General features: G+C 44.0%; 3 protein-coding genes across 3 annotated transcripts; all 3 read right to left on the bottom strand.

Annotated features, from left to right (window-relative positions):
* Nucleotides 1–13,478: 13,478 nt before the first annotated feature.
* Nucleotides 13,479–21,696, bottom strand: LOC136652448 (vomeronasal type-2 receptor 26-like). Its single transcript, XM_066629389.1, has 5 exons — nt 21,524–21,696; nt 20,379–20,670; nt 15,912–16,139; nt 14,763–14,889; nt 13,479–14,389 (listed from the first exon to the last, which is right to left on the bottom strand). The coding sequence occupies exons 1-5, from the start codon at nt 21,694–21,696 to the stop codon at nt 13,479–13,481; spliced, it is 1,731 nt and encodes a 576-aa protein (XP_066485486.1).
* A 4,803-nt stretch (nt 21,697–26,499) lies between these two features.
* LOC136652447 (vomeronasal type-2 receptor 26-like) lies at nt 26,500–36,893 on the bottom strand. The gene is made up of 5 exons (XM_066629388.1): nt 36,574–36,893; nt 36,197–36,488; nt 30,989–31,216; nt 29,547–29,673; nt 26,500–27,410 (listed from the first exon to the last, which is right to left on the bottom strand). The coding sequence occupies exons 1-5, from the start codon at nt 36,891–36,893 to the stop codon at nt 26,500–26,502; spliced, it is 1,878 nt and encodes a 625-aa protein (XP_066485485.1).
* Nucleotides 36,894–43,353: 6,460 nt separating this feature from the next.
* Nucleotides 43,354–53,634, bottom strand: LOC136652446 (vomeronasal type-2 receptor 26-like). The gene is made up of 6 exons (XM_066629387.1): nt 53,429–53,634; nt 52,645–52,936; nt 48,791–49,636; nt 46,795–47,022; nt 45,821–45,947; nt 43,354–44,264 (listed from the first exon to the last, which is right to left on the bottom strand). Exons 1-6 carry the CDS (start codon nt 53,632–53,634, stop codon nt 43,354–43,356), a joined length of 2,610 nt encoding a protein of 869 aa, XP_066485484.1.
* Nucleotides 53,635–71,795: the final 18,161 nt, after the last annotated feature.

Genomic DNA, 71,795 nt, shown 5'->3' with positions numbered 1-71,795 from the left:
GACCAAAGGACCATCCAGTCCAGCTTCTGTAGTTCACGAGGTGCCTTAGGGAGCACGCAAGACAACAAGAGCCCTGCATCCTGGTGCCACTCCCTTGCAGCAAGTGTTTGCAACTATGGAAAGATTTCCATACCACAAATACCATACCGCAAATGTAAATTCCTGCACTGGAGACTGAATCCCTCCTTTCACTGAAACACATTCAGGCGATAACATGAGAAGGATTCAAACAGTTGATGTGTTAGTTTGCCTAGACTGCAGTCTTTTTTCTTGGGGGCTGGGCCCAATCCTATCCAGAGTACCAGCATGGAGGCAGACATGCCAACAAGGTGTGTGCTGCCTCCTGCAGTGAGAGAGTAGTCACACAGGCCTCCACAAGGTACCTCAGCAGTGCTCTGCAGATGCATCAGCACTGGAAATCTGGGTAGGTTTGAGCCCTCAATGCAACTATCACATCCTCTTCTGCTGAACAGAGAAGACTCACTAGCAAAATTTCCACCCTGAAGTCTGAGAACAGCTGCTCAGAGATCCTGGTTTAAGGGCCCAATCCTGTGTAATATGAGTACAGGCACTGAGCTTCCGCACCGACGCTGGGTATTGCAAACATGCTGTAAGGAATGTCTGCAGTACCCAGGGCGGAGAGGCCACCTGTGCTGCATCAGCACGCGTCGGTGCTTGGCCTTAGCACTGAATGGGAAGGTTGCAGGAGCCCCCAAATGTAAGCCCAAAGGTGAGCTTTTCAGGGCGAGGGGGAGTTGTTCTGGGGTGGGGGAGAGTGGGGCAGGGTGAGTGACCAGCCCAAGAGGGAGATGGGACTGGCAGAGCTCTGCTCCACCTGATCCTATCCTCTGAGTTGAACTGCAAAGCCCAACATGGAGGTTTTCTCATCTGCACGAACAAAATATCCAGTGCAGAGATGAGAAGTCCCATTGCGGGGCCTGTGGCTTTCCTTGGGGGAAGGAGACGCAGAGACCTCTGGCTACTGCCTGGCTCCCATGGAATACAGCGTTCACCCTTTTTGGCACCACTGTTCTTCTGGGCATCAAGAACCTGTAAGTTCTTCTGTGCAATAAAATATATATCACTGCAGAAATGGTCAAAGCATTTGACTCATACCTTGCTGCCTTTACTTAAGAAATTGTTACACATATTTGCAAAAAAACAACATGCATGCACCTAGAGTATTCAAAACATGAAAGACAAGATTGAATGACTGACAGAAAAGCAGAGGTAAAGTTCAGCAAAGCCTCGGCAGATCTGACCAACACTAGCCAACAGCTAAGAGGGAATGAGACTATCCCTCCCATCCCTGCAACAGATATTTTCTGAGTGAGGGTCAATCCAGATTGGACTACAGTGACATTAAAGATTTAAACTCCTCATCATGTTTCCAATGCACATCAGCATCTTAGCCAACTGCTGTTTACATTGAACACATCCACACACTCTCGCGAAGGTCTCAATAACGCAATAAACACAGTTCCGTCATTACCTCCCATGATTGCATGGTGTGAAGTTTCCATTTGGAAGTCTCTACCGATGTTCTTGGCCTGGATGAATGAATGGCATGTAATGTATGTGCTAAGGCATAGACTGCATTGTAGATAGTGTAGCTTTTGTCAGACATGTCCATTTCAAACACAGTCTCAGGAAGAGTCTCTAACTTTTTTTCCTCTGTACAGAGTGGTACGGGCATGGCAGATTTTTCATTCCAACAGCCAAATAAAGCAAACCAGAAACTTTTCATAAACAAACCATTTCCATGCTGGGAAGGGTTAAAAGTCTGTAGAAACTTTTGAAATCCTGGCACCATATTTTTGTGGATTGCTATGGACAAGGAGCCATGGAAGGATTTGAAGTCTGCATCCCCAGTAATTATGGTTGAAATGAAGTCCCAACGGGTTGTTGTGATCCAAACTTTCTTCAAGGGTGACCTCTTATATGGTTTATAGACATTCATAATCATTTGTAAACCATTCATGGACTGTGCATCCCCATATACAACAATCACATTGGTTTTTGTCTTAGTAAGGACTATTGGAATGTCACATTTGAAATCCATGGTGGATATAAATATGCTACCAGATGGGCGATAAAATAATGGGGTCTTTCTTGTGAAGTCAACACAGATGCCACTCAAACTGAGCAGTGATTTCAAATGGTGTTCAAACGCCTCTCCACTATCATCGTCTGAAATGATGAGTCCAATCCATGTCCACTGAAAATATTGTAGGATCCTCACTATCCCTTCACTCTGTGAATCTTCATTTGGGGCCACTTGGTACAAAAAAGGGAACTGAGTTTTGTCTCTCAATCTTTGCTGAAGTGAGCCATAGCTGAGCTGAAGATGGGGGGGGGGGAGAGAGGTAGAACTTTTGTGATCTATTCCATCATCATCATTGATGAGAACATTGGTCAAAGCTCCCCTGCTGTGGATTCAATACTGTGAAACCCTTCCCCTGGAAAGGTGAGTAGATCTCCCCCTTTGCTGAGCTTTAAACTTAAAACTTTTGTCTTTAGCAAAACAGAACAGGTCTTTGTTTCAGTGACTGTTACCATGAATGGTTTAACTTATACAGGTCCAGCCTTCTTATACACGGATTTTTTATACACAGATTTGACTCAACACGAATGGCCCCTGCAAATGAGAAGGAATGTGCTGATCCCAGGAGAAGGGGAAAAATGCACCCCTTTAAAATCACCGTTTAAAAAACTGCTTTTTACTGTTGCATAGAGACAGTCATACAAGTGATTACAGGTATAACCTAAGTATCCACAGATTTTTCTGTGTCAAAGCTGATGAGAAGGGCCCTTTAAATTAAAGTACAACAGTCGTTTAATAATGCCAGAGAGGGCAGCAGGCTGACAATCCATCAATCATCCTCTGCAGGCTTCACTCCTCCCTTCCCCCTGAAAGAAGGCTCAATGGCAACTTTATCACCTTCTCCATTCATTCCCCCTTGCTGGGACTCCTGGTAAAGGGAGGGGTTGCTGCTTCCTAGTGAAGCCTGGAGAGAGACTGATGGCCTCTGTGTGCATTACAAAGGTCATCAAGTCTGTTTTGAAATCACCAGAGCAAAGATACTTTAAATTGATTTGCTTTAATGCGTTTTTTGCCATCCATGTGAGTTCTTGGAACAGAACCCTCATGAATAATGAGACCCAACCTGTATTTGGCTTAAGTGTCTAACTGTTGATGGTTTAACGGTTCTCACTTACTTTTTCTGTGTGTGCTTCTGATATTAATTTTACCGCGGTAAACCATTTCAGTCAGGAATGAATATAAAATATAGAGTCCAAATTGACTAACAGAAAGATAAGAAATTGTAGAAGTATAAGTACTCACACATCCATATATATATTAGTATAAATGTACTGATCTAGACTATATATGTACTGATCTAGAATATAATAATGAACTGTTTATATATTCATTATACATTATTGAATAGTTCATTATTATTGTCTAGATCAGTAGTTCCCAAACTTGTTAGCATCAGGATCCACTTTTTAAAATGATACTCTTATCAGGAACCACCTAGGTTTATGAGACTAAAAACAAAATTAGAAAAAAAAATTAAAAAATACTTTTATTATTTACTTACAAGTAATAATATTTTTATTTGTTTATTTATTTACAAAAACTTGATCTATTTCTCATAATGAAGCAACCCTAATGAACTTGAATGAATGGTTGTTCTTCCTTTCCCACATTTCTCCCCAGAAATCATCGTCGTCGTCATCATCATCATCATCTTCTTCTTCTTCTTCTTCTGAGTTTTTTGGAATTCTTTATTAGGGGGCATCAATTAAGACATTTGACTCCCTATAGTTACACAAGCTTGCAAACTGCCGAACCTCAGCTCCTTGCAAACTGCAGGAGCTGAGCTGTTTGCAGGACAATTAGCAGCTATCGTAATTTTGAATAGCCTCAGAGCTTGAGGCAATAGTTATCTGATCATGCCTGCATTTGTATTTCTATAGCTGTATCATATATTTTTATTTCTATTGGAGGCTCTGCCCAGCTCTTCGCAACCCACCAAAAATCAGTTTGGGAACCACTGGTCTAGATTTGCCTGACCATGCAACTGCACTGGAGTGCCAGCACTTAATATGGGACCAATACTCAACAATCCTAAATATGTAATCTAGTATGGATGCATTTTTATCCTGGACCTGATGCAATTCAGATTGGCACACAAAAGGAAACAGTTAAAAACGAATGTAGAAACACATGACCTCTACAAAATGCTCCACAGGTCCAGAACATGCAGTTGCATCACTAGGGCAGTATGGAGGGATGCGGGCCACACCGGATGATGCACACTTGGGGGGTGACACGCACTATTGACCAAAATCACTAAAATCGTGATTTATAGGAAAAGTACCAACATCTTACATACCATTCAATGTGTAATTTACACATCGATAAAATGGATAAAACCAGGGTGAAATATCTCCACTCTATCGAATGTTATGGTCAAAAAACCAGAAAACAAAAAATGCAACTGTCTTATGTAACAAAGGGCCCAATCCTATCCAACTTTTCAGCAGCAGTGCAACCACAATGCAGCCCCAAGATAAGGGAACGAGTGTTCCCATATCTTGAGGAGGCTTCTTTGAAATGCTTCCCCACCACAGGAAACAGTGCATACCCCATTGGCACGGCTGCACCAGCACTGGAAAATTGGATACAATTGGGTCCCAAAAAGTACATTTCCTTAATTCAAAATGGACTGATGAGACTGATTGTTCAAAGAGCCAATGGGATGTTATTATGACACAGCATGGAACCAATAAGTAAAGTGACACCCTCAGGGGGATGACAACAGTAGTGACCAAAATCGCTAAAATCGCTATTTGTAGGAATAATACCAACAGATACCATTCAATGTGTGATTTACAGCAGAATGCAATGAAAAAGAAAGAAAAAAAAAAACACGTTGAAATATCTGTTCTATCAAAAGGTATAGCTAAAAAACCAGTGGGGGTGTGGCAATAGTACATCACCATGTGCCCCACCTTGGTCATTGCCTTGCCCACTGCATGGAAGGAGGTCCGTCATGGGGGTGACGTGCTGGCCTGCCACATCAGGTAATGTAAATTCTAGTGATGCCACTGAGAACGTGGAAGATCTGCCAAAGGAGTGTTGCATTCCTGACACCCTTTTGTGTGTGATTTTTTGTGTGTGTTCAAGTGTGATGCATCAAATAGAACACACATGTTGCCTGATAAATTGGTGCTGCGTCCCTCTCATTCCTACCTGTGCAAGCTTGTAGAGATTGAGCATTGTGGATTGTTGGATAGCCGTTTCAGAACTGAGTCCTCCAATGACTGCTGAAATCTTGGGTTGTTTACCACATTTGAAATTGGGGAAGCTGTCTTCTTTTCCAGACAAAAGGGACAGAAGGTTATCATAGCGTAATCTTGCTTGAAAGGCATTGCGATACATGTGGAAGCCCAGGGTGACATTAGGTAGGAGATTGGGATCTCGGTTGATCTCCTCAACAGCAAATAACAATGCCAAGGTATGCTGGTAATTTCTTGTCTCTAACCTACGTGGAAGTGAAATATCTTAAATTGCCTTTTTGTCACAGAATCATATGGTTGGAAGGGATCCACATGGTCTTCCAGTCCAACCCTCTGCCTGTAGCAGGAGATCCTCCTAGAGTATGCCCAGCAGGTACCTGCCGAGCATTTGCTTGGAGATCTTCAGTGAGGGAGCACCCACCACCTCCCTCGGCAATCTCTTCCCCTGCTGAACTGCTCTGGTCATCAATAACTTTTTCCTGACATCCAGCCTGATTCTCCTCTCTTGCAGTTTGTACCCACTGGATTTTTTCCGACTATCAGAGGCAGCTGAGAACAAATTTGTTCCGTCTTCCACATGACAGCTCTTCAGGTATTTGAAGAGCACTATCACATCCCCCCTCAGGCTTCTCTTCTCCAGGCCAAACACACTAAGTTCTCAACCTTTCCTCATAGGTAGAGTCCTTTGAAAAAGGCAGGGCTTTTTTTCTAATGGAATGCGGGGGGGGGGTGGAGTTCTGGCACCTTTTTGCAGGGGCCCCTCCCCTTCAGAGGCATTCCAGGAGGGGGGGAGCAAAAGAGAGGCATTTGCTGGGTGGGTGCTGGGGGGTGCAGGGTGGGCGGGCACCTGGCCCCGTCTGACCACACAATGACCCCCTCCTGCCCCCACCTCCAAGCTTTCGCCTGAGCCCATCCTGCCTCCCCTCCCGCTGCGCTCTGCTTCCCCACGCAGCTTTGAAGCTGGTGGAGGGCGCGGGGGACATGCGCCAATGCCAAGGAGAAGGACGGACAGCCAGCCAGCCAGGGAGACGGGCTGCGGCACCCACGGAACGCCCAGGTACTGGCTTGGCAGAGGAGGAGGGGAAGGAAGCTGGCTGCTGCAGCCTCTGTGCCAATCTGCAGCACGAGCTTAGGCGTGTCTACTCAGAAGTAAGTCTCATTGTGCTCAATGGGGCTTGCTCCTGGGAAAGGGTGCATAGTCTTGCAGCCTGAGAGCCCTACCTATGCATGTCTACTCAGAAGTAAGTTCTATTGTGTTCAATGGGGCTTGCTCCTGGGAAAGGGTGCATAGCCTTGCAGCCTGAGTAGACAGGCAGAGGAAGGGCTCTCAGGCTGCAGTCTTCTCCACACCTTCCTGGGAGGAAGCCCCACTGCCTCTAGTGGGACTGACTTCTGAGGAGACAGGCAGAGGAGGGGCTCTGAGGCTGCAGTCCTGTCCACACTTTCCTGGGAGGAAGCCCCACTGCCTCTAATGGGACTGACTTCTGAGTAGACAGGCACAGGATTGGGCCCTGAGGCTGCCATCCTATCCACAGTAAGCCCCATTCACTAAAGTGGACTTCTGAGTAGACATGCATAGGATTGGGCTCTTAGGCTGCAATCCTAGGCACGTTCCTGGGAGTAAGCTCCATTGACTAGAACGAGACTTACTTGGGCTCTTAATTCTGGCAGAGATATATATCTGCCCCTGTTTTTGCATGCTAAGGGCAGGTGAAAAGGGATTCTACGTGTGTACAATGCGCTGTCCAGCCTTGCCAGAGATCCTCCTTGTCCTTCCCCACAAGCATGCCCTCTGCCAGCCAGCGTTTGCAGCTCCTCTCCAGCAATGCACAGCAGCTGCTTAGGGCAGCAGAGAACATACAACTGCATGCCAAGCGCCTTCCCAAAGACACAGAGTATTCTGATACCTGCATTAAACCATATTTAATTGCTTGTTTGCAAACGTAGCTGTTTCTACGTGCACCTAAGGACCGCTCTCGTGTAAGAATTCCTTTTTTGTTCTTACTCCCACAGTTGCTTAGAGTAATTTTACTACATGGAACTCATGTAAGCCATTTTTCGGAATCCATTCACTGTTTCCTCTCCTCAAAGTAGTGCCACACTACATACTACATGCTACAAGTGCACCTGTACAGTATTTTTCCCCTTGTGTAGAAAAAGTAGCTAGGGGGAAGGGGATGTGGAGATTGACAGCCCAATCCTATGCATGTCTACTCAGAAGTAAGTTCATCTTTAGGAGGGAAGCATTTTATCTCTCCAATAAAAAAATGGTTTAAAATAAATAAATAAAAGATTAACAAGTTGTGAGTTCCTGCACTTTTTTTTTTTTTTTTTTTTTTTTACAAATAAAGCACTGGAAAAAGGTGTTATTTATTGTACTCAGAAGTAAGCTCATTGGGTTCAGCAAGAATTAGGGCCCAGTCCTATCCAACTTTCCAGCACTGATGCAACCCCAAAGAGACAAATATTCCCTCACCTTGAGAAGGCCTCCAGGACTGTCTCCCAACCACAGGATGCAGTGCATGCTCCACTTGCTTTGGCTGCATCAGCACTGGAAAGTTGGATAGGATTGGGCCCATAGGCTATAATCCTATCATACTCACTGGAAACAAGCGCCTCTACTTATAGGGCTTGTTTTCCAGCCCTCTGATCATCCTCATCACTCTCTACTGCACCAGCACCAGTTTGGCTGCATCTTTTTTCAGGTGTGCTTACCTGAGTATGTTCTTACTCCCTGCTGCTTGGCAACGCAAAATGCCCAGTTCTAGCAGAGTAGCCCAGTTGTTCCCAAAGTGTGAATTGGGACCAACTGGTGGATCGCGACCTGATTTTTGGTGGGTCCCCAAAGGGTGATGGAAAGATCGTATAAGTAATTGCCTCAAGCCCTGAGGCTTTTCAAAAATCAGATACTGTAGCTACTGATTAACCTGCAAAGAGCTCAGCTCCTGCAAACAAGTGCAAATATAGGGAGATGAATGTTTGAGGGTTTTTTCTGGTTATTATAAATAAATAAATATTATTTCTTTCCAGAGCTCCTTTTCTAAAAAGGCTGGTAAACCTAGGTGGGCACCAATAGAGTGTAATTTTAAAAAGTGCATCTTGAAGCTAAAAAGTTTGGGAACCAATGGAGTAGCTGGTTTAAAACTTGATGAAACAAGAAGAACACGAATCAAGCTGAAGTGACACCATCCAGAAGAGAAAGGTATTATATCACACTCTCTTCCTCAAGTACACCATGTTCCATTCTACACATTTCCCAATAGCACTGCAGGAAAAAAAAAAATGATCCTATTCACAAAAATTTTTTCTATGTAGAGATCTGCAACCTTGTGTGTGCCGTCAGCTCTAAAAGCCATCCATGACTGTGCATTTTATTTAACTGTTTCCAAACATCTACTGTAAAAACTGCAAGTGCATGTTTTGGGAATAGTGTGGGGTAAACTTAAGACACTGTCCTAGACCCTGAAATTTTGTCACTTGTGGGGTAAACTTAAGACACTGTCCTAGACCCTGAAATTTTGCCACTTGTGCTGTCTCTACCCTTCTCAGAATCTCAATAGTTGCATTTCATTCAAATAACATAAAAACTTACGTGTATGTATGTTTAATCGCATTACGGGGTTGGATCTTGAAGGACTCTTCAGCATATGCAATCATACGGACAGATGAAACAGCACCAATTAAGTAGTTCCCTGGCTTCAAATAATTATATGTAAATCTATGAGTTGTCGCTATGCAGAGACCCTTTGAGGAGGCACGGATAAATTGAGGCAGGAATAGAAAAAAGAGCAGGTAGAGCATTTTAAGTCACTGCAATTAAATGCAAAATTTGTTCAATGTAATCTAAAAGATTTACATTTGCATTTACATTTATAACCAGCCAATGCAATAGTTGATAAGGCATAAAATATATGTTAGACATAACAGTGTAGATACACTTGATGATTCTAGGCTAGGTATATGAAAACCCTGCACTGTATACATATATAAGTGATGTCATGGCTTATGAAATCTCATCATGGAGTCCCACAATTGATGGATTTTTTTTATTGTGCCAATCACCTTTGAAAATCCTTGGAGGTGGGAGGGTACATGGAGAAAATTCAAACACATAATTATTAATTACAGAACAGATAATTATCTCTACTACTCTGTCTTTTTGAGATTCTCTGTTTTGTACAAGACCTGCAGAAAAGTTTTGTGTAGCAATGTTTTTAGAGCACTTTCTATCCCTTAGTGCAGTAAACTAAACTCTTTAGCGCTGGGACCCACTTTTTAGAATGATAATCTGTCGGGACTCACTGGATGTGATGTCATTAACCTGAAAGTGACGTCATGGCAGGAAGTGACGTCATCAAGCAGGAAATTTAACACCCCATGTGCTGAAATCTAATGAATTCAGAAAATTAAAAGTTTGCAATAAGTTTAAAAATTTATATATAATAACTCTCCTAATCTACCCGTGTTAGGTAGGTTCTGCTGAATTGTTCTGATCAGCAGAACAGTTGCTGATCTGTTTAAAATTCCCCAGACATCCCAAAGGCCGCAGTCCTATCCATAGTTACCTGGGCATAAGCCCCATTGACTATCATTGTTCAAAGCATATGCAGGCATGCCCCTTTACCTGTGGGGGTAAATGCCTCGTGGATAACTGAAACCGTGGATACGAGCGAATGCCCATCCCCACAGTCCAAGTGGAGCTCAGGGACTTCTGAGCTCAGCAGAGGGTGAGGATGTATATCCCCGGCTTATACTGTGCTTTAGAGCTCAAAACAAGTGACTTCAGGTTCACAGAGAAACTGGACGTGACTTTTTAAATACTTTATAAGGCATGAGGAGGCCCAAGGAAGCCTTTGAGGGTAGAGGGAAAAATATCTCCAGAAGCTTCTCAGTTTCCCTCTGCCCCATCTACCAACAAAACTTGTTGCAGTCAGTGCTGGCCTTAGGAGTTGGGGGGTCCCAATGCAAAACATTTTTGCGGGCCTCCCATTCCTGCTGGCCTCCCTACAGACCAGGATGAGTCTGTGATGAGACTCAACAGTGATGAGGCACCCTGCAGCATTACAACCAACTACTTGGGGAGGTGGGCAATTTCAAGACAATCAGACCCAGGGGTGGACGGGAGAGGGAGGGCTCTCCATGAACAGTGCTCTACCTGTTATGCTGTCCTTGTGACACTTCAGCGTGGAAGATATCATGCCAGAGGTTCAGCTACAGAGCGAGGTGCTAGCTATGGCTGTAAGCACTCTGCTTGCCGTCCCAGTGCAGGGCTTCTCCAGCTGCAGGGCCCAGTTCAGCCAAATTGGTCAAACTGCCTTAAGGCCAGCCCTGTTCACAGGTTCCACTGGAATTTGCCAAGGAACAAAGTTTTGCCCATAAAGGACCTGTGCACACTGTGCTCTGTGCAAAGCAGGCTGTAAGTGTGCTATAGCAGGATGGGCAGCGATTTCTCCAGCCCCTCATATATCACTGCCCTTCCACATTCCCAGTGTATCCTCTTTCTAACTCCCTCCCTCCCCACTGAATCCTCTATGTCTCCCCCCAAGACTATGTATTGGAGGAGATTGAAGCATAAGACAATCACATCCAGAATCCATGTATAGATAATTCCAGGGTTGGAAAGGAAAAAAAAAAACATACATACATTTATGAAGAATACGTTTAGTTTTCTGGAATGCTTTCAACAAGCTGTTTATTCCCAGTGGTAATCCCAGTGTAATACACTTTTTGTTACATAAGTTAGTTGTGTTTTCCTTGTCTAGGTTTTGGGCTATAACGTTTGATAGAATAATTTCAACGCGGTTTGTTTCATTGCATTTTGCACGAAAGTACACATTGATTGAAATATAACATGATGGCATTATTCAAAAATATCAAGATTTTAAAAATTGAGAGGCATTCTCTGTTACCCCCCTGCAGCTTGGCACCTGGGCCCCAAGGTGCCCCACCCCCCATTCATATGCCACGACACAGCATATGTTATAAAGGGGCCTTTAAAAAACCACAAACGTTAAAACATGAATTATTTTCTTGCATAGTAAAACTACATCAATTAGGGCCCAATCCTATCCAACTTTCCAGCTCCTGTGTAGCCACAATGCAGCTACGTGGTAAGGAAATACATATTCTCATACCTTGAGAAGGCCCCAGTGACTGCCCCTCCACCATAGGATGCAGTGCACACCCCACTGGCACTATTGCACCAGCATAGGAAAATTGGATAGGATTGGGCCTTTAGTCTCTGCTTCTTGTGACACTCCCTCTCATTTGCCCTGGGTTCCTGATACCTGGTGGGCTAGGTGCCCCTAGCTAGTGATGCCACTGGGTGTGGGGCCCCCCAAAATGCATTTGCTACTTTTGCTACTATGTTAATCTGGCCCTGGATAATTCCCAGTTCCATCCACACCTTAAGGTTTAAGGACAGAAACATCCTCCGTAGCAAGTCATTTTGCTGTAATGCACTAATAGGAGTTTGTGTGAGGGTTTTAGAGGTAGGCTGCCTCTGATTGCCAGATGCAGGGAAGGGCACCAGGACACAGGTTGTTTCTCTTGTCTTGTGTGCATCCTGAAGCATTTGGTGGGCCACTCTGAGATTCAAGAAGCTGGACTAGATGGGCCTATGGCCTGATCCAGCAGAGCTCTTCTTATCTTCTGATGTAGGTGGTCGCAGGTGGTGTGTGTGTGTGTGTGTGTGTGTGTGTGTGTGTCTGTCTGTCTGTCTGTCTATTCATCTATCTATCTATACACACACACCAATACTATCTATCTATCTATCTATCTATCTATCTATCTATCTATCTATCTATCTATCGGAAGGAAGGAAGGAAGGAAGGAAGGAAGGAAGGAAGGAAGGAAGGAAGGAAGGAAGGAAGCCATGGTAACATTGCAAATACTCCTCCAACTTACTTGATATAACTTTTCTTCTTAAGGAACTGGTCCCTGGTGTTCACTTCTGGTTTCAGCAAAATAATGTACATTTTAGGGGCAAAAATACAAAGAAGTAGTCCTGCACTAGAGGCCAAAATGGAGAAGATCTCCACAGCCACCACGTATTTCCCTTTTGTATTTCACAGCCCAATCCTATCCACACTTTCCTGGGAGTAAGCCCCATTGACACTAATGGGACTTACTTCTGAGTACACATACATAGGATTGGGCTGTCAGTTAGTAGATATTGGGCGCAATCCTAACCTCTTATGTCAGTGCCTTCTATCACTAGCACAACAGTGCCAATGGGCTGTGTGCTGCAACCGGCAGTTGAGTGTTATTCACGAAGGCCTCTTCAAAGTAAGGGAATGTTTGCTCCCTTACCTCAGAGCTGCATTGCCCTTATGTCACTGCTGGAAAGCACTGACATACGGGGTTAGGATTGCACCCATTGTTACCCATTGATTGACCAATGGGTAGACTTGGTATAAGACAGCTATGGAATTCATGTTTCTTAGTGCTATTATATGATTCCAATTGAGAGAGAGAGAGAGAGAGAGAACATTTGTGTGTAAATAGAAACAAGCATTGTAAAAGAACATCTCCGCAACTCTTATGCTTTATTACAGGGGTGTCCAAAGTTTTTGGCAGGAGGGCCACATCCTCTTCCTGACACTGACATCTGACACTGACATCTCCTGGGCCCCACTCCCGGGGGCCGGGGGAAAAGAAGAATTAATTTACATTTAAAATTTGAATAAATTTACATAAGTTTACATAAATGAATATATTAAAGATGAACTTATATGAATGAATGAAGGTCTTGCAATAGCTCATAACCTATAAAACCTATAAAAGCCCTTGCACAAGGCAAGGCTGGCCTTTCCTTTGCTGCAGCTACTGCATCACAGATGTGAAACAGAGAGCAGTGGGGGAAGCCCTCATCCCACAGCTCACGCAAGAGGTCAAACAGTCGCCCTCACACTGAGAGCAGTTGCACTGGGCCAGTGCGGCTCCAACAAATCTCCAGAGGGCCAGAGGCTCATTGGAGACTGGGGGCTCCCTGAGGGCCACATTGAGAGGCTTCGAGGGCCGCATGTGGCCCCAGGGCTGGGGTTTGGGCACGCCTGCTTTATAATGTGCACAAAATGCAGAGTTTATCTCCAATTATCAATTTTGTTGCCTTTTATGCAGTTAGTTTTCAAGAAAGCATTGCTGACATTGTGAAATATGCCACTAATTTACTTGATGGAATTCTTTTTCTTAAAAAACTGGTCTCTGGTGTTCATTTGTGGTCTTAGCAAAATTATGTGCATTTTAGGGACAAAAATAAAAAGAAGTAAAGCTGCACTGGAGGCCAAAATGGAGAAGATCTCCACAGCCACCATGTATTTCCCTTTCGTGCTCAGGTAGCTTGGAAAAAAGGACACCCACACACTGCAAAAGACCAACATGCTGAAGGTGATAAACTTGGCCTCATTGAAAGTGTCAGGCAGCTTCCTGGCTAAGAAGGCCACAGTGAAGCTGATACTGGCCTGAAAGCCCATGTAGCCCAGAACAAGATAGAACATGGTGCCTGAGCCCTCATTACATATTACTATGATTTGCCGAGATAGTGAGGACATGTCAAGGTCTGGGAATGGGGGAGAGGTTCCCAGCCAAAAAGTGCATATGCAAACCTGAATAATGAAGCAAACAAGTATTATAGAACTTGGTAGTTTTTTCCCAACCCATTTTCTCATTTTGTTTCCTGGGCTTGTGGCTCTGAATGCAAGAACCACAGTGATGGTTTTGCCCAAGACACAGGAAAGAGCAAGAGAAAAGGCATTTCCAAATGCAGCTTGTCGGAGAAGGCAGGTCGTCTTGCCAGGTTGTCCGATGAATAGCAAGGAGCAGAGGAAGCAGAGCAAGAGGGAGATGAGCAGAAGGTAAGTGAAATCCCGATTGTTGGCTCTGACGATTGGAGTGTCCTGATGTTTGATGAAAGTTGCGAGCACTAAAGCTGTAAGGAGAGTGAATGCAAGGGCAGCGGAAGCCAAACAGATGCCTAAAATTTCATTGTATGCTAGGTAGGTGATGCCTTTAGGAATGCAGTGGCTTTGATCTTTGACAGGATACTTACCTACAGTGCATTTGTCGCATTGATAAGCATCTGAGAAAAAGGAGACAATTTTAGAAGATCGGTGAAATTTTCAACCCACTGGTGACCCAATCCTACCTGTGTGATATGCCAGGGGACCATGAGGCATGACTGTCATGCCATGGATGCCAGCCTCTTCACCTGTCTGTGGTGTGCTGCTACCAATATAAGGCCTACTGGTCCCCACATCAGCAGCAGTGCTTCACATACATGCCAGTTTTTGCTAGTCGACTCACTGAGATTTCCCTTTCTGGACCAGGAATGGTGCTACTCAGAGGCTTTACTACATGAAAAATGATGTCAAATAGAAATTTGAAAGAATGCCAACGAGAAGGGTAACCCCCTTTTTTATTTATTTATTTCCTGAAGCTCCTGAGTCACCTACCTGTATAATTTGACACAGTCCCTTCAGGGCACTGCAGGCAGTCATAGCAGCAGGATGGTTCTCCCTCACGAGCCTTCCTGTGGTATCCAGGTCGACATCTCTCCGAGCAGGCAGAATGTGGCAACTTCTGACCATAATGTGAAGCAAATGCAGTTTAACTTTATTGAATGTACCTGTGCATTTAAACACATCGTACCCTATGTTGATTGTGCCTTCGTCAAATGTATCCTGGTCCTTGTCATCCCTGGATATTCACATCTAGGTTTTTTTTTGTGCTCCCCCTTTTTTTGGCTTCCCACTAAAACTGGGCAACAAACAAAAAATAACTGGGCAGCAACCCCCTTTTTATATATTCTAAGCCTCATTTGGTGGTTATATGCTAAGCCAGAAGTGGTGCAGCAAAGAGGATCGCTCTCCCTCCCTCCCTCACACACACACACACACACACACAAACAATAGTAACAGAGGGGGATTGCTTTAAAAAACCCACATAAGACTAACTCAAGACTGGGGTACAAAAATAGGCAGGAACATTTCAGCTCAGATTCTGCTTCAGTATTTTGGGGTGTTGACACATTGATCTCTGCTGATAGCCAGACTGTGGGCAGAATCCTAACCAGGTCTACTCAGAAGTAAGACCTATTTTGTTCAATGGGGCTTACTCTAAGGAAAGTGCTGCTAGGATTGCAGCCTTAGGTAAGCAGCAATAAGTTGGCAAGGACCAAAGAATGTGGTATCTGTGATCTAAGTTGCAGGCTAAGCCAACAACCATATACCAGAATTAGGGTGCTTCTGTAGAGGCGTTCCTCCCTTACTGGCAAGAGTCCTGTTCCTGAACCCAACATGGATACAGGAGATGCCCCGAGGAACTTGAAAGGGGGGGCCGAATGGGGGTGCCCATTTCCTTGGATACGTGAAACCCTGGATATGGGATCTGCTGATACAGCCCCCCCCTGTATATTATTTGGAGATTGCACCCTCAACTTTTATTATATTCATCAGAATCTTCTCAACAGAGTCAGCTGCTGACAAGTTAGTAACGTCATACGTGTGAGATGCCTTGGCAGTGATATTGGAAAAGTGGTTATCAGAGTCAGAGGTGTGAAAGAAAAAGTAATTACTTAGGGAATCGGAATCTGGATCGCTCACCTTGTTGAATTTGTCGGGCCAGATAATGGCATCTCCCTTCATAGTGAAGCTTTGGTTCAAGGAAGCCTGGGAATCTATTCCTCCAACTCTCAGTCGGCCGAAGGATTTGTTTGGGAAAGCAACCAAGTTCAGAATGTCAAATCCACTGTTGAATTCCATGTTTTCATTGAAAAAGATCTCATGCCCAGCACTGTTGTTAAAATGGACTTTTCTCAAAAATGGGTGAAGCTAGATGGGAAGATCACACGTCAGGATTTCCACAGCCAGGGCAAAGGCTTGCAGGCATGGAAGGATTTTTCACACCCTAAGATTTCCAGTCCCTTTTGCATTTTTTATCCAAGATGAATTCATGCTACAAGACTTCTCTTTTCCAGAGAAACATAAGATGCCGTTACAGAATTTCCTCCCTAAGCTCTGAAAAAAACTTCTCCATGTTCCTGACTTCAGTTCTTTGCACATTTTCACACTTACACACACACCAGGGATGTATGGTGTGGGGTGTCAGGTGAGGCAGAACTGCCTGTTGGAGTCCACAGAAAATCACTGCAGCCCCCTCTACAACAGGTGTGGATTCTCCACCCACTTTCTCCTAAGTAAGCAGTTGGAGAGCTTGTGCCATCATAGGGGAAACTGTGGCACGGCAGTTCTGTGTCAGCTGCCACCCAATACCACACATCCCTCTCTCTCTCATCCACATTCAGAAATTCCAAGCACTTGCATCTCTTATACTTCACTATCAGCCCAATCCTAACCCACGCTGGAATGAGGTGGCCAACTGGCCTGTCCCACATCCAGAGTAGGGTTAGGGCTGCCTGCAGCTCAGCCTGGGGCAAGGGGAATACAGTCCCCTTACCCCAGGTAATACTGCAGAAGCCCCAATGGGGCTACTGTGATCTGCACCACCTAAAGAGGTGGCACAGATCCGAGCAACCCACGGCTGCGCCAGGTCACCCAGGACTTTGGATTCGGCAAAGTGCCGAATCCAGACCCCACCTCCTGCTCATCCACGACATATCCGCAGGCCCGCCAGCCCTCCGCCCACTCCGGAATGCCTCCTTCCTGCCTGCCCTCCCCAAGCCCCCATGCCAGCCTGACTCAGCCAGTGCTAACCTACCTTTCCTCCAGCACAATGGCGCTGGAGGCAGCCCTCAGTGACAGGCACAAGTCCGTGTGCCAGCCCAACGGCTGCTTTGGATTGTGCCATATGTTCTTTAAGGGAATTGTTGCACCTTTTGGTAAAATGAGAATTCAATACGCAGTATACTACAGTGAACAAAATGACAGAAAATACCAAATGGCTGATAGAAATTCAGGAGTAACATCCAACAACTCAGCAGAACGGATCTGTGCTAGCCAGCAATGAGAACAATACCAGTCTGGAAGAGCCAAGTCAGAGTGAAATTGAAAGTTGAAACACCACAACTTGGTCCCAATCCAGATTAACACCTTTCCCATCTATTATTATTATTATTATTATTATTATTATTATTATTATTAGTAGTATTAGTATTAGTATTAGTATTAGTATTAGTATTAGTATTAGTATTAGTAGTATTCCTATTTACTATTTACTTTACTCATTTGCTATTTATTTTATTTACCCGAAGAAGCCCCAATGATACAATGAACACGACTTTTATTGTTACCTCCCAGGACTGCATGGTCTGAAGTTCCCAACTAGGGGTTTCTTTCAACATTTGCAGCCAGGATGATTGAATGGCATGTAAGGCATGTGCCAAGGCGTAGACTGCATTATAGATACTGTAGCTCTGGTCAGACATGCTCATTTCAAACACAGTCCTAGGAAGAGTCTCTAACTTTTCCTTCCCGGTACAGCGTTGAAAGTAAAGTAATTGAATGAAAGAAATTTTTTTCCTACACTTAAATGCATCAAACCAGAAGTCTTTCATAAACTCAGACTCTTCTTGCTGGTAAGGGTTATATCTTTGAAGAAAGTCCTCAAATCCTGGCACATTCCTTTTATGAGTCGCTATGGACAGGGAGCCATGGAAGGATTTGACATCTGTTTCACCCACAAATGACTTTGAAGTTATTTCCCATCGAGGAGTCGTGATCCAAACCTTCCCTAATGGTGTGATATTTTCATAAAAATGTAGCGCCATTTGGAAACCATGCATATAATTTCCATCCCCATATACAACAATCACATTGGCTTTCGTCTTAATAAGAAATGACATCATTTCCCATTTAGTAATCAAATGGTGTACTGATGTAATTAAGCTGTGGAGAGAGTATAATGGCATCTTTTCTGTGAAGGCGACACAAATGCCGTTCCAGCTGAACATGGATTTCAAGCTTCGTTCAAACTCTTCTCCACTATCATCATTGGAAACAATTAGGCCAATCCAAGTCCACTGGAAGTATCTTAAGATCCTCACTATTCCTTCACTCTGAGAAGCTTCATTTGGGGCCATTTGGTACAAAAAAGGGAATTGAACCTTGTCTATCAGTCTTTGGTGAAGTGAACCATAACCAAACTGAATGGGGTGGGAGGAGGAACAGGACTTCATTCATTACAGAAAGATACAACAACCCTTGCTAGAAATCAGAGCTCTTCAGTTATGCATCCAAAACGATGGAAACTTCTCCAGAATGAGCTTAGAAAATACATCTCTTTGCTGAGCTTCGTTTGCCAAACTTTCACTAAATAGGGGCCCAATCCTATGCTTCCCTAGCACCCGGGGCTACAGCACTGCCGAAATGGCTACCACTGTATCCTGTCGAGCCAGGGAAGTAGCCCCAGGTCCCTTCAGGTTAAGGGAACAAACATACCCTTACCCTGTGTTGACCTATGGCAGTCCTAATGGATCTACTTGGATCTGCACTCACCCTTGAGTGGGCACAGAACTGAGGAGAAACATGTTGGGTTTGCCAGCTCAGAATGGAGCATTGGATTTGGTGGCAGAGTCTGCCATCATCTCCACCCCCCTTCCAGGCCTGGTCTACCCCAAGGACCTCCCTCCCTCTGCCCTATTCCATCCCCTCCCCACCTCCCCATGCCCCAAATAAGCCTACTGCTGGCTGGTAGTGCATCAGTGCTATCTGGTCATCTTCTCTGCACTGAGACCCTGAGCTGACTCTGCTAGCGTGCCTTATGGCAATCTTTGCAACAACTGGAACCAGTGGTGAATATAGAGCATGCAGGGATAGCCCAATAGGATTCAGCTATAAGTCTTAACTTTGGCCACTGTTGAACGTTCAGTGTTCTACAGCCCAATCTGACCCAAATTCCCCCTCCTGCCAATGCAGTCGCATCAATAAAGTGTTACTGACCGGGGGGGGGGGGAATCCAGAGTCTTCCTTGAAGTGATGGTCCTTTTATTCCCTTAGACTGCAGCAAGACTCTGCTACCCCAATGGATCTCCATGGATCTGTGCCAGTTCTTTTTATGGTACAAGTCCAAGGAGAGTAAGGGTGAAGGAAGGGGGAAGGAATGGAGTTAGGATCTTGCACACGCTGATACCGCTGGGAACCACTGGGAATCATCCCCTCCCCCCAGAACTATCCTTTGAGAATCTTTACCTACACTCTTCTGAATAGCCTGCATCACTCCATTCAACTCACTGAAACAAAGAGAAAAATGGTTAACTGAAAACTCTGTTAGGCTATGATTCCTACTCCCATCAGTCCTATGCAAAAGAAAGCAGGAAGGGAGTTCCCAATATATGGTCTGGATATAGTTAAACACACAGCTGAAGTGTTGTGCTTTGCATGGCGTATGACCTGGTCATGTACTAAACATGAAGCCAATACTCAGCAATCCTAAATATCTCTTTGAGTGTGCATTTCAGCATGTCTCATTCTAGACACAGGAGGAGTCAGACTGGAAGAGTAAATGATGCTGAAACATAGTCCAAAAATATCTCAACCCTATAGTACCTATAGAACCCTATAGTGATTTTCAACCAGTGTGCTGTGGTACATTGATGTGCCACAAATGTTTCTCAGGTGTATCACAGAAGTTTGATGGATCATTTATTAGAGGAGTGGGGCCATTGGGGGATGTGATCCCCTCAACCAGCAGCATGGTATGACTTGTACAAAAAAAAAATGATGGTGTGCCTTGACAATTTTAGTGTCTTATCAGTTTGCTGTGAGATGAAAAAGGCTGAAAATCACTGCTATAGTAGAATACTCCTATAGGAAAACCTGAATAACTGCACAACCCTATGCATGTCTACTCAGAAGTAAGTTCCACCGAGATCAATTGAACTCACTCTCAGGAAAGTGTGCATAGGATTGCAGCCCATGAGAGTTTTGCATAGTCTATGTCATTATGTAACACTATCTTGTGTGTGTGTGTGTGTGTGTGTGTGTGTGTGTGTGTGTGTGAGAGAGAGAGAGAGAGAGAGAGAGAGAGAGAGAGAGAGAGAGAGAGAATATTGTAGTTTGTGGAAACTGTGTGTCAATGGTAAATTGCTGATGCTTCATTCCACAAACCACTACCTGTGGAATCTTGTAGAGATCGAGCATGGTAGCTGTCTGGATAGAAGCTTCAGAATTGAGTCCTCCAATGACTACTGACGTACTGGGTTCCTTTCCACACTTGAAATTGGGAAAGCTGTCTTTTTCCGTTGTCAGCAGGGACAGAAGGACATCACAGCTTAATCTGGCTTGGAAGGCATTATCGTAGATGTGGAAGCCCAGAGTGACATTGGGCATGAGGCTTGGATCCCTGTTGATTTCCTCTACAGCAAATAGCAAAGCCAAGGCATGCTGGTAATTCTTTATCTCTGCACTGCATGAAAATAAGTCGTTTTCAATTGCTTGCTTACATTAGTAGCCATCCTGTCCTGTCCCATCCTGCCCCCCCCCACACACCCCCAGTTCGCAAAGCACAGGGAAAGTTGCAAATTTAAAGTTTTGGGGGGGAAATGTTGAAGAACAAAGAAGCTTAGGTGCTGCCAGAAGGAAGAGGAAGATGGTCTCTCATGCTATCTTGCACAAGTACAATATGTTCCAGCCTTCAAATTTTCACATGGAGTTCCACAAACATTACATTCTTCTCCCAAAACCTTTTTTGGTGTAGAAATGCATGACTTGTTCTGTGCGCAATGAGCACTGATAGCCATTCATCATCCTTCATTGGACCCAAATGTTATGAACCCATTCTTCATTGGATTTCATTGGTCCTTCATTGGACCCAAATATTTCTGTGCAAGTCCTCTCTTCCACTGTCACTGTTGCAGGAATTATTTGTGAAAATGTGCATGGCTTGACCACAGTCAGGACTAAAGTTATGACATTAAAGCTGCAATCCTAACCACACTTTCTTGAGAGTAAACACCATTGAACAAAATAGGACTTACTTCTGAGTAGCTAGCTATCCAACTTTCCAGCACCAGCGCAGCTCCAATGCAGCCCCAAGGTAAGGGAAGAAATGTTCCCTTACATAAAGGAGGCCTCTGTGACTGCCTTCCCACGTTAGGATGCAGCGCATACCCCATTGGCTGCACCAGCAGTGGAAAATTGGGTTGGATTGAGGTCTAAGTTTGGTTCTGAAATGCTGATGCTTATGCTATGATGATCAACCTCCTATATACATGCAAACTTACTTGGCTCCAAATAGACCAGGATTGGGGGGTAAGTACCTGAAGGACACTCCTTGATCTGTAACAATTTGTACAGACAAAACTGCACCAATGACATGGTCTCCTGGCTTCAAATAATCACGTGAATATCTGTCAGTTGTTGCTTCACAAACTTCCTCTGAGGTTTCACTGATGGCCTGGGGCAGCAGTAGAAACAACAGCTGGAGCAGCATTTTAGGTCTCCGCAATCTGTTTCTGCCGTGAAGCTTTCATGCACACTCCAAGCAACTACAGTAATTGATAAGGCATAATCTATCTGTTAGACTGAACACAGTCATCATATTATAGATTATTCAAGACCGGTAATGGCAGAGCCCAGCAATGCCAGCATTTATCAGAAACACCACTGTTTATGCCATTTCATGATTACGTTCTACAACTGATGAATCTGTTTTTTGTTTATGATCCTGGAAACTTGCTTCTCAAAATCCCTGGGGAGGGGGATTTGCATGGCAGGGAATTAATCACATAACTGTTAATTATAGGGGAGATAATTGCCACTCTCTCTCTTTGCCTCTTTCTCAGATACTCTGTGTTGTAGAGCAGATTCAGGAAGATTTTGTGTAGTATCTTTGGTTAAGGCCTTTCTACTCATTGGGAGGTGTGAAGACAAGCATCCTGTGTCTGGCTAGCCAGATGCTCAACAGTGCCCAAACTACAAGTTCTTGAATTTGAGAGCTCTACCTTTGTCCCTGATATTTTGTACTCAGAAAATATTCCACCTCTACAAATGGAGGCTCCATTTGGTCTCTTGGGAAAGTGGAGCTAACATGCATTTGGGTCACCCTTTTCAAAGCCTGCTGTGCAAAAGCAACTTTAAGAAGCACGAGAAAGCGATGTTATTAGTTTTTCTCCATTACTCTGTCTACTATTCAGAGCTTAATAAACCATAAATATGCACCTCTTCAGTCTTGGAGGTGAAGTGAAATCCCACCAGAGCATCCTATGCAAGGTGTACCACCACCAGCCCTTGAATATTTTGGTTTGTCCTGTTCCATGCCCACTCCAGCTTCATTGCATGATTTGATGACCACTTTACCAAATCTCCAGAATGGGATATGAGATCAAGGAGAGCATAGGAGAGAAAGAGTTCAGGTAGATGTGAGTTCTATATCAACCACATTCTCACTATGACTATGAATAATTGTTTATCTGAAAGCATTAACATAAATTACCATTTAGAACCCAACCCTATTGTTTATTGCAGAGTCAAATTGGCTACCACTGCATCCTGCAGTGTGTGTGTGTGGGGGGGGGGCAGTCCAGGAGGTCACCTCTGGATAAGGAAACAATCATAAAGCAACAATCATTCCCTGGCCCAGGAGTAAGCCTCTGCAATGCAGAGGATCTACTTGGACCTGCACTAGTGAAATAGCCGGTGAAGATCTGAGTGGACCTGCACTGTGCAATTGGGTCTGGGAAGGCAAATAGGATGAGGTGGCTGTCATGTACTAATGTACTAATGGCTGTCACTGCCATTGAACACTCCCATTCCCTGACCCAATCTGCCCACCCCACCCCATCACCACCCTGTTCCGCTCTTGCCCACCTCCATCACACTTGTTTTAGCCTCGCCGACACCTGTTTTGCTAACATTTTGCTGAGTAGCGTGCCGCTGGAGCGACTTTTACAACCGTGCTGACTGCTTTATGGCAGTCAGTGCTCGTGGAAGAGGCACTACGACAGCCAGTAAATAACTGCAGTTGGATAAGGTTATTCTTCCTCGGGTGTATGATCTGAGAGAGCAAGTTACAGCCATTGTGCTAATACTAAGCCAGTCTAGGTGAGGGTAGTTCCTCAGTTGGTGCTAATCCTGGAACCTCATGGAACTGCTGTGATGGACGGAAGTCCGAATGTAAATGGAATGTAATCAAGAAAAATACAGGAACTTGAATACACATTTTCACAAGGAAATTGACTTCATAACACCAGTAAAACACAAGACAAAGAGTTTGAATAATATGGGCCTCAACTTAGTATTTTATACAAGTTCACTACAGCAGGCCCTCCAAGTACCCTACAGCAGGCCCTCCCTTTGCTCACACTCCACCTGCATTTAAGGCAGGCTACCTTGGAGGAGACAGTATACTTCCTCCTCTCAGGCATTCTCACCCTGACTCAAAGACAGAGATCACTGGCTGGCCATTCCAGGTTATCCTCTTCAGCCTGTGGTGTGGCATCAAGGAAGCTCCAAACTGCATCATGCACAGCTCAACAAGTCAAGAAGCTTTGGAGGTTGAATTTGTTGTAGTTACTTATGTGGGTCTCAGCCAACCCCTGAGCTAAGAAGTCTCTGGTGAAGTTATTTGGGCCCCTTTGACCAATCTTTCTGCCTCACGCTATCCCTTTCCAAAACCCAACTGCGACATGACACCGGCTGCTTCGTTTTGAAAGGAGGCATCCTGAAATCTGCAGGGAGCCTTCCCCTTCTCCCAAGACCAAGCAGGGGATGGACAGAGTGGATAGGGAGATGCTCTTTACACTCTCACATAATACCAGAACCAGGGGACATCCACTAAAATTGAGTGTTGGGTGGGTTAGGACAGACAAAAGAAAATATTTCTTTACTCAGCGCGTGGTCGGTCTGTGGAACTCCTTGCCACAGGATGTGGTGCTGGCGTCTAGCCTAGACACCTTTAAAAGGGGATTGGACGAGTTTCTGGAGGAAAAATCCATTATGGGGTACAAGCCATGATGTGTATGCGCAACCTCCTGATTTTAGGAATGGGTTAAGTCAGAATGCCAGATGTAGGGGAGGGCACCAGGATGAGGTCTCTTGTTATCTGGTGTGCTCCCTGGGGCATTTGGTGGGCCGCTGTGAGATACAGGAAGCTGGACTAGATGGGCCTATGGCCTGATCCAGTGGGACTGTTCTTATGTTCTTATGTTCTTATGTTCTTATGGCCACAGCCCCAAACTGACACTGCAAAGATGGCTTGCTATTATAATGCAGAAGCTATATGCCTTGCCACTTACAGCCAGGGACTAATCCAATAGAGTTTAATGAACACAGTTAGGAAGTAGTGATAGAAAGAATTTGGATTTCTTTGTTTTCCAATTAGGAGACGAAATGAAAAATCAAGAGTTGCTCTCTTTCAGATGGTTTATTAGCTAACAGGCTTGGACAGACTTGTCAAGGACAAGACCATACCCCTTGTACCTCCCCCTTTTGTGATCACTTATATCCATTAGAAGTGGATCACTTATATCACTCATTATAACAGTAGAAAAACAACTGTGCATAACAACCATGACGCAGTTTGGCTTCTCGGGACTTTCCAAACTTTCCAGAATTCATAAACCCGGGTCATTGCGCCCTAGTACTGTCTGACATGATCTTCTCTGTTCCTTTGCAAAAGTCCCTGGCTGTCAGCCACAGTTAAAAGCTGAAAAACACATTCCTTCTTATCTGCGTAAGCAGAGAACTGCACAACCAAAGTCTGTATCCATATTTGTAGGCCCAAGAACCAGTTTCAGAGAACAATATACATTACTTGAATTAGACAAATACATAAGTTTACATAAGAAGATATATCAATACAGGTAAACCTTAAAAATCTCCCTCAGTAGCTGCCTTCTACAGCTGTGCCAATATTTCCAATTTTTCTGTTAAGTATCTCAAGATCCTTCCTGATCTTTCATCAATGTCCAGCCTATAATGAAACACTGGACATGTCTCCCCACCCTATAACTAGGAGCTAGCAAGGGCAACTGCCCCAAGTCATAAGTCCCATCACCTTAAAAAGTACTGTCTCTTGCTGCAATAGGTATGGCTTAAGGAAGACCCCAGTAGCCTCCATCAACAGTTTGGGGGTGAAATGTCACTTGCTATCTGACTTTCTGGCGCATTCACTCAATCAACTTTCCAACTTCTGGTGGACTCTGAAGTCCCCTGGGGAGTCCTAAGATCCCCAAACTGGAGCTCAAAAGGTCACTGTTGCAGATTCCCTAAGAAGACACGCATAGCTGACCCAATACTCCACTGCACCCAATGTGCAGACACTGTCTCCAACAGTGCTGTGGGTGCCTTTCTTTCAAAATGTTCTTCCTAAAAACTAGTGAGGGAGTTGTAAAGGTACATGAATCTGTAAGATGACTGACTCTGCTGCACCCATTGCCAAGAAGTCAACCAGAGAATGGGTTATAGTACAAATGACTATCCTATACCTCAGGATTCATTCCAGAAATAGTTCCATTTCTCAAGTGAAGCAGGGGACACAGAGCACCCCGATTGGAAGAGCCCAGACTTACTAATATTGATCATCACATGATAGACTGAGCGGGGATTGCTAACGTTCCAAATTACTTGCAATGGCAGGTGCAAGGCCTGGCAGCCATCTTCTCCCCTTGCCTTCCATTTTCTGAAAGCTGTCTGCTTTCTCGCTGGAAATCCCTGTAACATTCCCGTGAGAAGCTGAGAAGTTGGGTCCAAATGCAAATGACCTGACCTGCAGCTGACCTGGAGCCCAATCCTATGCAGGTCTACTCAGAAGTAAGTCCCATTAGAGTCAATGGGGCTTACTCCCAGGAAGGTGTGGCTAGGATTGGGCTGTTAATGCATAGTGTTTTCCCAGACTAAAGCCTACAACAATCTTTTGATTGCACCTGCTTCATAACTCTTAATGATGAGAATTCTGGAAAGAGTAATAATGCATAGTTTATATTTCAGCAACATACGTCACTCTATTTTCAATTAGCCTGTTCTTGCTCATTGTGCTGATATTTTTAGTAACCTATAGCCTATATAAGTCCCTCTGTTCAGTCAATTCTTTGCTCCTGGGCCTTGCTGGCTCGGTGGGTCACCTAGAGTTTTGTAAGTCTTGTGCCTGAAAGTGCTCCTGTAAGTTGATGCTCTCAGATTTTTGATAAATAAAGCTGTTTTATGACAAGCTAGGATTGGACTCCCTTCTTCATTGGAACCAAAAAGAACCTCCAACCCTTGCCACAGCCATGGGCCTTTACACGACTCTAAGGAGTTACTTAGTAGAATTCCTTTTCTTAAAGAATTGGTCCCTGGTGTTCATGACTGGCCTAAACAAAATAATGTACACCTTAGGAGCAAAAATACAAAGAAGTAACCCAATACTGGAGGCCAAAATAGAGAAGATCTCCACAGCCACCATGTATTTCCCTTTCGTGCTCAGGTAGCTTGGAAAAAAGGACACCCACACACTGCAAAAGACCAACATGCTGAAGGTGATGAACTTGGCCTCATTGAAAGTGTCCGGCAGCTTCCTGGCTAAGAAGGCCACCATGAAGCTAATGAAGGCCTGAAAGCCCATGTAGCCCAGAACAAGATAGAACATGGTGCCTGAGCCCTCATTACATACCACTACGATCTGACCAGACTGGGAGAACATGTCAAGGTCTGGGAATGGAGGAGAGGTGCCCAGCCAGATGACACAGAGGCCAACCTGAACAATAGAACCAACAAGGATAATGGAAAAGGGCAGTTCTTTCCCAACCCATTTTCTCATCTTGCTTCCTGGGTTTGTGGCTGTGAATGCAAGAACCACAGTGATGGTTTTGCCCAACACACAGGAAAGAGCAAGAGAAAAGGCACTTCCAAAAGCAGCCTGCCGAAGAAGGCAGGTCAACCTGCTTGGTTGTCCAATGAACAGCAAGGAGCAGAGGAAGCAGAGCAAGAGGGAGATGAGCAGAAGGTAAGTAAAATCCCGATTGTTGGCTCTGACGATGGGAGTGTCCCGATACTTGATGAAAGTTGCAAGCACCACAGCTGTGAGCAGAGTGAAAACCAATGCAGTGGAAGCCAGAACAGTGCCTAAAGGTTCATCGTATGCTAGATAAGTGATGACTTTGGGGATACAGTGGCTGTGATCCTTGTTGGGATGCTCATCTTCTGGGCATTTGTCACAGTGAGATGCATCTGAAAAGGGAAGACAGTCACATGCCACTCACTGAGGCCAATCCTAATGACATCCCCTACCGGGATATCAATTGAACTCCTTCCTTACTTCATTGGATCATAAAGTCATGCTCTGATTGGATTACAATTTCTATGAATTATGATATATTAAACTATGTAGGGATACACAAAATGTGAATGTTTGTCTACAAAATATATGTGTTTTTGTTTTTTTTAAATACAGGAACTTTCTGGGTCTCCAATAGCCAGTCTGACCCCCCCTTTTGACCCCAGGTCCAAGTATGGTGTATCCCCTTCACCATCCCACCCCACAAGGGTTCTGTTGAGGCTGGAAAATGAAAAACCCCAGGAAATTGTCAGGCCCCTTCCTTTGGCTCCTGGGCTCCCATTTTAACCTGTGCACATGTACAATTTACCTCATGGGCCCAGGGTGTAGTTGAAAATTATCACCTTACTGAAGAAGTTATCAGGTTTCAGAAGGTATCCATTATGCCAAGAGACCGTCTATTCTAAGCCTAAACAGATGTGGATACTACTTACTAGTTCATATTTTTTTTTACCACTCTCTCACTTTTTACCCTCTTCCTTTGAAATATTCTGCTATCTCCTGATACTACGGGAATTAGAAAAACTGGTGCATGTGCGAGGAGTGTCGGTGAAGCGGTGTGCAGAAGCAGAAGGAAGGCATTTGGCTCAACCAGTCACAATAAGGGACATCTCAAAACCAGATGACTATATTGTGTTTATAGCTTTGTCAAGGCTGAAGAGACATCTAGTCAAGGAAAGAGACATCTAGTCATGGAAAAGCAGCCTGTGTATCACTCCCAAAGGTGTTCCAGTTCAGAGCAGCTGAAATGAAATGTTCCAGCTCAAGAGACAAGAGTGACTGATGTGCCCATCCCAAAAGATGAGATCCATTCCAGGAGGACTTCCTGCGGGTGTTAACAGAAGCAACCTCATGAAACCCAGGGCAGAAGTCTTCTATTATGGTCTCCCAACCTAGATTGCATCATCATCTCAGTGTTGTATCTGGCATTGATAAGAAATCTGTGTGGCTCTGTGTGTGTGTGTGTGTGTGTGTGTGTGTGTGTGTGTGTGTGTGTGTCCCCGCATCCATGTCCAGAGATAGCAGTGCTGCTGACCAGAGGCGTATTTGGCCCCTCTGGTATCCGGGGCCCTGACTTGCGATGTCACCTCCCGGACATACCTGAACTGGAAGCAATTGTGGTGACGTGATGACATCACTGCCGATTACTTCCAGGTTACAGCATGCTCAGAGAGGCTGAGTGCCGCTCTGAGCGTCCTACTGCTTTTTCCACCATTCTGAGTCCTGCAACCCCTCTTGCAAGCACTCAGAGTGGTTGTGTGCCAATCTGAGCATCCAATGGCTTCTTTGGCCTTTTTTCCTCCAAAAAGAGGGAGGAAAGCGAAAAAGCCATCAGCCGCTCACAGCAGTGCATAACAGTCCTGAGTGTCCACAAAGTGGGTGCAGAAGCTACTGCTGTGGCAAGGAGGCCCTCAATCACTCTGAATGCCTGTGAATGATCCCCTGGCTTGACACCCCTCAAGGTGTGGTACCCAGGGCCCTGTATCCCCTGGCCCTGCCTTAGCTACACTACTACTGCTGACAGAGAGCACGCTCCATGCTATGGGCTGGGGGGGAGGGGGAACCAGACAGCCCAGGGGAGGTAAAAAAAAACACTTTTTTCTTTTGTCTCCATAGGCTACCAGGTGTCAATTCATGTCCTTGGACCTACACCAGGTCCTTTTAGGTTCAGATCCCTGCTCAGTCAAGAAGCTTCCTGCCTGACCTTGAGCCAGTCACTATCGCTCAACCTCACCTACTTCTCAAGGCTGTTGTGAGGACAAAAAGAGGGGAGGAACTATGTGCACCACCCTGAGCCCCATGGAGGAAGGGTGGTAGAAAAATAAATAAATAGGAGGGGGGAGGGATTTGCTGGTGCATTCAGGCATCATCTTGTACGGTTTGGATTAAAATCACAGCCAGACATGAACTGAGGCAGTGACTATGAATCCCTGAGATGTCTATTTCAGTGCCAGGAATGAAAAGGAGAAGGATAAAAGCACAGTTATCAAGTGTCCCCATATATATTCTGAGGCTCCTGAATCACGGACCTGTCTGGTTTGAAATGGTTCCTTCAGGGCATCTCAAACAGTCATAGCAGCAAGTTGGTTCTCCCTCACGAACTCTTCTGTGGCATCCAGGCTGACATCTCTCAGAACATGCGGAATGTGGAGACCCCTGATCACAATATGGAGACAGCGCAGTTAAATTGTGCGTCACTTATCGGTACATGTACACACGTCATAACCCAAAGTTATGACATTTTGATAATCACGGAAACAACTATGGGTATAAATTAAAAGAAGATATCCGTACATCCTAGGCCAGGGCTAACGATGTTCTGAAAAGCCTAACCCAGCGATTTTCAACCTTTTTTTTAATCTCACAGCACACTGAGAAGGCGCTAAAGGCACACCAGTAGATTTTTCACAATTGACCAGGCACACCATTCTGCCAGTGGAGAGGGGCTCATATCCTCCAGTTGCCCTACTAATGAATGACCAAGGCACTCCCAAGGCATACCTGCAAACAGATTGCAGCACACCAATGTTCCACGTTGCAGTGGTTGAAAATGGCTGGCCTAACCTTTAACAGGAACAAGATGTCTGGAGGGGCCCAGCCCTGGAGGGGCCTGGAGTAGGCTTGTCCCACCCCCAGGGAGGCCTCAGATTGGCTGGAGCGGGAGGGGGTTCCAGCACCCAAGTCCTCCTCCTTAGCAGAGCTGCCACACCTGGCTTGGTAGCAGGAGCTGTTCAACTCACAGCTCCCTGCTTCACTGCCCCCTCTCATCCCTGGCTTCCTTTTGGCCCCCTTTTGGCCCCTCCCCTTCCTCCAGGGGGGGGCAGAAAAGGCCTTTCCTGTTCCTGGTTTGTTTCCTGCAGTGTTCCTTATTTGCCCTGTCAGCCCCCTCTGTCTGGTTGGGGTAAGCCAACCTTCTTTGCCCCCCTCAAGGGCAGGGAAGCCTCCCCACCCTGGGCATGGGGTGCCTGCTCCAGGGTAAGTCAGGGGTCAGAGCATCTGGGAGGGGCCCCGACAATGTCCATGTGGTATGTGCCGGAATCAGTTCTGTGGCACTCATACACGTTGGGCATCCCTCATCCAAAGCGCTTGGAATCAGAAGTGTTTTGGATTTCAGATTTTTCTATATTTCACAATATTTGCAAATATATAATGAGAAATGTTGGGGATGGGGCCCAAGTTTAAACACAAAATTTTTTGATATTTCATATGACATTTTCGCAAATAGCCTGAAGGTAATTTAAAAAAAAAAAAAATTATGTGCACGAAACAAGGTTTGTGCATGAAACACAGTTTGTGATTTTTTTTCTTTAGGAGAAAAAAGTCACGCTCAAAAATGTTCCAGATTTCGGAATATTCTGTATTTCTGAATTACAGATAAGGGGTACTCAACCTGAACTGGAAAAATTAGAGAGCCAGAGGCATGGATGAAATAAAATAGCTTCCACAGGAAATCAGAATCTGAAACACTCACCTGGTTGGTGCTGCTAGGCCAAATAATGGTCTCTTTCTTAATGGTGAACCCTTGGTTGGAGGAGGCCTGAGAATTCATCCTCCCAATTCTCACTCGAATGAAGGATTTATTTGGGAAAGTGATGAAGTTCAGAATGTCATATCCAGTGGAGAATTCCATGCCTTCACTGAAAAACACTTCATTCCCAGCGTTGTTGTTGAAATGAATTGTTCTCAAAAATGGATGAAGCTGGAAATGAAAATCAGATCTCAGGATTTATAAAACCAGAGCATAAGAACATAAGAAGAACCTTGCTGGATCAGGACCAAAGGACCATCCAGTCCAGCTTCTGTAGTTCACGAGGTGCCTTAGGGAGCACACAAGACAACAAGAGCACTGCATCCTGGCGCCACTCCCTTGCAGCAAGTGTTTGCAACTATGGAAAGATTTCCATACCACAAATACCATACCACAAATGTAAATTCCTGCACTGGAGACTGAATCCCTTCTTTCACTGAAGCACATTCAGGCGATAACATGAGAAGGATTCAAACAGTTGATGTGTTAGTTTGCCTAGACTGCAGTCTTTTTTCTTGGGGGCTGTGCCCAATCCTATCCAGAGTACCAGCATGGAGGCAGACATGCCAACAAGGTGTGTGCTGCCTCCTGCAGTGGGGGAGTAGTCACACAGGCCTCCACAAGGTACCTCAGCAGTGCTCTGCAGATGCATCAGCACTGGAAATCTGGGTAGGTTTGAGCCCTCAATGCAACTATCACATCCTCTTCTGCTGAACAGAGAAGACTCACTAGCAAAATTTCCACCCTGAAGTCTGAGAACAGCTGCTCAGAGATCCTGGTTTAAGGGCCCAATCCTGTGTAATTTGAGTACAGGCACTGAGATTCCGCACCGACGCTGGGTGTTGCAAACATGCTGTAAGGAATGTCTGCAGTACCCAGGGTGGAGAGGCCACCTGTGCTGCATCAGCGCGCGTCGGTGCTTGGCCTCAGCACTGAATGGGAAGGTTGCAGGAGCCCCCAAATGTAAGCCCAAAGGTGAGCTTTTCAGGGCGAGGGGGAGTTGTTCTGGGGTGGGGGAGAGTGGGGCAGGGTGAGTGACCAGCCCAAGAGGGAGATGGGACTGGCAGAGCTCTTTTACACCTGATCCTATCCTCTGAGTTGAACTGCAAAGCCCAACATGGAGGTTTTCTCATCTGCACGAACAAAATATCCAGTGCAGACATGAGAAGTCCCATTGCGGGGCTGTGGCTTTCCTTGGGGGAAGGAGACGCAGAGACCTCTGGCTACTTCCTGGCGCCCGTGGAATACAGTGTTCACTCATTCATACCTTGCTGCATTTACTTAAGAAATTGTTACACATATTTGCAAAAAAACAACAACATGCATGCACCGAGAGTATTCAAAACATGAAAGACAAGATTGAATGACTGACAGAAAAGCAGAGGTAAAGTTCAGCAAAGCCTCGGCAGATGTGACTGTAATGGAAGATCAGAAGATCATCAGGTGGATGATGTGGTGTTGACAGCGATTCCCTGTTTTGACAGCTGTTTGACAGCTCTGGGAAGGGCAGGGCTGGCTCCACAGCTGTAATCAATCAAGGCCAATGGAGACCTGGATGGACACCTGAGCTTCATTGGACCTTGATGGGACTTTGCATGGACTCATGGACTGAAGAGATAGCTCAGCTGAGCCTAACTTGGACTAAACAAGGTAGCTCACAGCTGAGCTGAATTTGGACTTAACAAGGGGCTGCAGGATAAAAGGCAGCTTCAGAAGGAGCCAAGGGCTGGCCAAGCAGGACGCTGACCCAGCCGGAAGCCGGACGCTGACCAAGAGGGCTACCTGACCCAGACCTACAGGAAGAGAGGACTGCCAGGACCCTGCTGGAGGAGACACACTGCTGGAGAGGAGGAACTCTACTGCAGAAGACTGGACTGTGTTTTGGAGACGGATTGGACTTGGAGGCTTCAGACGTTACCCCCGGAGTTAAGTGGAGTTTTGGGGAGGGAAAGCCTCTGGACAAGGGGACTTGCAGGGAGTGGCTGTGTTTGTAGCAATAAATTCTTGTTATTTGCTATAGATAAGGAGTTCTGTGTTCATTCCATTGCACACTGCAGCTGTTGTTCCTGGAAAAGGAGGGTGTTAATTAGCCAAAAGCGGGCATTAAAAGGGAGTTGGGATATTTGGACGGGACAAATTGCCGTGGTCGGCAGGAGTCGAGAATTTGGCAGAACAGTGACCAACACTAGTCAACAGCTAAGAGGGAATGAGACTATCCCTCCCATCCCTGCAACAAATATTTTCCGACTGAAGGTCAATCCAGATTGGACTACAGTGACATTAAACCGCTCATCATGTTTCCAATGCACATCAGCATCTTAGCCAACTGCTGTTTACATTGAACACATCCACACACTCTCGCGAAGGTCTCAATAACGCAATAAACACAGTTCCGTCATTACCTCCCATGACTGCATGGTGTGAAGTTTCCATTTGGAAGTCTCTACCGATGTTCTTGGCCTGGATGAATGAATGGCATGTAATGTATGTGCCAAGGCATAGACTGCATTGTAGATAGTGTAGCTTTTGTCAGACATGTCCATTTCAAACACAGTCTCAGGAAGAGTCTCTAACCTTTTTTCCTCTGTACAGAGTGGTACGGGCATGTCAGATTTTTCATTCCAACAGCCAAATAAAGCAAACCAGAAATTTTTCATGAACAAACCCTTTCCATGCTGGGAAGGGTTAAAAGTCTGTAGAAACTTTTGAAATCCTGGCACCATATTTTTGTGGATTGCTATGGACAAGGAGCCATGGAAGGATTTGAAGTCTGCATCCCCAGTAATTATGGTTGAAATGAAGTCCCAACGGGTTGTTGTGATCCAAACTTTCTTCAAGGGTGACCTCTTATATGGTTTATAGACATTCATAATCATTTGTAAACCATTCATGGACTGTGCATCCCCATATACAACAATCACATTGGTTTTTGTCTTAGTAAGGACTATTGGAATGTCACATTTGAAACCCATGGTGGATATGCTACCAGATGGGAGATAAAATAATGGGGCCTTTCTTGTGAAGTCAACACAGATGCCATTCAAACTGAGCAGTGATTTCAAATGGTGTTCAAATGCCTCTCCACTATCATCGTCTGAAATGATGAGTCCAATCCACGTCCACTGAAAATATTGTAAGATCCTCACTATCCCTTCGCTCTGTGAATCTTCATTTGGGGCCACTTGGTACAAAAAAGGGAACTGAGTTTTGTCTCTCAATCTTTGCTGAAGTGAGCCATAGCTGAGCTGAAGATGGGGGGGGGGGAAGAGGTAGAACTTTTGTGATCTATTCCATCATCATCATTGATGAGAACATTGGTCAAAGCTCCCCTGCTGTGGATTCAATACTATGAAACCCTTCCCCTGGAAAGGTGAGTAGATCTCCCCCTTTGCTGAGCTTTAAACTTAAAACTTTTGTCTTGAGCAAAACAGAACAGGTCTTTGTTTCAGTGACTGTTACCATCAATGGTTTAACTTATACAGGTCCAGCCTTGTTATACACGGATTTTTTATACACAGATTTGACTCAACACGAATGGCCCCTGCAAATGAGAAGGAATGTGCTGATCCCCGGAGAAGGGGAAAAATGCACCCCTTTAAAACCACAGTTTAAAAATCTGCTTTATACTGTTGCATAGAGACAGTCATACAAGTGATTACAGGTATAACCTAAGTATCCACAGATTTTTCTGTGTCAAAGCTGATGAGAAGGGCCCTTTAAATTAAAGTACAACAGTCATTTAATAATGCCAGAGAGGGCAGGAGGCTGACAATCCATCAATCATTCTCTGCAGGCTTCACTCCTCCCTTCCCCCTGAGCACTTGAAAGAAGGCTCAATGGCAACTTTATCACCTCCATTCTTTCTTTCCCTCTTGCTGGGGCTCCTAGTGAAGCCTGGAGAGAGACTGATGGCCTCTGTGTGCATTACAAAGATCATCAAGTCTGTTTTTAAATCACCAGAGCAAAGAAACTTAGTTTTTTAAATTGATTGGCTATAGTGCGTTTTTTGCCATCCATGTGAGTTCTTGGAACGGAACCCTCGTGAATAATGAGACCCAACCTGTATTTGGCGTAAGTGTCTAACTGTTGATGGTTTAACGGTTCTCACTTACATTTTCTGTGTGTGTTTCTGGTATTAATTTTACCGCGGTAAACCATTTCAGTCAGGAATGAATATAAAATATAGAGTCCAAATTGATTGACAGAAAGATAAGAAATTGTAGAAGTATCACACATCTATCTATCTATCTATCTATCTATCTATCTATCTATCTATCTATCTATCTATCTATCTATCTATCTATCTATCTATCTATCTATCTATTTATAATCTTCTGAGTTTTTTTGGAATTCTTTATTAGGGGGCATCAACTAAGACATTTGACTCCCTATAGTTACACAAGCTTGCAAACTGCCGAACCTCAGCTCCTTGCAAACTGCAGGAGCTGAGCTGTTTGCAGGACAATTAGCAGCTATCGGAATTTTGAATAGTCTCAGAGCTTGAGGCAATAGTTATCTGATCATGCCTGCATTTGTATTTCTATATCTGTATCATATATTTTTATTTCTATTGGAGGCTCTTTGCAACCCACCAAAAATCAGTTTGGGAACCACTGGTCTAGATTTGCCTGACCATGCAACTGCACTGGAGTGCCAGCATTTAATATGGGACCAATACACAGAATGGAACCAATAAGTAATGTGACACCCTCAGGGGGATGACAACAGTAGTGACCAAAATAGCTAAAATCGCTATTTGTAGGAATAATACCAACATGTTAGATACCATTCAATGTGTGATTTACAGCAGAATGCAATGAAAAAGAAAGAAAAAAACACGTTGAAATATCTCTGTTCTTTCAAAAGGTATAGCTAAAAAACCAGTTGGGGTGTGGCAATACTACATCACCATGTGCCCCACCTTGCCCACTGCATGGAAAAAAAGTCCATCATGGGGGTGACTTGCTGGCCTCCCACATCAGGTAACGTAAATTCTAGTGATGCCACTGAGAACGTGGAAGATCTGCCAAAAGAGTGTTGCATTCCTGACACCCTTTTGTGTGTGATTTTTTGTGTGTGTTCAAGAGTGATGCATCAAATAGAACATGCATGTTGCCTGATAAATTGGTGCTGCGTCCCTCTCATTCCTACCTGTGCAAGCTTGTAGAGATTGAGCATGGTGGATTGTTGGATAGCCGTTTCAGAACTGAGTCCTCCAATGACTGCTGAAATCTTGGGTTGTTTACCACATTTGAAATTGGGGAAGCTGTCTTCTTTTCCAGACAAAAGGGACAGAAAGTTATCATAGCGTAATCTTGCTTGAAAGGCATTGCGATACATGTGGAAGCCCAGGGTGACATTAGGTAGGAGATTGGGATCTCGGTTGATTTCCTCAACAGCAAATAACAATGCCAAGGTATGCTGGTAATTTCTTGTCTCTATCCTATGTGGAAGTGAAATATTTTAAATGGCTTGTTTATCACAGAATCATATGGTTGGAAGGGATCCACAAGGTCTTCTAGTCCAACCCTCTGCCTGTAGCAGGAGATCCTCCTAGAGTATGCCCAGCAGGTACCTGCCGAGCATTTGCTTGGAGATCTTCAGTGAGGGAGCACCCACCACCTCTCTCGGCAATCTCTTCCCCTGCTGAACTTCTCTGACCATCAACAATTTTTTCCCTGACATCCAGCCTGATTCTCCTCTCTTGCAGTTTGTACCCACTGGATTTTTTTCGACTATCAGAAGCAGCTGAGAACAAATTTGTTCCTTCTTCCATATGACAGCTCTTCAGGTATTTGAAGAGCACTATCACATCCCCCCTCAGGCTTCTCTTCTCCAGGCCAAACATACTAAGTTCTCAACCTTTCCTCATAGGTAGAGATCTTTGAAAAAGGTGTTGAGTATTTTACTCAGAAGTAAGCCCATTGGGTTCAGTAAGAATTAGGGCCCAGTCCTATCCAACTTTCCAGCACTGATGCAACCCCAAAGAAAGAAATATTCTCTCACCTTGAGACTATCTGCCAACCACAGGATGCAGTGCATGCTCCACTTGCTTTGGCTGCATCAGCACTGGAAAGTTGGATAGATTTGGGCCCATAGGCTATAATCCTATCATACTCACTGGAAACAAGCGCCTCTACTCATAGGGCTTGTTTTCCAGCCCTCTGATCATCCTCATCACTCTCTACTGCACCCGCACCAGTTTGGCTGCATCTTTTTTAAGGTGGTGCTTACCTGAGTATGTTCTTACTCTCTGCTGCTTGGCAACACAAAATGCCCAGTTCTAGCAGAGTAGCCCAGTTGTTCCCAAAGTGTGAATCGGGACCAACTGATGGATCGCTGCCTGATTTTTGGTGGGTGCCCAAAGGGTGATGGAAAGATCATATAAGTAATTGCCTCAAGCCCTGAGGCTTTTCAAAAATCAGATACTGTAGCTGCTAATTACCTGCAAAGAGCTCAGCTCCTGCAAACAAGTGCAAATATAGGGAGATGAATGTTTGAGGGTTTTTTTTCTGGTTATTATAAAAAAATAAATATTATTTCTTTCCAGATCTCCTTTTCTAAAAAGGCTGGTAAACCTAGGTGGGCACCAATAGGGTGTAATTTTAAAAAGTGCATCTTGATGCTAAAATGTTTGGGAACCACTGGAGTAGCCGGTTTAAAACTTGATGAAACATGATGAACATCAATCAAGCTGAAGTGTCACCATCCGGAAGAGAAAGGAGTTATATCACACTCTCTTCCTCAGGTACACCATGTTCCATTCTACACATTTCCCAATAGCACTGCAGGAGAAAAAAATGATCCTATTCACAAAATTTTTTCTATGTAGAGATCTGCAACCTTGTGTGTGCAGTCAGCTCTAAAAGCTATCCATGACTGTGCATTTTATTTAAGTGTTTCCAATCCTCTGCTGTAAAAACTGCAAGTGCATGTTTTGGGAATGGTGTGGGGTAAACTTAAGACACTGTCCTAGACCCTGAAATTTTGCCACTTGTGTTGTCACTACCCTTCTCAGAACCTGAATAGCTGCATTTCATTCAAATAACATAAAAACTTACGAGTATGTATGTTTAATCGCATTACTGGGTTGGGTCTTGAAGGACTCTTCAGCATATGCAATCATACGAACAGATGAAACAGCACCAATTAAGTAGTTCCCTGGCTTCAAATAATTATATGCAAATCTATGAGTTGTCGCTATGCAGAGACCCTTTGAGGATGCACGGATAAATTGAGGCAGGAATAGAAAAAAGAGGAGGCAGAGCATTTTAAGTCACTACAATTAAATGCAAATTTTGGTCACTGTAATCTAAAAGGTTTACATTTACATTTACATTTATAACCAGCCACTGCAATAGTTGATAAGGCATAAAATATATGTCAGATATAACAGTGTAGATACACTTGGTGATTCTAGGCTAGATATATGAAAACCCTGCAATGTATACATATATAAGTGATGTCATGGCTTATGAAATCTCATCATGGAGTCCCACAATTGATGGATTTTTTTTTATTGTGCCAGTCACCTTTGAAAATTCTTGGAGGTGGGAGGATACATGGAGAAAATTCAAACACATAATTATTAATTACAGAACAGATAATTATCTCACTGTAAATTATCTGTTAACACTCTGTCTTTCTGAGATTCTCTGTTTTGTACAACACCTGCAGAAAAGTTTTGTGTAGCAATGTTTTTAGAGCACTTTCTATCCCTTAGTGCAATAAACTAAACTCTTTAGCACTGGGACCCACTTTTTAGAATGATAATCTGTCGGGACTCACTGGATGTGATGTCATTAACCCGGAAGTGATGTCATGGCAGGAAGAGACGTCATCAAGCAGGAAATTTAACACCCCCATGTGTTGAAATCTAATGAATTCAGAAAATTAAAAGTTTGCAATAAGTTTAAAAATTTATATATAATAACTCTCCTAATCTACCTGTGTTAGGTAGGTTCTGCTGAACTGTTAGGTAGGTTCTGCTGAACTGTTCTGATCAGCAGAACAGTTGCTGATCTGTTTAAAATTCCCCAGACATCCCAAAGGCTGCAGTCCTATCCATAGTTACCTGGGCATAAGCCCCATTGACTAGCATTATTAAATGCATATGCAGGCATGCCCCTTTACCTGTGGGGGTAAATGCCTCGTGGATAACTGAAACCGTGGATACGAGCGAATGCCCATCCCCACAGTCCAAGTGGAGCTCTGCGTGAAGCTCAGGGGCTTCTGAGCTCAGCAGAGGCTGAGGATGTACATCCCCGGCTCATACTGTGCTTTAGAGCTCAAAACAAGTGACTTCAGGTTCAGAGAGAAACTGGACATGACCTTTTAATACTTTATAAGGCATGAGGAGGCCCAAGGAAGCTCTTGAGGGTAGAGGGAAAAGTATCTCCAGAAGCTTCTCAGTTTCCCTCTGCCCCATCTACCAACAAAACATGTTGCAGTCAGTGCTGGCCTTAGGAGTTGGGGGGTCCCAATGCAAAACATTTTTGCGGGCCTCCCATTCCTGCTGGCCTCCCTACAGACCAGGATGAGTCTGTGATGAGACTCAACATTGACGAGGCACCCTGCAGCATTACCACCAACTACTTGGGGGGGGGGAATTTCAAGCCAATCAGACCCGGGGTGGACAGGAGGGAGGGCTCTCCATCAACATCAACAGGGGAGGGCACCAGGATGAGGTCTCTTGTTATCTGGTGTGCTCCCTGGGGCATTTGGTGGGCCGCTGTGAGATACAGGAAGCTGGACTAGATGGGCCTATGGCCTGATCCAGTGGGGCTGTTCTTATGTTCTTATGTTCTTAGTGCTCTACTTGTTATGCTGTCCTTGTGACACTTCAGCATGGAAGATACCATGCCAGAGGTTCAGCTACAGTGTGAGGTGCTAGCTATGGCTGTAAGCACTCTGCTTGCAGTCCCAGGGTAGGGCTTCTCCAGCTGCAGAGCCCAGTTCAGCCAAATTGGTCAAACTGCCTTAAGGCCAGCCCTGTTCACAGGTTCCACTGGAATTTGCCAAGGAACAAAGTATTGCCCATAAAGGACCGGTGCACACTGTGCTCTGTGCAAAGCAGGCTGTAAGTGCAATATAGCAGGATGGGCAGCGATTTCTCCAGCCCCTCATATATCACTGCCCTTCCACATTCCCAGTGTATCCTTTTTCTAACTCCTTCCCTCCCCACTGGATCCTCTATGTCCCCCCCAAGACATATTGGAGGAGATTGAAGCATAAGACAATCACACCCAGAATCCATGTATGGATAATTCCAGGGTTGGATTAAGCTAGTGCAGGGCCCATAACATTAGTGGCGTATGAAGGTCATTTGACACCCAGGGCCCATAAATTTCTGGCATTCTCCCCATGGCAAAATTATTTTCAGTAATAGTCATGATATGAGATGAATATAATAACGACCAGAGAAGAAGTGCACACAAGTGAACATTTTCTTGTATTGAATTTATATATAATAGGGTTCACATAGAGAGTGAACATTAGAGATCATAATCCAAAACATGGAATCCCCATCAAGATAATATGCAATGGGCTTGTGTTCTATCATACATACAAAAGCAGTTTTGGTTTTTTTTTTTAATATAGAAGAAAGGAAAAAAAAAACATACATACATTTATGAAGAATACGTTTGGTTTTCTGGAATGCTTTCAACAAGCTGTTTATTCCCAGTGGTAATCCCAGTGTAATACACTTTTTGTTACATAAGTTAGTTGTGTTTTCCTTGTCTAGGTTTTGGGCTATAACGTTTGATAGAATAATTTCAACGCGGTTTGTTTCATTGCATTTTGCATGAAAGTACACATTGATTGAAATATAACATGATGGCATTATTCAAAAATATCAAGATTTTAAAAATTGAGAGGCATTCTCTGTTACCCCCCTGCAGCTTGGCACCTGGGCCCCAAGGTGCCCCAGCCCCCCATTCATATGCCACGACACAGCATATGTTATAAAGGGGCCTTTTAAAAAACCACAAATGTTAAAACATGAATTATTTTCTTGCATAGTAAAACTACATCAATTAGGGCCCAAACCTATCCAACTTTCCAGCTCCTGTGTAACCACAATGCAGCTACGTGGTAAGGACATACATATTCTCATACCCTGAGAAGGCCCCAGTGACTGCCCCTCCACCATAGGATGCAGTGCACACCCCACTGGCACTATTGCACCAGCACAGGAAAATTGGATAGGATTGGGCCTTTAGTCTCTGCTTCTTGTGACACCCCCTCTCATTTGCCCTGGGTTCCTGATACCTGGTGGGCTAGGTGCCCCTAGCTAGTGATGCCACTGGGTGTGGGGGCCCCCAAAATGCAGTCCCCCAAAATGCAGGCCCATAGCATTTGCTACTTTTGCTACTATGTTAATCTGGCCCTGGATAATTCCCAGTTCCATCCACACCTTAAGGTTTAAGGACAGAAACATCCTCCGTAGCAAGTCATTTTGCTGTAATGCACTAATAGGAGTTTGTGTGAGGGTTTTAGAGGTAGGCTGCCTCTGATTGCCAGATGCAGGGAAGGGCACCAGGACACAGGTTGTTTCTCTTGTCTTGTGTGCTCCCTGAAGCATTTGGTAGGCCACTGTGAGATACAAGAAGCTGGACTAGATGGGCCTATGGCCTGATCCAGCAGAGCTCTTCTTATCTTCTGATATAGGTGGTCCCAGGTGGTATGTGGATCTATCTATCTATCTATCTATCTATCTATCTATCTATCTATCTATCTATCTATCTATCTATCTATCTATCTATCTATCTATCTATCTATCTATCTATCTATCTATACACACACACCAATACTATCTATCTATCTATCTATCTATCTATCTATCTATCTATCTATCTATCTATCTATCTATCTATCTATCTATCTATCTATCTATCTATCTATCTATACACACACACCAATACTATCTATCTATCTATCTATCTATCTATCTATCTATCTATCTATCTATCTATCTATCTATCTATCTAAAGGAAGGAAGGAAGGAAGGAAGGAAGCCATGGTAAAATTGCAAATACTCCTCCAACTTACTTGATATAATTTTTCTTCTTAAGGAACTGGTCCCTGGTGTTCACTTCTGGTTTCAGCAAAATAATGTACATTTTAGGGGCAAAAATACAAAGAAGTAGTCCTGCACTGGAGGCCAAAATGGAGAAGATCTCCACAGCCACCACGTATTTCCCTTTTGTATTTCACAGCCCAATCCTATCCACACTTTCCTGGGAGTAAGCCCCATTGACACTAATGGGACTTACTTCTGAGTAGACATGCATAGGATTGGGCTGTCAGTTAGTAGATATTGGGCGCAAGCCTAACCTTTTATGTCAGTGCTTTCTAGCACTAGCATAGCGGTACCAAATGGACTGTGTGCTGCATCCTGCAGTTGAGTGTCACCATGGAGTCCTCCTCAAACTAAGGGAATGTTTGTTCCCTTACCTCAGAGCTGCATTGCCCTTATGTCACTGCTGGAAAGCACTGACATACGGGGTTTGGATTGCGCCCATTGTTACCCATTGATTGACCAATGGGTAGACTTGGTGTAAGACAGCTATGGAATTCATATTTCTTAGTGCTATTACATGATTCCAATTGAGAGAGAGAGAGAGAGAGAGAGAGAGAGAGAGAGAGAGAGAGAGAGAGAGAGAGAGAGAGAGAGAGAGAACATTTGTGTGTAAATAGAAACAAGCATTGTAAAAGAACATCTCTGCAACTCTTATGCTTTATTACAGGGGTGTCCAAAGTTTTTGGCAGGAGGGCCACATTATCTCTCTGACACTGTGTCGGGGGCCGGGGAAAAAAAGAATTTATTTACATAAGTTTACATAAATGAATATATTAAAGATGAACTTATATGAATGAATGAAGGTCTTGCAATAGCTCATAACCTATAAAACCTATAAAAGGCCTTGCACAAAGCAAGGCTGGCCTTTCCTTTGCTGCAGTTACTGCATCACAGATGTGAAACAGAGAGCAGTGGGGGAAGCCCTCATCCCACAGCTCACGCAAGAGGTCAAACAGTCGCCCTCACACTGAGAGCAGTTGCACTGGGCCAGTGCGGGTTCCAACAAATCTCCAGAGGGCCAGAGGCTCATTGGAGACTGGGGGCTCCCTGAGGGCCAGATTGAGAGGCCTCGAGGGCTGCATGTGGCCCCAGGGCTGGGGTTTGGGCACCCCTGCTTTATAATGTGCACAAAATGCAGAGGTGATCTCCAAGTATCTACTTTGTTGGTTTTTATGCAGTTAGTTTTCAAGAAAGCATTGCTGACATTGTGAAATATGCCACTAATTTACTTGATGGAATTCTTTTTCTTAAAAAACTGGTCTCTGGTGTTCATTTGTGGTCTTAACAAAATTATGTGCACTTTAGGGACAAAAATAAAAAGAAGTAAAGCTGCACTGGAGGCCAAAATGGAGAAGATCTCCACAACCACCACATATTTGCCTTTCATGCTCAGGTAGCTTGGAAAAAAGGACACCCACACACTGCAAAAGACCAACATGCTGAAGGTGATAAATTTGGCCTCATTGAAAATGTCAGGCAGCTTCCTGGCTAAGAAGGCCACAGTGAAGCTGATGATGGCCTGAAAGCCCATGTAGCCCAGAACAAGATAGAACATGGTGCCTGAGTTCTCATTACATATTACTATGATTTGCCCAGAATGAGAGAACATGTCAAAGTCTGGGAATGGGGGAGAGGTACATAGCCAAATGGCACAGAGGCCAACCTGAACAATAGAACAAATAAAGATAAGGGAACTGGAAAATTTGTTTCCCACCCATTTCCTCATCTTGTTTCCAGGGTTTGTGGCTCTGAACGCAAGAATCACAGTAACACTTTTACCCAACACACAAGAAAGAGCAAGAGAAAAGACATTTCCAAAAGCAGCTTGTCGAAGAAGGCAGGTCATCCTGCCAGGTCGTCCAATGAATAGGAAGGAGCAGAGGAAGCAGAGCAAGAGGGAGATGAGCAGAAGGTAAGTGAAATCCCGATTGTTGGCTCTGGCAAGGGGAGTGTCCCGATACTTGATGAAAGTTGCAAGCACCACAGCTGTGAGCAGAGTGAAAACCAATGCAGTGGAAGCCAGAACAGTGCCTAAAGGTTCATGGTATGCTAGATAAGTGATGACTTTGGGGATACAGTGGCTGTGATCCTTGTTGGGATGCTCATCTTCTGGGCATTTGTCACAGTGAGATGCATCTGAAAGGAGGAGAGAGTCATGGATCCTCCCTGAAATTCGGAACCCTCATCATACACTTCACTAAGCAAGAATCATGGTCAACATCGTATTTTGCTGCCTGCTCAGGATTGACAAAGTGTGAAGTTTTTAAACAGCAGGTAAGTGCAGACATGACACTGTCTTCGATTATAAGTGCTTTGGACATATTTGAATCATATTTTTTTTACATATATGTTATTATCCATCATGCAAAAATACCATCTATTCCAATCCTATTGAGATATGGAAATTAAACACTTACTAGGGCATCTTTCTTAGGGCCCAATCCTAATCTCACCCAGTGCTGGCACTGAGCCCTAGCCAGCACTGAGTACTGTAAAAGTGCCATAAGGAACACAGCACAGGCACTAGGCCCAGTGCCAGCAAGAAGAGGGTGCACCACTGCCAGGAGTAAGTGCAACTGCCAGCAGTGTGGCCTCTGGACGCTGGGGGAGGGGAGGGCAGAACAGGGACGGGTCAGGGAAGGAACCAGGGTGGAAGGGGGTACTACCAGCAGAGTGCTGCTCCTCCAGATCCTGAACTCCTTGTTGGGCCAGAAGGCCCGACATGGAGTCTCTCCAGTCTGCCCCAGCTATGAGAAACCCCATTGCAGGCTTTGGGCTTTCCCTAGGAGACCTCTGGCTCTTTCCCAGTACCTGCTGGGTACAGCTTTGGTGCCACCTCTCCAGCAGGAGCTGGGAAGCTCAATATGGGGCTGCCAGTCCTGTCCAACTCTCCACCTTCTTATCCCTTAAAATACTGCTACTGTTTGAAACTATAGGCATTAGGAAACCCAGGAGTGTTTGTAATGGGCTGGGGAGAAGCAGAAGACTTGTTGGCATCAGAAGCCTGAAATGTTTAGGAGATCAGGGCTTGGTCAATGTGAACTGTTCAACATTCCTATCAGTTGTAATCAATAGCTAGATGCCAGCAACTGTGGAGTCACTCCACAGTTCTGTTAACATTCTGTTACCTCTAACAGGGAGGGATCATCAAAAAGAACCTGATCAAACTTGGGCCTATTCCCCAAACTGGAACTTGGACTTTGGTTTCTAAACATCTTCATGGCAGCTTCAGTTTGCTCTGTTCCCTATTTGAATTCTGACACCCGTGCAGCTTCTTTTAGTGGCTCACTCTTCTTTTAGTGGCTGTATGGAGAGCCTCCCTACTTTGTTCCTATGCATTTTGTCAAGGCCACATGACCTTACCCTTTCCCCCCTCCCAATGCTGTCTCTGGAATGCCAAGAAGTAGGGTATTTCGGTAGGTAGGAGGAGGAAAGGTTTGCTGGTGCAAAAAATAGGAGGCATTAAATTATCACATTCTATGGTTTGGATTAAAATCACATCTAGGGAAGAACTGAAGCAGTGAGAAAGACTCCTTGAGATTTCTATTTCTGTGCCAGGGATGGTGATACTGAAATATACCCCCAATGCAAAATAAAACATCTAATGGAAGAAGGAATGCCAAAGAGAAGGATAAAAGCTCAGTTGCTGTCAAGTGTCCCTATATATTTCTTGAGGCTCCCGAGCATCATACCTGTCTGATTTGAAATGGTCCCTCCAGGACATTGCACACAGTCATAGCAGCAAGTCAATTCTCCCTCACGAGCTTTCCTGTGGTATCCAGGTTGGCATCTCTCAGAGCATGTGGAATGTGGAATCATCTGACCATAGTATGAAGGTAATGCAGTTTAACTGTATGGAATCTATCCATGCATACACCTTACCCTGAAGTATGACATTTTCATTATCATAAATCATACTACAGATGTAAATTAAAATATTCCTAGGTCCTATTCTTGGGCTGAAGATATCTAAGTACAGTCAGTTCCCATATGGATGATTCTCAAGAACCAAATGCAGGCTACACTGAGTTCCATGATGAAAAACAGGGAATGGGATATACATGCAATATTCAGAAGAAACCCTCTGAGTACAGAACCCATTCACAAGTACAGTTTTCTAGCACCAGGTCCACTCGGTAAAATTCCTGATTTCTCTTGGCCCCTCTCACCCTTCTTTCTTCCTCTATGCTTGTACATCACATGATCTGTTTTCCTTGTAACATTCTCTCTCTCTCTCTCTCTCTCTCTCTCTCTCTCTCTCTCTCTCTCTCTCTCTTTCTTTTACATAACAACCACTTTTGTTTAGGGTCAGGCACATGAATGGCTATACAAATACTGCATTGCTCCCCCAACCCAAAAAAAGTCGCTCACTGCAACTCTATTATTATCTCTGCAAAACATTTATCTGTGTTGCACTTTCACTCCTCACTCCCAAACCATGAATTTGTGACACGGGGCACTGCACCTAGCACAAGAGAGAAATTTCCCCCAAATGTGCAAGTTACAGGTGTTCTGAAATGCCCAACCAGTAACAGGAGCAAGATGTCCAAATAATATGTGCCAGAATCCATTCTGTGGTTCTAATACTGGAAAAATAGTTACCAGAGCCAGAGGGGTAGAAGAAATAAAACAGCTTCTGTGGGAAATCGGAATTTGAAATGTTCACCTGGTTGAAGCTGCTAGGCCAAATAATGGTCTCTTTCTTAATGGTGAACCCTTGGTTGGAGGAAGCCTGGGAATCCATGGTTCCAACTCTCATTCGGATGAAGGATTTATTTGGGAAAGTGACAAAGTTCAGAATGTCATATCCAGTGGAGAATTCCATGCCTTCACTGAAAAACACCTTCTTCCCAGCACTGTTGTTAAAATGGATTGCTCTCAAAAATGGATGAAGCTGGATGAGAAAATCAGGTGTCATAAGAGCATAAGAAGAGCCCTGCTGGATCAGGCCCAGGGCCCATCTAGTTCAGTTTTCTGTATCTCAGTTTGGCTTCCAGATGCCTCAAGGGGCACCCAAGACTACAAGATACTTGCATCTCACTGACACTCCCCTGCATTTGGCATTATATTTACCCTTGCACCCCCCAACAAAGACACCAGACTTCAGCATGGGTTTAACTGAACTCACCTTCAGAAGGTGCAGGAAGGCATTCCCCCATATTCATGGATTAACATATGTTAAACTGGAACTAGCTTCTGGAACTGAACCCCCCCCCCCATGGATATGGGGGGCACACCTGTACTTATGCTGAAACACATCTGCCATTTTGCTACCCATTCTCCCAGTTTGGAGAGATCCTTCTACAGCTCACAATTCCTTCTGCTCTTCACCCCTCAGAAAAATTTAGCATCATCTGCAAACTTGGCCTCCTCACTGCTTATCCCTGTCTCTAGGTCATTTATGAACAAGTTGAAAAGCATTGTTCCCAGGAGAGATCCCTGAGGCACACTGCTTTTCACCTCTCTCCATTGTGAAAATTGCCCTTTGATACCCACTCTCTGTTATACATCCATGTCAGGAGGTATAAAGCTAGAGCAAGTGTTTGAAAGTATGGAAGGCTTTTCATACCACAAAGGCAAAATCCCACACTCAGTGTTGAATCCTTTCTTTTTCTGGGACAAATTCATGCAGTAATATGAAGAGGATTCAAATAGTCTATTCTGTTTGTTAGTTGTCCTATTCCTTAGAGAAGAAAGATTGTCCTTTATTTCAGTGCCACTATCACATCATTTTTTAAGAAAAAAATATTGATCCTCAAAAATCCCAGTGAGATAAAATATTCATTTATAGATGTTCATCCCTGATTCTTGTTTTATACTATGATTTCTGCATTTAATATACAGGTGTGAGCCATCTTAACAGCCGAGATACGTTCTCCAATCTCCATTGCTATGCAATTAGGTTGTTAAGTTCAGCCCAATCTAGTGCCTTTGTTGCGTAAACAGACACTCACTGCCAGACACTCACTGGCTGTACAGGCTACTGGAGACAGATTGCCTCTTCTTTGCGTTAAGGGCCTCTTTGTTGTGCTTTGACCACTGTCCTATATGTGATCCGTCGTTAAGCGGAAGGTTGTTAAGCGGTGGACACCTGTATTAATCTTTCTTTAGGATTACACTTTTTTCTTTTTCTCTCTTTCTCTCTTTTAATATTATTATTTGCATGTATAGTTTGTTTTTATCACTGTATTTTTTTAATTCTTCAAAACAGGTTAAAAAACAATTCCACTGTGATAAGATCTGAGATTTTCAGACACCCTGGTTTAGATTTTTGATGCAATGTAACATATAGTAACTGCTTAAACAGTCAAAGCCTTTGACACTGTTATATTTCACTGTGTTTCATTGAAGACATTTTAACGCATATTGTTAAAATTTAAAAAATGCACGTAAAAGGAGAGGTAGAATTCAACAAAAACTCAGCCGATCTGACCCCTACTAGCCCATGGCTAAGAGGCAGTGGGAATACCTCTGCCACTCCCACTGAGAATACTAGCCAAGTAAGGGTCAACCCATGTTGGGACTACAGTGAAATTAAAGATTTAAACCCCTCACTATGGTTCTCATGTACAGCAGTGCCTCGCCCAGCAACTACTTACATTGAATATATCCTCACACTTCCACAAAACCCAATGACAAAATGAGTGTTACTCTAACGTTACCTCCCAAGGCTGCATGGTCTGATGTTTCATTCTGGGAATTTCCATCAATCTTCTTTGTCTGAATGAATGAACAGCATGTAATGCATGCGCCAAGGCATAGACTGCATTATATATACTGTAGCTCTGGTCAGACATGCTCATTTCAAATGCAGACCTAGGAAGAGACTCTAACTTTTCCTCCCCTGTACAGGGCAGGTGGTGTTTAATGGTCAAGTCAGATGTTTCATTCAAACAGCCAAATGCAACAAACCAGAACTGTTTCAGGAACCGACTGTTTCCATGCTGGGAAGGATCAAAAGTCTGGAGGAATTTCCGAAATCCTGGCACCTTATTTTTGTGGATTGCCATGGACAAGAAACCATGGAAGAATTTGAGGTCTGTGTCACCATTCTTCACTGTCGAAATGAAGTCCCAACTGGTTGTTGTGATCCAAATCTTCTTCAAGGGTGATGTCTTATATAGGTACATAATTGGTTGCAAACCAATCAAGGACTGTGCATTCCCATACACAACAATTACATTGGCTTTTGTCTTACTAAGAACTTTCCAAATGTCACTTTTAAAACCTATGGTGGGTTTGGTGCTGAAGGATGAGAGAGAAAATAATGGGACCTTTCTTGTGAAGTCAACACAGATGCCATTCCAACTGAGTACTGATTTCATATTTTGTTCAAACTCCACTCCACTGTCATCATCTGAAACTATGAGTCCAATCCATGTCCACTGGAAATACCTTAGGATCCTCATTAACCCTTCACTCTGAGAAGCTTCATTGGAAGCCATCTGGTACAAGAAAGGGAACTGAGTTGTGTCCCTCAGTCTTTGGTCAAGTGAACCATAACTGAGCTGAAGAGTTAAAAAAAAGAAAGTGGTAGAACTTTTGTGATCTATTCCACAGTTATGGTTGGTGAGAACTTTGATAAAGGCTTCTCTGTTGTGGATTCAGTACTATGAAAATGTCCCTTTAGAGCAGTGGTCTCCAAACTTTTTGGCCAGAGGACTGCATCAAATATCTGGTGTAGTGTGGAGGGCCAGAAAAAAATTTAAAGTTTAAATAAATAAATTAGAGATAGAACTTAGATGAGTGGATACATGAATGAATGGGCTCATTCATTCAACCTCTCTGGCCCTCAGAACACCCTCTAGACACAACCAGAGCACAGCTCTGGTCGTGTTCAGTTGAGTGGGCCAGAGGCTTTCAGGGGACAAGAGGCTGGCAGCATGCCAGATAGAGGCTTGCTGAGGGCTGCATCTGGCCCCAGGGTCGGGGTTTGGAGACCCCTGCTCTACAGCAGTTATTTTCAGCTTTTTTCATCTTACGGCACACTGACAAGGTGCTAAAATTGTCAATGCATACCATCAGTTTTCGTATCACTGACAAGGCACACTATGCTGCTGGTAGATGGTACACCTGCAGACCATCCGCGGCACGCCATGGCACAGTGGTTGAAAGTCGCTGCTCTAGAGAGGTAACAACAGTTACTTCTTTTCTGAGCTATAAACTTTACTTTGAGCAAAACTTTGGGTGAACAGTTTGGCTGAATTTGACTGTTAAACCTTCAGTGCTTTTACTATTATCTTGTATTACCTCTGTGTTCCTGATGTTAATTTTACTGCAGCACAAACAGTGGAGTCAGGAAAATAATAATAATAATAAATAATAATAAACTTTATTTATATCCCGCCCTTCTCCCTAAAGGGACCCAGGGCGGCTATAATATAAAATATATAAACGGAATATAAAAATGTTCTGTCTTGACTGACAGAAAATTACAAAAAGTAACAGTACTCACACCTCCACATTGATTCTAAAATGTATCTGTTAACCTGGGGGGGGGGGAACCAGTGGTTCACTGTATATAAATATGACAAGTATTTTGGTATCTAGACTCATGGAAAGAGAGAGGAGGATATTGAACCAAACTCCTGGGTATCAGACTAATACAGGATTCATAAATGCTTAAAAGACTGTGGGCGCAATCCTAACCCCTTATGTCAGTGCTTTCCAGCAAAAGGCAATGCAGCTCTGAGGTAAGGGAACAAAAATTCCCTTACTTTGAGTGACACCCAACTGCAGGAGGCAGCACATAATAATAATAATAATAATAATAATATACAGTATTTATATACCGCCTTTCTTGGTCTTTATTCAAGACTTTATTCAAGGCGGTTTACATAGGCAGGCTTATTAAATCCACGCAGGGATTTTTACAAATTGAAAGAAGGTTCTCTCTTTCAAGAACCACCACATTCAAACTGTTACACTCCGATCTGGTTTAACATTCTGGCCTCCATCCTCCCACACTCCGAGCAGATGGAACAGCTCAGCTGCAGCTTGCCAGCTGCTTCAAGGTCGCACGGTGCCGGTGGCCTCGAACTGGCGACCTTGTGGATGTTAATCTTCAGGCAAATGGAGGCTCTACCCTCTAGACCAGACCTCCTGCCCATGTCCCATTGGCATGGCTATGCCAGTGCTGGAAAGCACTGACATAAGAGGTTAGGATTGCGCCCTGTGTATATCATCTTAGTTTTTCTGGGGCAATGATGCAATTAACCTTATTATCCCTGTAGTGTGACTGGATAAGGAAAATTAGCTAAACCAAAGTCACACACTCAGCCTCTTCAGATGCTATACTGAGCTCAGGAACAGAATGTACACATTTCCATGTGAATCACAGAACTTGGGTTCATTATTTCAAATGACCACACCATGTACGCTGTACAAAGGTTGTACAGCATTGAACTGAACATGTGATTTAAAATACCCAGGTTCAGTCTAAGAAAGATAGTTTCTTGGGATACCAATGCAACACACTGTGTCCAGTTAAACTGAGAACAGAAACTGGGAATTGCTTAATTCATAGTCCTGACACAATTGTGTAGAGCTGAACTCCATCCAACTCACTGAAACATAAGAAAATCATTAACAGGGGAAAAAGAACCAATGCAAAATGAAGCAGAAGGGGAGCTTTCAAATTAGAGTCTGTTTTCTCAAACAGACACAATGCCATTTATCATGCAATGGTCTTTTGTCATTGTCAGTTCTGAGAACAGGCTGGTTTGGAATTTCAGCTCTATACTCTAGATTTAACTGGCCATGCAACTGTAATGCATACATTTCATTAGAATCCAGTGCTCAGCAATCCTAAATAGGAGATCCAGTATAGATGCATTTTCGTCCTGAACTTGATGCAATTCAGATTAGTTCAGAAAGGTGAACTGCTATAACTGAATCAAGAAATGTCTGAACTCTAAAGAAACATACTCTGATAAGGCTTGCAAAGCTATACAAAGGAGTTTCACATACTGCACTCAATCTTGAAAATCCTGCTAAAAGGTAGGGATCCCTTATCCAGAATTCTGAAATCCAAAGTTTTCTGAAAACTGCAACATTTTTTAGGTGCCTACATGATACCACAAGTGGAAAACTCAACACCTGACATCACATGATAGAGTGCATAAAATGCAAAAAGAAAATTATTTAAAATATTGTATAAAAGGCAATGGTCGCAATCTTAACCCCTTATGCCAATGCTTTCCAGCACTGACGTAAGGGCAACGCAGCTCTGTGGTAAGGGAACAAACATTCCCTTACTTTGAGGAAGCCTCCATGAGTGACATCCAACTGCAGGATGCAGCACATGTCCCATTTGGCACCCCTATGCTAGTGCTGAAAAACACTGACATAAGGGGTTAGGATTATGCCCTCAGTGTATAAGGTGTATATGAAACACAAATGAATTTCATGTTTGGACTTGGGTCCTATTCCCATGTTCAATTGTGGTAGTTCACAGAGAGTATGTTGGTTGTCTTTTGGACATGGTGACTTGATGTTTCATTCCACTCATTCCTACCTGTGGAATCTTATAGAGATTGAGCATGGTGGATAGCTGGATAGAAGCTTCAGAACTGAGTCCTCCAATGACTGCTGATATCTTGAGTTCCTTTCCACACTTGAAATTGGGGAAGCTGTCTTTTTTTCCAGACAGGAGAGACAGAAGGGTATCATAGCTTAACCTTGCTTGGAAGGCATTGTCATAGATGTGTACGCCAAGGGAGACATTAGGTAGGAGATTGGGATCTCGGTTGATTTCTTCAACAGCAAATAACAATGCCAAGGCATGTTGGTAATTTCTTTTAATTAACCTATGTGGAAATAAGATATTTAAAATTGCTTGCTTACATGAGTAGATCCCCATACCTCTTCCCACCAACACAAAATTTCCAAAGTTCTGGTAGAGTAACAGGTTTGAAATTTGCTAAAAATATCATGGCTAACATTATTCAGGCTGAAGTATTGCCAGTCAGAAGAGAGAGGACTTGTGTCACACTCTCGTCACAAGTACAACATGTTCCAGCCTACAGATTTCCCAGTGATACTCCAGAAAGAAAGATGTCCTATCCCACAACTTTTTCATGCAGCAGTTTGCAGCCTCAAGGTGTGCACAATGTACATTAAAAGCCATCCATGACTGTGCATTGTGGTCAAGTGTCTCCATGTGACTCCACTCTTCCGTACCCAGAATGCAGTGAACAATTGTTTTGTCGGTGGCGCGTAGTAAGTTTAAGATACTATTCTTGACCATGGACCCATACTATCTCATATCTGCTTGAAGTTCAAACTACAGAAAGCCTTACGAGTATGTGTATTGAATGGCATTCGGGGGTAAAGTCTTGAAGGACTCTTCTGGATATGCAACCAAATGTACAGATGAAAAGGCGCCAATCACATGATTTCCCGGCTTCAAATAATCATATGCGTATCTGCGAGTTGTTGCTTTGCAGATTGTCTCTGAGACACTGCAGATAAACTGAGGCAGGTACGGAAGCCACAGCAGGAGCATTTTAAGTCCCTGAAATTTGCTTCAACCTTGGAAACTTCATTCACCTGGCTGAATGCACAGCATAGACTGAACAATGTTGATACACTGATGATTCCAGGTTGGGTGTAAGAGAGCCCTGCAATTTGTGTGTTTACAGGAGACACAATATCATCCTCAAGTTCTGCAACTGATGGATTTGTTTTTTGTTTCTGACTGATGCTTCTGAAAATTCTTGGGGGATTTACATGGAGAAGCCTCAATCATGTGTTTGCTAATTATAGGGCCGATAATCACCACTCTCTTTGTGGCTTTCGGAGGTTCTCTGTTTTGTAGAATAGCTGCAGAAACGTTTTGTGTTGGAACTTTGCTAAAACATGTTCTACCCCCTAGTGCAGTGGTTCCCAAACTCACTGTGGCACCCTTCACACTCATAGGGGGCTACATGGCCTTATCTTCCAGGATTGCCATGCTGTGATCGTGTGGAATCTCTTGAGCTCTCATGTGATTGTTGTATGATTGCATGTGATTCTCACATGATCGCATGAGATTTTGTGCAATCTCAGCCTAGCGAGCCAGGAAGATGCCGCTCAGTGCCCTTATGAGTGTGCCGTGGCACCCTGGGGCACCATGGCACAGTTTGGGAACCACTGTTTTTGTGGGTCAGTAGGCAAGCAGAGTGTATCTCAGTTGGCCAGATGTTTCTTGGGGTTCTAGACTACGAAGGCTTGTATATGAAAGCCACCACCTGATCTTCATCCCTGGTATTTGGTACTCAGGAAATACAGTTGAGGTGTCGGTATCCACAGGGATCCGTTCTTGGACCCCCCTCCCAGGTTAATGAAAATAGTGGATAATCAAATCTGCAATCTTTGGCCCCAGAAGCCCTCCAATGGGCAGCTCCGATCCCCTCTGGAGGGCTTTCTGAAGCCCATAAAAGGAAGCACACATCCTCCTGTTGCCTTTGCGGGCTTCAGAATGGCCGTTTCAGCAAAAAAAAAAAAATGCTTTTTGGACTTTTTAATGCCATATAAGTGACTTTTTAATGCCATATAAGGCATTCTGAGGCCCAGGGAAGCTCCTGAAGGGACATGTGTATGCTCAACAGGAACTAGTGTTGAGCCAGATCTGTGGTTGCACAATTCACGGATACTGGGGCTCTATCTGTATATGTCAGAGAAATGGGAGCCGAGGAGCCCTAGTGAATAATGAACCTGAAGTGCCTCATATCTATTTGTTCATTTTGAGGTCTCTCTCTCTCTCTCTCTCTCTCTCTCTCTCTCTCTCTCTTTCTCTCGCTCTCTTGCTCTCTCTCTCTCTGTATTATGTATCACAGGATTCTAAGAATATAAGAGAAGATTATATCTCAGCCAAGGATGCCTATGTCCTGTTGCCACTCCCTTGCATCTGGCATGTCAAAATGATATTATAAAATCAGCATTTGTGTAACAGGAAGCTGGTTGCAAAGTAAAGAGAAAAGAAGGAAGTTCTGTTGGTCATAGTATAACCTAACCTACTGTTTGACCTTGGTGTAGGACTTTGGCAAGGCAAGGAATGTACTATGGTGCATGTTGCCAGGTATCTTAGAGTCACTTTCCTTTAAGAGAACTGAAACTTAGGGCCCATTCCTACTTTCGCTGCCCAATGGTGGCATGCCTGCTATAAAGCTGTCAGCCCCAGTCGCAAAAGGCACTCCAACAAAACACAATTTAGCCTGCCTTGGGAAAGCCTATGTCTTCCCACTCCCATTATTGAAGGATTCCCTGCTCACCTGGGCAGGTAAAATGATGGAAGAGGCGGGGGGTGGAAGGGCAGAACAGAGGCAGGAAGGGGTGAAATGGGATAGGGTGAAGGCAGAGAACTGGTGGAGGATGAGCAGATTGGGTCAAAGGAGGGAGGTGAAATCAGTGGTGATGGTACTACCGATATCTGAACCCCCTTCCTGGACCCAATCCTGTGGTGCGAGGCAAAGTGGACTTACGACAGTGATTTAGTTATTGTAAGTCTGAGTTGACTCATTTGCACTGTGGAGGCTTACTTCTGGATAAAGGAGCAATTGTTCCCTTACTTAGAGGTGAGCTCATAGACCCCTCCCTTCCTCACTATAGGACACAACAAACCATTTTGGCACCGCTGCATCAATGGATGATAAGGGGACAGGATTGGGCTGTGAAGGAGGTTTTTTTTTAAATTATAACAACAATGTCATTTGCTTTGCAAAAGGGCATAAAAGCCTTGGGCCTTTAGTCTAGGCATGTGTACAATATAACCACTAAGCTGTGCACCAGGTCAATTGTTCCTGAATAAAGAGAAAAAATGAATCTCAGACTGGAAGCTGTTTGTGTCCTCAGAGTGTGATTTATCCAGACCCAGAGCCCAGGGAATGGGCAACTGAATTACCCTCACATATTCTACTTCTAAAGATGGAGGTCCAATGAGCTCTCTTGGGAAAGAGTTGTCAACAATAACTTGTGTCAACGACTGACCCCTTAACGATGGACTGCATATACAAGGTGGTCAGTACAACAAAGAGGCTCTTAATGAGGCAGTCAGGACTCCCACAGCCTGCAACAGAGTGTCTGTTTACACAACAAAAAGGCTCTTAATGCAAAGAAGAGGCCATCAGTCTCCAGTAGCCTGCACAGCCAGTGAGTGTCTGGCAGGGAGTGTCAGATGACACAACAAAGGCAGTAGATTGGGTTGAATGTTTGCTTAATGACCTAATCACATAACAATAGGGATTGGAGAACATATCCCATTGTCAAGTGGTGCACACCTATATTGTATCCCTTGTTATTTTGGTAAATTGAAAAAGGGAACTAGCATCATCTTTCCTTCATAAAGTGCTGTGTCCCCACCCTCCTGATCATGCTGTTGTGTGTTCATCTATGCTTAATCCAGCTTTATGATGTGATTTCTCAGACATGGTGATCAGAAGTGCACCAAAGATCCAGATTGGTATATTAGATTAAGTAGAGGACAGCAGATAATGGTCCAATGATATCATTGCTCATGAGGGCCATATGCCTGCATCTCTGTGTTGAGAAAGTTTGGAGCAGTGGCATAGCTAAGGCCTCTGGCACCTAGGGGCACAAAATATTTTAACACCCCCGGTACCACATACCCACCATAACATCCTGCCAAAATATTTCATACCCCACATTTCTTAGAGGCCTATAAAAGGCACTTCCGCTTTTTGCCGAAAACCAGAAGTGCTTTTCAGAGTCCTAGGAGATACCCCCTCAAGGTGTGGTACCTGGGGCAATGTATCCCCCTGCCCCCCCAGCTTGGAGGTCTTTAGGGGGTGCGGAGAAACACTTTGACTCATGGGTATATGCCAATCTTTATTCTGTGCCCTGCACTGTATTTTCCATATGGGGGGAATCCTGGAATTTAGCTTCCCCAGTCCCACCTTCCAAGCATATGTCTCACAGGTTCCATTGAAATGTGCCAAGAAAGAAAACTGCTTCCATAAAAGATAGGTGCCAACTGTTGTCTCTATGCAAGGTAGGTTGTGAGTTATGTACAATAGAACTGGCAATAATTTGCTCCCCCATAGCCACTGCCACTATCCCCGCGTCATATCATGTCACCCTGTACCCAGTCATCCAGCTGATGTGTGCCATACTTCCACAGCCTAACAGAGGTCTGATGCTACAATTGCTTGCTCTCTTGTGAGCCCAGAAAACTATGGAGTGTCCATACATCAGGTGTTGCCCCATTGCCATCTACCTGATGAAATCAGAACCCATAGAGCAAGGAAGCAGCAGTAGAAAACCACTAATCAATAATGAATACTTATAGGTCTTGGTCTTCCTTCTCCTAACTTGTTCAACAACAACATTGCCAAAGTCCAGTTGTGCCATTACAATGTCATTATTAAAGGAAAGCATCCCCAAATCAAGGGGGGGGGGGGCTGTTCCACCTCTCACAACATCAAGCCTACCTATGGCCCCAAACCGACATTGCATTGATGGCCTGCTATTATAATGCAGAAACCATCACTTCTACACTCCACCCCCTCCTCACTCAACCCTGTCTACTCCCTGCCCCTGTTGCCTGATTACCTGCCCTCCTTGAAGTAGCTGGCTATGGGAACAGACCACCAACACTGCTGCTGTTTGTTGTGGCACTCCCAAAATGGCCAGTGGCAGCATCCACAGCACACCACTGGAAGCCATTCTACAACAGCAGAACAGCATTCCGCAGTCATAAAGAGCTGTGTACCCCTAGTTAAGGTCAGGCTGTCAATCATCCTGTTCTCTGAGTCAGTGATTTTCAACCACTGTGCCATGGCACTTTGATGGACCCCAAATGGTCTGCAGATATGCCACAGGAATTTGGGGGAGGTCATTTAATTTTAGGCCCACTGGGGGATGTGAGCCCCATCAGTAAATGAAGGATGCCTTGTCAATTGTCAAAAAAAACTGGTGCTATGCCTTGACAATTTAGTGCCTGACTTCATATCACATAAAAGTGTTTTTTTTTTCTTTTCTTTTCAGAATTACACAATGTAAACAATGTATAGCCTTGACAATGTCAGAGCACATCCATTGCATGCTCAAGGAACTGGGCTCATTCCCTGGAATCTATAGGTAGGGCTGTGGAAGATCCTAGGCTCAAACATGGAAATTAACAGACAGTACAGAAAGAGATGGTTTAATGATCAAGCTGAGTATACAGCAGCCTAATACATTCTTAATGTCACTGTGCTACAACCGAAGCCCAATTTATATGGCATAAAGCCTCAAAATTGCACAAATGATTTTCTGCAATATTTGTTTGGAGGTAGTTCCTCCAGATTGTCCTAGAGATAACAGCAACAGGAAATATATTAGATAAAGTATGGGGTTTATTCCAAATATATGCACTGCTTCCTGTATCCATGAAAGGATTGGCAGCATGACTAACTGCTCTAATGAGCTACCTGGTAGAATTCCTTTTCTTAAAAAACTGGTCCCTGCTGTTCATATCTGGCCTCAACAAAATAATGTACATTTTAGGGGCAAAAATACAAAGAAGTAACCCAGTGCTGGAGGCCAAAATTGCAAAGATCTCCACAGCCACCACATATTTGCCTTTCGTGCTCAGGTAGCTTGGAAAAAAGGACACCCACACACTGCAAAAGACCAACATGCTGAAGGTGATGAACTTGGCTTCATTGAAAGTGTCAGGCAGCTTCCTAGCTAAGAAGGCCACAGTGAAACTGATGATGGCCTGAAAGTCCATGTAGCCCAGAACAAGATAGAACATGATGCCTGAGCCCTCATTACATGCAACTATGATCTGGCCAGACAGGGAAAACATGTCAAGGTCTGGGAATGGAGGAGAGGTGCCCAGCCAGATGACACAGAGGCCAACCTGAACAATGGAACCAACAAGGATAATGGAAAAGGGCAGTTCTTTCCCAACCCATTTTCTCATCTTGCTTCCTGGGTTTGTGGCTGCAAATGCAAGAACCACAGTGATGGTTTTGCCCAACACACAAGAAAGAGCAAGAGAAAAGGCACTTCCAAAAGCAGCCTGCCGAAGAAGGCAGGTCAACCTGCTTGCTTGTCCAATGAACAGCAAGGAGCAGAGGAAGCAGAGCAAGAGGGAGATGAGCAGAAGGTAAGTAAAATCCCGATTGTTGGCTCTGACAATGGGAGTGTCCCGATGTTTGATGAAAGTTGCAAGCACCACAGCTGTGAGCAGAGTGAAAACCAATGCAGTGGAAGCCAGAACAGTGCCTAAAGGTTCACTGTATGCTAGATATGTGATGACCTTGGGAAGACAGTGGTTTTGATCATTGTTGGGGTGCTTGTCTTCTGGGCATTTGTCACAGTGAGATGCATCTGAAGGAAGAGACAATAATGGGTGGTCACTGAAACATTTAACACACATAATGGTGCACAACCCACGGCAAGGGGAATCGCTTCCCCTTACCCGTGTTGTGCTGCAGCACCCTCAGTGGGGCTGCTCAGATCTGCACCCCCTTAAGAGATGATAGGATCTGTCATAAGTGACAGCTAAGCAGCTGGTAGATACAGTCAATGGCTTTTGGACTTGTTTCTTGTGCTTATCTTGGATTATTTTTCTTTATTTACTTTAATATGATACATATAACTACATAGGTAATCATCAACTGTACATGCCTTAATGGTGCCAGCAGGATGACACAGGCCTTTGCACCAATGCCCCTAAATGCTACTCAGGGCCCTTTACAGTGCTTTTGCTACAGCTAGCAAAAGAGCAGTGGTTGCTGCACCAGTGCTTTGGAGAAATAAAATTATACCTTTTGTTATCTACCTGTCTGGTTTGAAATGGTTCCCTCAGGGCATTGGATGCAGTCATGGCAGCAAGATGGTTCTCCCTCACGAGCTTTTCTATGGTATCCAGGCCGGCATGTCGCAGAGCATGTGGAACGTGGTAAAGTCTAGCCATAATATAAACATAATGCAGGTTAGTGGTATGTAATGTAATACTGAATTTGTACACGTTCTAAAATGAATTCTGACGTTTAAATAGAACAGTGGTCCTCAAACTGGTGGGTCACAACCTACCAGCCTGAGAACCCTGCCCTTTTCCCTTTAAGGGATGGGGCAGGGGGAAAGCAGCAACACGATTCTGAGGGAAGGGATCACTTCACCACTGCAAGGGAAGGGGTTCTATTTTGAAACTTCCCTTACCTCCTGTGGGGTCCAGGGGGTCCAAGCTGCCCCGCAGAGTGCTGTGCAGGGTTCCCTGAAGCTTGTAAAAACTTAACATTGCGATTGCAACCCACTTTGTGTTCTGTGATCACAAGCTGCAGGAAGCCCTACAGAGTGCTCCGTGTGGCTTCCCACACCTCCGCAGACCCCCGTAAGATGTAAGGGAAGTTTAAAAATAGCCCATCCTTCCCCTGCAGTGATGTAGTCCTGGGGATTACATCATTACCACCCCCTCCCCAGAAAAGACAAAGAGATTTACTCTTGATAAGTTTGAGTACCAGTGGCTTGGAACAAAATATAAATTAAAAGAAAGTGCCCATCAGTTCCACAGTCTAATCTGAGGACAAATAATCCAGCTAGTTTACTGAAGCAAAGGAAATCTAGGACTGCTCACTGCCTAAAAGGATGACTGCTGAAGAACCCACTGTCGATTGCCTTGAGTGACTGTGAGTGACAAATGAGATATAAATGAAATAAATTAAGCCCCTTGAGCATGAAATCCCTGCACAAGTACAAAGGTGATATTGTTAGTGTATGCTAGTGTATGGTAATCATGATGGTTTTGAGCTATAATCCATGACACTTTCAGGCATGTATGTTAGATAGTGAGAACTTCTACTCCATAGTACCAATGCCCACACTTTGACCCAGTTGTGTAGTATTGATAAAGGGCATTCCTAATTGTACCCACAAGATGTCTACCTGGCATGTTCCATTGGCAATGATGCTGCAAAATAATAACTGGACCCTGAAGAATTGAAAGAAATCAGGCACCTGGTTGAATTTCTTGGGCCATGTAATGGCACTCTTGTTAATAATAAACATTTGGTCTGAGGAAGATTGGGACGCCATCATTCCAACCTTCACCCGGCTGAAGGATTTATTTGGGAAAGTGACCAAGTTAAGGATGTCATATCCACTGTAGAATTCCATGTTTTCACTGAAAAAGATCTCATTCCCAGCAGTGTTGTTAAAATGGACTTTTTTCAAAACTGGATGAAGCTGGATGGGAAGATCACAAATCAGGATAGAAAAAACCAGGAATTGCCACACCATAAGAGTTCCATTCCTGCACTCTCAAGGTTGAATCCTCACTTGCTCTTGGATACATTCAGGCTAAACGCCACTAATGTTTGGACCAGAGGATTCCTTAGATGGATTCTTCCCTGGTTGACAAGATAACCCTCAATGTCACTGTTACATGCTTCTTTTTTAAACAACAAGTTCACTGGAAGAAAATACCCACCAACATGTCTCCCACTACTATGATGACCCTCAATTCAGAAATCAGATTCAATCTGCAGACTTTTGCATGTGCACATAACACAATTGGAAAGGACCAACCCATCTGGTCATCTCATACATTTCTCTGATTGATTAAAAAAAAATATTACTCCTTTCAAAATTCACACCTGAACTTTGAAAAGGTTCAGGATACCAGATTGTGCAAAACATGGGGGGAAAAAAATCAAATGGTTAATAAAACAGCAGAAAAAAGATCAGATAAACCTAAGTACAACAGCACATCTGACCTCCACCAGCCAGCAGCTGAGCTTACTTGGCAATGGGAGCATTTAACCTAAAGTAGAAAGCAGTCACATTGGACTGGAATTGCATTGGGGATAAATCCCCAAACACTGTCTCAATCCAGATTGGCACCTCCCTTTATGCAATAAATACATGCACAGAGGCCTATCACTGATATTACTCAAAAATTACCTCCCATGACTTCATGGTCTGAAATTTCAGTCTTGCTGTTCCTATGAGCTTTGCCTGTCTGGATGAATGAATGGCATGTAAAGTGTGTGCCAAGGCATAGATTGCATTATAGATGCTATAGCTCTGATCAGACATGTTCATTTCAAACACAGTCCTATGAACAGCCTCCAGTGTTTCCTTCCCTGTACAGGGTGGAATCTGCGCTGTAGTCATTGTAGGTTTTACAGACATGCAGCCAAATACATAATACCAGAAGTGTTTCATCATTCTACTAACTCCATGATGATAAGGATTATATTTCTGGAGAAAATCCTCAAATCTTGGCACAACATTTTTGTGGGCTGCTATAGACAAAGAGCCATTGGATGATTGGAGTTTTGTAAAAGTACCAATCCTCTCAGTGACAAAGTCCCACTGATTTATTGTGATCCAAACTTTCTCCAAGGGTGTGATATACTGTTGTTCATAGTTATAGAGTATTGCTTGTAAACCATTCATGGAGTGAGTGTCCCCATATACCACAATAACATTGACTTTAGTCTGCTTAAAAACTATTGGAAGTTTAGAAATAATACTCATTTGGCCCATGGTTTTATTAAAGTATCCGACAGAAAATAATGGAGCCTTTTCTGTGAAGTCAACACAGATTCCATTCTGGCTGAGCACTGGTTTCAAGGTTTGAACAAACTCCTCTCCGCTATTGTTATCTGAAACAATGAGGCCAATCCAGGTCCATTGGAAATATTGCAATATCTGGACTATTCCTTCCTTCTGACAAACTTCATTGGGAGCCATCTGGTACAAGAAAGGGAACTGAATTTTGTCTCCCAGGCTTTGGCGAAGTGAGCCATAGCTGAGCTAAAGACAAAACATAAAAGAAACAAAATCTATCCCATTGTCATGCTACATTGGAACAGTCCTAGTGGCAAGACCCAGCTATGGCTCCCAAACTATGACACATTCTCCTGAAGTGGTTAGAAGAACATTTATTAAAACAATTTTTGCCCAACATTGCATTTACGCAACAGGGATCAAATGTGTACAACTGTATTCCACGCAAAAATGGATTAAAGCCATCTACTAAGTACTATTATTCTTCTATTGTGCATGAGTAAAGAATGCAGTCTATTATAAGGACATTCATTAGGGTCTTTCACATATATTGAATACAAATATAGAATGCAGATATTCCTAAGTGAGTCACTGGAGCTGGGTTCATTTTTATACAACAAGCCATGTAACTGGCATTCCTGGGGGGTGGGGGTGGGCCAAGTGGCGTAGCTAAGGGGTGCAGGGGGTAGCAGTTGCACTGGCATCAAGCTTTAGGGGGGCAACAAGCTGAGCTTGACACTAGTGACCAAAATTGTGAAAATCTTGGTATATATGAATAATATCATCATGTTATATATCATTGGAAAGGTAATTTTATGCTGAATGCAATGAAACAAACTGCATTGGAATATCTGTATTCTGTCAAAAGTTATGGCCAATTAACCATAAAATAAAAACTTAACTGCCTTATGGAAGAAAAAGTGGATTTTCTTAACTCAAAACTGACCTATGAGACGAATTGTTCTGAGAGTAAATGACATATTGTCATGTTATTGACATGTTGCAATGACATGTTATCATGATATAGCAAAAAAAACCAATAAGGTGTTAATATGAGTCAGCTCTCATTTCCATGTATCATAATACAGTTTCCCCTGCTAGCTGGGTAAAAAGGCACTTTTTACCGGGGGGGGGGGCTACAAATGTTCTTTGACTCCAGGTTGTGACATCACTTCTGGGGCAACATTTTGAGCTTGGCACCAGGCTACAAGATCATTAGCTACTCCACTAGGTGGGCCAATGCCCCTGGACGCAACATCTGTGAAACCTGTGAGGGCAGCACCTCCACCCATGTCCCCGGTGCTGTCGCACTGCTCTGGCCTGCCCTCCAGAGCCTTTCTGAGGGCTAGGGAGTCGGGTCTGTGTCTGCTATGATCAGGAACAGTCCTGAGAACCCCATTGAGCAGGCTGTGAATCTACTTGGAATAAGGGGACAAATGTCCTCTTCCCCTGAGGAGATCTTCAGCCTGTTTGAAACCCACACAGGATACAGCTGTGGGCATTTCATGCCTGCTGCTCCTGTGTGGATGGGATTGAGCCCTGAGGCTCTGCACTCTAGTTGTAGCTGACCATTCAACTGCATTCTCGAGTTCATGCATGCACCAAGCATGAAGCAAACCCTTAGTAGACTTATGTGTCTCTTCTAATGTGAAGGCCTGGTCAGCATGCCCTGTTCTAGACTTCATGAAACACATAATATGCTAGAACCCAGTCTAGAAATGTCTTCAATTTCTCCATCAAATAGCTGAACTGAGATTTGCATCCCCACCTCACTTTCTGAACACATAATACTGTGATTCTTTGCTTGATTTTTCTTGTATTCAAGTGTGAAACTGCAGGAAGAATATGCCTGGTGTATGATGGTTAGGTCAAATCCTAACTGGTTTTCCAGTGCTGGTGCAGCTGTGCCAATGGGGCAGGAAACTGCTTCCTGTGGTGAGGAGGCAGGCACAGAGGCCTCCTCAAGGTATGGGAACATGTGTTCCCTTACCTTGCGGTTGCATTGCAGCTGCACCGGTGCTGGAAAGTTGAATAGTATTGGGTCCTTAGTGATGTCGTTTGATTCATCCATACCTGGGGGATCTTGTAAAGGTCTAAGATCCTGGATATCTGGATATATGTTTCTGAATCAATTCCTCCAATGAGTGCTGGCATCTGGTCTTCCTTTCCACACTTGAAATTGGGGAAGCTGTTCTTTTGTTTAGATAGGAGGGACAGAAGGCTGTCATATGTTATTCTTGCTTGAAAGACATTGTCATAGATATGGAAGCCCAGAGTGATATTGGGAAGGAGATTGGGATCCCTGTTGATTTCTTCTATAGCAAATATGAATGTCAAGGCATGCTGGAAATTCTTTCTTTCTACCCTATATGAACAAAAAATTATTGTAGATTACTTGCTTACATTAGCATCCCCCTTCTATAAACACACTCCCACACAGTTCTCAGAGCTCTCATAGTGTAGCATGTTTAAAGTTTTTGGAAAATTGATATCTACGATTGCAAGGATCAATCCTAGCTACAGAAATAATAATAATAAAATAATAACAGTATTTATATACCGCTTTTCAACTAAATGTTCACAAAGCGGTTTACAGAGAAAAATCAAATAACTAAATGGCTCCCTGTCCCAAAAGGGCTCACAATCTAAAAAGATGCAAAAAGAATACCAGCAGACAGCCACTAAAACAGACAGTGCTGGGGTGAGGTGGGCCAGTTACTCTCCCTCTGCTAAAAAAAGAGGAGCACCCACTTGAAAAAGTGCCTCTTACCCAATTAGCAGGGGTTATTGGTACAGACCAATCCTATCTAACACTAGTGCATTTTTGGGCCATGACTGGAACTAAATTTAAGGTGTTATTGTTGATACTGAAATGTCACCCATGTTGTGACTATCAAGTTCATTGATAGTGGTTGGTCTTTATTCAAAGTACATGCAAACTTACTGGATTGGAAGACTACTAAGGGGTAAGGTTTTGAAGTACTCTTCTGTATAGGTATTCATTTGTGCAGACAAGATTGCACCAAGCACATGGTTTCCTGGCTTCAAGTATTCATCTGCATGCCTGGCAGCAGTTGTTTTGCAGAGTCTCTCTGACATCTTGCTGATGGTCTGAGGCAGTGGCAGCAGCAGAAGGAATAGCAGATGTTGCATTTTAGATCACTACAACTCTTCCAACACCAAAACATTCATTCACCTCCAGCAGGTGCAGTGACTGATAAGACGTCACATATCCGACAGTGTATGTTGGATAATTCCAGGCAGAGAATGACAGATCCCTGCATCGTCCATATTGATAAGCGTGTTCACAGCTTCTGCCATCTCAGGTTCAAGCTCTGCAACTGATGGGTTTGTTTTTCTGTGGATGATTCTGACATTTGCATCTGAAAATCCTTGGCTGGTTCAGTGGCTTATGCAATATCATGATCAAGTTCTGCATTGGATGGATTTGCTATTTGTTTATGATTCTGACAGCTGCTTAATAAATTCCTTGGTGGGTTTACTCAGGGAGGACTCAATTACACACCTGTTAATGACAAGTTCCTCTCTCCTTGCCTCTTTCTGAGAGTTTCTGTTTGCCAGAAAACACCTGCCAAAAATTTTCAGGTAGTAACTTTGCTAAAGCATTTCCCCTATGCAACCAGACCAGTAAAATGGCTATTTACCAGACTCATGTCAAGAGGGTAGATATACAAGTTTGCCTGTTCTGGTCAAAACTAGGATTAGATTTAGGATGCAATCCTAACGCCTCTTTCAGTCGGTACAAGCTCCTTGAGCTGGCCGAACAGTGTCGCGAAAATGTCATAAAGCGCTTTAACGCCACTCTGAGTGGAGATATCTGAGGGGACATAGGGTGCTGCCACATATCCCAAGAAGACAAGAGTTTGAACTGGCAGAGCTGCCGCAGGAGGGAGGCATTTCAGAGCAGGTGGCGGACGTTCCTGGGGGTAGGTGAGAGGGGAGCGGAAGCAAGGCCAGGATCTGGCAGTTATCAGGCACTTCCTAAAGTGTGGGTTGCAACTCCCTGGTGGGACAGGAGCCCAAGCACAGTGGGTCATGGTCAAGGTCTTCCAGCCCACCCTTGCAGTTGTTTGGCTTCAAACAGAAACCATTTCAGAAGCCCATTATTTACTGGAGACTCCCCTGGCCTGGTGATCCATTTTACAGACCTCTGCAGGCCTCAGAATGGACATATGAAGCACCCATAAGCCACTTCCTGTTTGCTTCCCAAAATCGGAAGTGGCTTACAGCTTTGGAGAACTATACTGAGGCCTGCAGAATCCTGTAGAGTGTGTCAACGGGCTAGCAGAGGTCTCTAGCACCACCAGGAATGTTGCAACCCACTGCAGGGGGTGAGGTGGATCACAGTACTGCAAAGTTTGGGAAACCCTAATATAGCCCTCTTAGCTATGCTAGGGTTACTCCAAAAATTAGACCCAAAGATTAGATTCCTGAAACAGAGACATTTCACATAGGAGTTGAAAGTATTGTCAAAGGTGCTTTAGCAAGTAGTTGCATGTCTCAAATCCATTATTGTGATTTAATCAAGATCACAGTATTGTGAATATCCCATATCCAGATACTCAGTGATAGAGTACAGTATTGAAGGTCTCAGGTTCAATCTCTAGTATCGCTTGATCAGTTCTTTGTGCTGAAATTCTTTTGTTTCATTGTCAGGCATTATCAACAATAATGAGCTATATGGGCCAATGTTATGACTGATTATATGTTTGCTTCATGTATTCCTAATGTCTCAGTACCATTACATCATCCCAGTTAAACATAAAAGAAAATCTCAGTATTGCATAGATGTTTTTCTACAACGTTTATTCCATAAGACACGCAAAGTTTCACACTCTAGGTCAGGGGTGTCAAACCCGTTTCATACAGAGGGCCGAAGTTAGCTTCATGACACCTGTTGAGGGCCGGAAGTGATATCATCATCATCATCATTATTAAGAATATTTATGTATCGTTTTTCAACAGTAGTTCAAAAAGCGAATCACACAATAAAATAAATCAATAAATAGTTCTCAGTCCCCTCAGTCAGGGCTCACAATTTAAAAAAAAAAAAAGGACAAAAGATATACACCAGTAACAGCCACTAAGAAAGACATCATACTTGGCTGAAGGGAGACAGTTATTCTCCCTATAATAAATACAGGTGTTTACTGCTTAACAACCGTTCGCTTAACGGCGGTTATTTGTTCACTTAACAATGTCATATTGTGCTATATGACGGTGGTCAAAGCACAATAAAGATGCTCTTAATGAGGCAATCACGTCTCCTAGCCTGTAGCAGTTTAGACAACAGAGAGGCTCTTAATGCAAAGAAGAAGCAATCTACTTTCGGTAGCCTTTGTAGCCAGCTAGTTTCTGGCAGGGAGTACAAAACAAAGGCAATAGATTGGATTGAATGTTCACTTAATGACCCAATTGCATAACAATGGGGATAGGAAAACGTATCCCCATCATTAAGTGGTGCACACCTGTATAATAGGGCACCACTTTGAAAGGTTCTTCTTTGCTCAGTTACCTTTAAGCTGGTGATGCCAGGAATAAGTAGTTTGTTTTTTGTTTTACTTAGGATCACATTAACAGCGAATGACAGAGAATATGCAAACCTTGATTCACCATAGAGTAACTAAAAGTCAGCAGCTTGATGATGCCTCAAAGAAGGCAAAGGGGAACTTCTCAATGACTTAATAGTACACTACACACTGATGGTTTCATACAGGCTGTTATGCGTCTTCTGCATAAGATACAACATAGAAATCTTTCTTATTGAGCAGTGAAAAGCAGGACAAAAAGTGGTATCTGTGAATTAATACAATGCCCCTTCTCCAGAATTTCAGTCAGCTGAAAGACACTATATCCACATGCTCCATATGATTTCCAAACCACAAAATTGTGCAAATAAAATGAACTCCACCCTTCCATGAAAGCTCAATTCCCAGCAAACTGGTTGAGCTTCATTGACACCAACAATGCTCAGCTATGAGCTCTTGGAAGAGCAAGTGCAAAATCCCTTTGCTATTTCTCACAAACAGGATGGCCACTTTGATGCCTGGACACAAAACAAGTTAGCTCAGGCTGCAATCCTACCCTACTTACCTGGGAGTAAGTTGCACTGAAATAGTGGGGCTTACTTCTGAGTAGACAGCCATAGGCTTGTGGTCAGTGACCTGTAGGGTGAGGGAAATTTCCTGCAATTCTGCAAATGACCCAGCACTGATGCTCACCTTTATTTACTATGTGCTCAGCACACAGTCCTTATTTCTATTATGCAGCCTGGCATTTTTTGGACACACAGCCTGGCACTCTGCCCTGACCTGCCCAGGGCCAAGCAAAGCTTATGGCAGCGGTGGACCTGCCACTAATGAAAAGGGGCAAATGCCCTGGGAGCTGAGCCTTGCGCGCCTTTAGGACCACACAGAAGAGGTTGGAAACTGTGCTTCCAGTTTGCCAGAAGCACAGTTTAAGAGAGTAGGGAAGCCTCAGGAGGCTTATCTGATGCGTCCTGGAGTCACGCAATGTTCCAGAAGGTTGTGGTGAGTGTGTGGGGGGAGATTCGTGCATGGGGGTGGCGGCATCCGGGGGGATGCCATCGCAAACCTTTGCTCTGGGGTGTGGGGCAGGGGAGGTCAGCCACTAGCTTTTGGAAAACCTTTCTGAAAAGGTTTTGAACACTTTTGCTGAGAAATAGCACAAGAATGGGGGTGGCTGAAGCAGTTTGCTTCCCACGGGCTGGGAGAAGGCAGGAAAAGCAGGAGAGGAGATGGAGGAAGGAGAATGCCTGCGTGGGCTGTTCCTCCGTGTGTGTGTGTGTGTGTGTGTGTGTGTGTGGGCGCGCAAGCATGGCACCTTCTCTTATCCATGGGGGATAAGTTCCTGCTGCTACCGCAGATACCAAAAACTATGGATAGTAGTGAACCCTATACGTACTGTGGCACCACAAGCCCTTCCTGTTAGCATTTTCATCTCTCTTCCTTTGCAGCCTTTCCTGTTACAGTCACTAGAGGAAGAACCTGAGAGGAAGCAGTTAGAATGAGAGAGAGAGAGAGAGAGAGAGAGATTGCAAGAACGCTAACAGGAAGCGGTTCTGCTTCCTGTTAGTGTTCTCGCTGTCTCCCTAGGATTTTTGCTGACTGCTTGCTCTTGTGCTATTTGAAGTATTTAGTTCCCTCTTTTCCTATCCCTGATGGATAACCCAAAGTGGCTCACTATACACTATATATACTATATATTTGAACTCTCTCTCTCATATTTAATATTGCAGTAGTAGTAGTAGTAGTAGTAGTAGTAGTAGTAGTAGTAATGTATAGGTATAGGCATGACAGTGCGTCTTTTTCCAGTCACTCACTGCTTGGGCAGCTGCTGGGCCCATGCTGGTCACCTGCACTCACCTAAGCCTGATGCAAAACCCTGAGGGATAACCCTGCCCTGATACAATGAACCTGAGTTTTATACCCTCAACCGTCCACATCAGTATTTTAGCCTGGTGCAGTCATCGCCTCTCGGAGTCCCCCTCCCCTCTAGAAAAAAGCTCTGGTTCTCTAGCCCTTTCTCAGTTGAATTCAGGTTCCAAAGTCTTCATCCAATTTCTAATCCCCAATTTAACTCAGGAAATTCATGAACCCTTTCCCCACAGCTCCCATAACAGATTGTTCCCGATACAATAGATTCAGACCAGAAATCTTGGTCCTTGCCTTTGATCTACAAATTCCCAACTATCTTTCATTGCCTGTCATGTGAATGTTGCATGTGTGTGAGTGAATCAATTTTTGATCTATATTACTTGAGACCCAAGATCAACATCAGGCCTCCCATCTCAATAAACTCTGCCAACAATCCTTCCAGCTACTCAGAGAACTGGGAGACCCAATCTGTGGCATAGCTAATGATCGTGTAGCCCGGTGCCAAGTTCAAAATGTTGCCCTGGAAGTGATGTCACAACCGGAAGTGACATCATACCCGGGTGTTTTAAAAAGCAAAAATTGGGAGGAACCCACCTCCTCTACCTAGCAGCTCACAACCTACTTCCTCTGCTGCTTCCCCCCAGTCAGTGGCATAGCTAAGGCATATATCTGCTACCTGGGGTTAAAGAAGATCTTGTAGTCCCCCCTGAATGACAAAATCAAATTTAATTAAGTAAATAAATAAAAAGTTATTGGTTCCATGCTATATCATAATAACATCTTATTGGTACTCAGAATATCAGTCTCATAGGTTTGTTTGGAGTTAAGCTAATCCACTTTTTGTTCCACAAGGCAGTTGTGTTTTCATTTTCTGGTTAATTGGCCATAACATTTGATAGAATGCAGATATTCCAGTGCCTTTGGTTTCATTGAATTCAGCATTAAATTACCTTTCCAATGATATATGACATGATGGTATTATTCATACTACCAAGATTTTCACAATTTTGGTCACTAATGTCAAGCTCAGCTTGTTGCCCCCCTAAAGCTGGATGCCCGCTGCAACTGCTACCCCCTGCACCCCCTTAGCTATGCCACTGGACCCAATGTAGGTCCCCTTCAAATAGATGCAGAACCAGTTAGTAGTAGTGTTTATATAGTGGAGGGATTAACTGTCCCACTGCAAGTGGGTGAAGTGATTTCACAGCCTGCTAAAGTGCTCATTTGTCTGTAGCCTTGATTCAGGCTACAGAGAACCAATATCCAGCCATGGCCTTTTGCCACCACCTAAACCACAGCAACTTTTCTCCCTTATTTTCCTCCCTAGGTTTCTTCATGTTTCTTCCTTCCTGTTACCCTAAAACCCCAATTTTCCAATGACAGGTCCCTCTGGGTAACCCATATAATTTCCATATGTCATAAGAACATAAGAAGAGCCCTGCTGGATCAGGCCAAAGGCCATCTTGTCCAGAATAATAAACCGTCGCTCTGAGGAATCCTGGAGATCCATCCATCCTACTCTCACTCGGTCAAAGGATTTATTCGGAAAAGTAACCAAGTTAAGAATGTCATATCCAGTGGACAGTTCCATGTTTTCACTGAAAAAGACCTCTTTCCTAGCACTGTTGTTAAAACAGACTTTTCTCAAAAATTGGTTAATCTAAAGGAGATGATGAATGAATTCAGAATTCAGAAATAAATTCATTTATTCATTCATTCAGTCAGTCAGAAGATGAATGAATATTAT

Source organism: Tiliqua scincoides, chromosome 5, assembly GCF_035046505.1.
Source record: "Tiliqua scincoides isolate rTilSci1 chromosome 5, rTilSci1.hap2, whole genome shotgun sequence".
Taxonomy (NCBI): domain Eukaryota; kingdom Metazoa; phylum Chordata; class Lepidosauria; order Squamata; family Scincidae; genus Tiliqua; species Tiliqua scincoides.
Note: the sequence above shows the minus strand (reverse complement) of the source record. Positions and strands in the feature narration are given on the sequence as shown.

Excerpts from the sequence above, each read along its gene's own strand:
- LOC136652448 (XM_066629389.1), bottom strand. The coding sequence starts at position 21,696 with ATGCTGCTCCAGCTGTTGTTTCTACTGCTGCCCCAGGCCATCAGTGAA. Across the intron at positions 14,890-15,911 it reads GGCCCGACAAATTCAACAAG|AAGTTGCCACATTCTGCCTG; the intron begins GTGAGCGATCCA and ends CATTATGGTCAG. Across the intron at positions 14,390-14,762 it reads GACTGTGTCAAATTATACAG|ATGCTTATCAATGCGACAAA; the intron begins GTAGGTGACTCA and ends CCTTTTTCTCAG.
- LOC136652447 (XM_066629388.1), bottom strand. The coding sequence starts at position 36,893 with ATGTTTGGCCTGGAGAAGAGAAGCCTGAGGGGGGATGTGATAGTGCTC. Across the intron at positions 36,489-36,573 it reads TCTCCTGCTACAGGCAGAGG|GATAGAGACAAGAAATTACC; the intron begins GTTGGACTAGAA and ends ACTTCCACATAG. Across the intron at positions 27,411-29,546 it reads AACCATTTCAAACCAGACAG|ATGCATCTCACTGTGACAAA; the intron begins GTCCGTGATTCA and ends TTCCCTTTTCAG.
- LOC136652446 (XM_066629387.1), bottom strand. The coding sequence starts at position 53,634 with ATGCTCCTGCTGTGGCTTCCGTACCTGCCTCAGTTTATCTGCAGTGTC. Across the intron at positions 52,937-53,428 it reads GCCATTCAATACACATACTC|GTTAATTAAAAGAAATTACC; the intron begins GTAAGGCTTTCT and ends ATTTCCACATAG. Across the intron at positions 47,023-48,790 it reads AGACCATGCAGCCTTGGGAG|CTTCATCCATTTTTGAGAGC; the intron begins GTAACGTTAGAG and ends TTTCTCATCCAG.